Source organism: Nicotiana sylvestris, chromosome 5 (genome assembly GCF_000393655.2).
Source record: "Nicotiana sylvestris chromosome 5, ASM39365v2, whole genome shotgun sequence".
NCBI classification, from domain to species: Eukaryota; Viridiplantae; Streptophyta; class Magnoliopsida; order Solanales; family Solanaceae; genus Nicotiana; species Nicotiana sylvestris.
Genome location: NC_091061.1, coordinates 9,588,392 through 9,660,480, shown reverse-complemented (window position 1 = coordinate 9,660,480; position 72,089 = coordinate 9,588,392). Strand labels below are relative to the sequence as shown.

The 72,089-nt window shown below is 37.9% G+C and overlaps 4 protein-coding genes across 5 annotated transcripts in view; 3 read left to right on the top strand and 1 right to left on the bottom strand.

Moving 5' to 3' along the window:
• The first annotated feature begins 27,907 nt into the window (after window positions 1–27,907).
• On the top strand, window positions 27,908–34,143 carry LOC104223075 (phosphoinositide phospholipase C 2-like). 2 transcript variants are annotated; one of them, XM_009774423.2, is made up of 9 exons: window positions 27,908–28,387; window positions 29,434–29,630; window positions 30,562–30,697; window positions 30,771–31,001; window positions 31,102–31,334; window positions 31,821–31,938; window positions 33,061–33,213; window positions 33,311–33,397; window positions 33,617–34,143. In XM_009774423.2, the coding sequence occupies exons 1-9, from the start codon at window positions 28,070–28,072 to the stop codon at window positions 33,908–33,910; spliced, it is 1,767 nt and encodes a 588-aa protein (XP_009772725.1). In that variant the 5' UTR covers window positions 27,908–28,069; the 3' UTR covers window positions 33,911–34,143. The 2 variants fall into 2 exon arrangements, with proteins under 2 accessions (XP_009772725.1, XP_009772724.1); XM_009774422.2 differs by having other exon boundaries at window positions 31,099–31,334.
• A 2,544-nt stretch (window positions 34,144–36,687) lies between these two features.
• LOC104223077 (inositol diphosphatase DSP3-like) lies at window positions 36,688–37,182 on the top strand. Its single transcript, XM_009774426.1, has one exon. The coding sequence runs from the start codon at window positions 36,688–36,690 to the stop codon at window positions 37,180–37,182; it is 495 nt and encodes a 164-aa protein (XP_009772728.1).
• Window positions 37,183–54,220: 17,038 nt separating this feature from the next.
• On the top strand, window positions 54,221–70,620 carry LOC104223076 (LIM domain-containing protein WLIM2b-like). The gene is made up of 6 exons (XM_070147131.1): window positions 54,221–54,435; window positions 54,567–54,749; window positions 55,911–56,010; window positions 56,103–56,137; window positions 56,265–56,354; window positions 69,961–70,620. The coding sequence occupies exons 2-6, from the start codon at window positions 54,615–54,617 to the stop codon at window positions 70,168–70,170; spliced, it is 570 nt and encodes a 189-aa protein (XP_070003232.1). The 5' UTR covers window positions 54,221–54,435; window positions 54,567–54,614; the 3' UTR covers window positions 70,171–70,620.
• An 835-nt stretch (window positions 70,621–71,455) lies between these two features.
• The window catches only part of LOC104222831 (probable sugar phosphate/phosphate translocator At3g11320), a 4,085-nt gene continuing 3,451 nt past the window's right edge, over window positions 71,456–72,089 (bottom strand). The window contains exon 4 of the mRNA XM_009774149.2: window positions 71,456–71,995. Within this exon, the coding sequence (XP_009772451.1) occupies window positions 71,849–71,995 (147 nt within the window). The 3' untranslated portion in view covers window positions 71,456–71,848. The remainder of the gene's footprint in view (window positions 71,996–72,089) is intronic.

The window sequence follows — 72,089 nt, the reverse complement described above, 5'->3', positions numbered from 1 at the left end:
CATGTAAGTTGCCCCGGCATTCTTCAAACCAAATGGCATTACCCAGTAGTAATAAGTTCCCCATGGCGTGATGAATGTCGTCTTTTCTGCATCTTCTTCATCCATTAGAATCTGATGATACCCGACATAGCAATCCATAAAAGATCCAATGTCACGCTTGGCATAATTGTCGATCAAAATATGGATATTGGGTAGTGGGAAGTTATCCTTCGGACTTGCTTTGTTGAGATTGCGGTAATCAACGCATACTCTGATCTTGCTGTCCTTCTTCGGCACAGGCACGACATTAGCCAACCAAACAGGATATCGAGTGACCCGAATAACCTTTACATCCAACTGCTTGGTGATTTCTTCTTTAATCTTCACACTCATATCAATTTTGAATTTCCTCAACTTTTGCTTGACGGGAGGAAACGCTGGATCAGTGGGAAATTTGTGGACCACTAAATCAGTGCTCAAACCCGACATGTCATCATAAGACCATGCAAAAATATCTTTGTATTCGATGAGTGCTTTGATTAATTCTTCCCAGGTCTTTGGCTTGAGATGAACACTTATTTTAGTCTCTCTGATATTATCTGAGTCCCCTAAATTGACGGCTTCTGTTTCATTCAGGTTGGGTTTGGGTTTTTCTTCGAAGTGAATTAACTCCTTACTAATCTCTTCAAAGGCTTCATCCTCATCGTATTCTGATTCGTAGTCACAATCTACTTCTTGAACTATTATTTCGGAATCAGATTGATTTTTAAGACTAGACTGAGGATTCCTTATGCATGCCATGTCATTAGAGCCAGCATAAAAAGAACTGTACAGAAAAGAAAAGAAAAATAAAAAGGAAATTGTCAGGAATGATAAAGAAAGGGAAACTGCATTTCATTGAATGATGAAAGATAACAAGGTTTGCACACTTCAAACAGACTGAAAGATAAAAATCTGAATTACAACCCTGGAATAACCCATACAAACTGAAGGAAACTCAAAATAAATTACCAAGACTCCTTCTGAGTGGGGAGAGAAGTAGCCTTCCAATTGTTAAGCTCTTTTTTTTGGCCCGACAAATTGCACTTACACATTGCTAGAACCCTCTCCAATTTCCACCATGTTCACACTGTCGAAAAACTTCTCAAATCTTTCAACTAACTCCTTGTCAGGATCAATCACAGAACTGGGAATTGCTGTTACTGGGCGACTTCTGGTACCGGACTTGACAAATAATTTGGAAAGACGTGGGACTGGCTTTGGAAGGACCCATGCCTTCTCTTTTAGCTTTCTGGCCTTTCTTATGTCTGTGGCAGTGGGCTTGAATCCCAGACCAAATGTTCCCAAGTTTTCAGGAAGGGACTCCGGCTGTATGATGCCTTGCAATGATGAGCCCAAACCTTTACCGAGTATAAAACCATTCTTCAACATCTCATAGGCTACCACGACTGATGCGGCGGTTATCTTTGGATTTGGAATGTATTTCCCCTCCGGAATTTTCTCTACCAACATCGTGTTAGAAACTTGGTAAACCCATGGTCCCCGGTCATCTTCCACTTCAATGACTGGTACAATGGCATTGCTGCGAGCGCATAAACTGTCTTCCCCATGCACAACTATTTCTTGTCTATCCCATTCAAATTTGACTACCTGGTGTAGTGTTGATGAGACTGTTTTAGCGGCGTGGATCCATGGTCGACCCAATAGCAAATTATAGGAAACAACTATATCCATCACCCGAAACTCCATTGTAAACTCAACTGGCCCTATCGTCAGCTCCAACACTATATCCCCAACTGAATCTTTACCTCCACCGTCAAATTTCCGCACGCAAATACTATTCTTATTGATCCTCTCATCTTCTATTTTCAACTTGCTTAGAGTGGAGAGAGGATAGATGTTTGTGCTTGACCCGTTGTCAACCAATACCCGAGTCACCACAGAGTTCTCACATTTTACTGTGAGGTAAAGAGCTCTGTTGTGCTCAGTACCTTTTATAGGCAATTCATCATTGGAAAACGTGACTCTATTTGCTTCGAAGATTTTATTAGCTATTTTTTCCAAGTAATTCACGAAAATCTTATCAGGAACGTGCGCCTCATTCAAGATCTTCATTAAAGCGTGACGGTGTTCATCCGAATGGATCAATAATGACAATAGAGAAATTTGAGCATGAATCTTTCTTAATTGTTCCACGATAGAGTAGTCTTGTAGCTTCATCTTCCTCAAGAATTCTTCTACTTCTTCTTCAGTTACGATTTTCTTTACCAGCGCTGGATTATCTTTAGTTTTTCTTAACTCCTCGGGAGTAAAACACCTTCCCGAGTGAGTCAAACCCTGCATTTCACAGACTTCTTCTTTGACTTCCTTCCCCTTGTACATCACTGTTACCCGTTCGTAATTCCATGGAATAGCCTTGCTGTTGATTATTGGTAACTGGGTTACCGGCTTGATAATAACCCGATCTGAGCGGGTACCTTCCACGATTATGACGGGTTTGCTGGCCGCTCCGGGTACAACCACCTTCACCCCTTCCTGCTTCGTTGCAACCTGGCTTGAAGATCCCTTCTCAATTGCTACAGATGGCCCAACACTCTTTTTGCTCGACTTGAGCACCGACTCCTCACCTGCGGATTGTTCAACTATCTTGACTCCACTGGACCGAATCATCGTGACATTCTGTGATGGCTTCTTGGATTCCCCCTCCTCATGCACTATTTTAATCATATTTGCTTCCTGATGGGCTGGCATTGGATTACTGTTGATATTGGGTGCCTCGGGAGCTTGAACTTCAACTCTATTGGTATTAATGAGTTCCTGTATAGCACTTTTTAAGTGCCGGAACTTCTCTGTGTCATGACCTGGAGTACCAGAACAATATTCACATCTGATAGTATAGTCAAGGTTTTTTGGAGGTATTCACAGTTTGGACTGTATCGGCCTCAGCATGTCCAGCTGTTTTAGCCTGTGGAACAGACTAGTGTATGATTCTCCCAACGGAGTAAAGGTTTTCTTTTTCTGTAACCTTTCCCCCTTGAATGTTTGACTAGGATGGAAACTTGGTCCGGGAGTGTTTTGGTAGGCTCGTGGATGTGGGTAAGTATTTTGTGGAACGGGAGCACGCCATTACGTGTGGGCAAGAGGTTGGTTGTATGCTTGTGCATGATGGACGGAAAAATGAGGTTCTGGTGGGGGATAGTAGTGTTGGGGTGGATTGTGGTGATAAGTTTGTTGGTGGGGTCGAGGTTGATTGTAGTGGTAAGGTGAACCTCTAGATCAGGACCAAGTTCCTGAATCAACCATTGCTACTTCCTCTCTCTTCTTTTTCCCAATCCCTCCTATGCCACCCTGAATAGCCTGAGTAGTTGCTTTGATAGCCGAATAGCTCATGATTTTATTCGACTTGAGGTCCTCTTCTACCATGCCCCCATCTTTACCACTTCGTTGAATGACTTTCCCACAGCTGAGACCAAATGGCCATAGTAAGTAGGTTCCAAAGCCTGTAGGAAGTAATCTACCATCTCACTTTCCTTCATTGGGGGATCTACTCTTGCTGCTTGCTCCCTCCATCTGAAACCATATTCTCTGAAGCTTTCACTGTGCTAGGACATTCGATCTGGAATGATCTCAAGATAGTATTGGAAGTGACAAGCAAATGATTGCGCCAGATCATCCCAAGTGTACCATCTTCCATGGTCTTGGCGGGTATACCATTCCAATGTTGATCCACTCAAACTCTGACTGAAGTAAGCCATTAACAATTCATCTTTTCCTCTTGCTCCCCTCATCTTGCTGCAAAAACCCCTTAAGTGGGCTACTGGATCACCGTGCCCGTTGTATAGATCGAACTTGCGCATCTTGAAACCTTCCGGTAATTGCACATTCGGGAACAGACATAGGTCCTTGTAGGCCACGCTTACTTTCCCTCCCAACCCCCGCATGTCTCTGAATGATTGTTCTAAGATTTTACCTTTCCTGAACATCTCCTCATGTTTGGTATTTTTGACTGGTTTATCAGCTTCTATCGGGAGGTCAAAGCGAGGAGTATAGGAATGGGTTTCTGGAGCTTTGAAAGTAGGCTCCGAGGAGTAGTATTGGTTGTCCTGGGCCTGGAACATAGGCTCGCTGAGAGATTTGTGGAGTGTAGCTGGTGGAGGTGCTACGAAGACATGAGTTACTAGTGGAGGAGGGTATGGAATTGGTTTAGGTGGTAGAGATTGTGGTGTATGAGAAGTGGTGCCCCGGTAGTGTTGGTAAATGGGAAAGCTCGGGGATAGATCGGTGGCAGGATGATCCTGAGTTTGAGCCGGTGGTGGAGTGAAGGTAGGGTTAGCCAGGTAAGCGGATGGTGGTTGTCCTTTAGCCCAGGCCTGATACATTCGGCCATTTGTTGTTTCAATTTATACATCTCTTCTTTCATGGCGTTAACGTCCAACTCTTCTCCTTCGATGACACTGGTGTCTACATCTGGGATAGACATGATTATTTCTCCTTTGGATCTGGTTTGATAAGGGTGGGTTGCCAGTATGCTTAGGTGAACTAACTGCTTGAATTCTGGGACAACAACCAAACTTGTTAGTGATTAGAGTTTTAAAAAATAAGCAACCACAAATAGGAATGCAATGCACCTAGGCAATTAGTCATTTCTATCATGTATTTGCTTGGTTGCTTGTGTCATCCTGGATTTTCCTGACCTTTCCCTTTTATTGTTACTCACGCCTATCTTTTATTCCCCTCCCTTTTTTGTTTTATTCTTTTCTTTTGGTTGTGGTCGAATCCTATGAAGATTGCCTACGTATCATGACCCCGCATGAATCAGACCGAGTGTAGTTCTGGGATACAAGTAACAAAACTCTTTTTTTTTGGATGTTCGAATTTTCAAAAAGCAACTATTTTGATTATAACGACTCAAACTAACGGACTTTGATGAAAGGAAAAACAAGCCAACATATTACAACAGAAGAAAATACAGGTTTGAAAACAAACTGACAGACTCCAATAAAAAGAAAATACAGACTCAAGTGAAAATCACGAATACATCAGTGCCTCAACTGTTACTGGGGTCCGCGGGACATCATTTGGTCTCGCCTCGGGCCGACGTGCTAAATCTCCTTGGAGGTGGTAGAGACTTTCCATTATCCGGTGGACAAAGGTCATCACAGTGGCGAAAAACATAAATCTAGTCATATCCTCACAACAACTGCACTTCATTGTGATGTAGTCGGCGATCTTTCTACTCTCTCTCTTATGACACCCTTTTCTTGCAACAAACGCCCAATTTGCCGTGCCCTGGCTTCCAGAGTTTGTTTGGTTGGTTGATTTTGTTTTGAAGTTGTTGCAAATCTCTTTCCAAATGTTTTCTTTCAGCCTTGAATTCTTTGCCTGTTCGATCATTTTGTCCTCAATGGTGACGACCCTTTTCTTTAACCCCGCAACCTCATTGTCGTATATTTCTTTTAATTGTTTAACCGAGCATGCTCGTTCTTCCGCAATTTTAGCCAATTGTTTTCGAGCCTTGGCTAGTTCACATTCTGCTTTGTTCAGATCAAAACTATATTCACCCACTTTCTGCCTCAGGTTATATATGAGATTTTCATCTTTGGCACTTCTGACAGGATTTTCTGCCGCTATTTTCATTTTCTGAATTTGGGATCGAAGGGCCTTATTTTCTTTGGCTAGCCTTTTCTTTTCACCCCCATCCGCCGTTGCTTGTAAGCCATTCTCGAATTGAAGGTCTTTGACTTGCTTTTCTAGCTTTCCTATTGTGGCTCTGTACTCATTTTCTTTGGCCAACCAAGCCCACGGTTCTTGCGATGCCTCGACGAATTCCTAAATGTGCAGTTTTTTGGCCTGTCTTTCTGGTTCTTCCCTTATAGTGTTCTTCTTTCTATACCAGGCAAGATAGACGGGTGAGACCTCGCCTCTAGATAGGTCCTGCACTCGAGTGTTCGCCATCAAATACTAGCACTCGTTCCAAATAGAACGAACTGTTTCTTCGTGAAATTGGTCGTCGGAGCTAATCGCAACCGCGTAAATACTGAGATCTTCATCTGGATGCATCACCTAACACCTTCCCAATTGTCTCATCACTCGGTAGGGAGCGTAAGGCTGAATACCTTGAAGACCCATTAGGAGGAAGTAAGGACCAGTGGCAGGTATATACACAATTTCTTCAACAGGAAGCCAACCTAGTGTCCATTCTATTTGTCCCGTAGTGATGGCGCGAAGGCGAGCTATCCATTCTCCAAACCCCTCCGGTAACTTGAACCCTGAAATCCTTGTGTCGAATTCTTCAATTCAACTTTTCTCTGCAGACCCGTAACTCATATACTAAGGGTGGTGACACAGGTGTTCGATCATCCACATTTGTAGTAGCAAATTGCATCCCTCGAAGAAATTTGCCCCAGCTTTACAAGTTGTAAGAGCTCGGTATATCTCAGATATTATCATAGGGGCAAGGGTGCTCTTGGCATTGGTAATTAAGACTTTGACGACTCCAGCCACCCGCAGATCGATATTCCCATCTTTCCGGGGAAACACCACAAGGCCTAAGAAAGCTACCATGAAAGCGAAACGCCTATGTTCATCCCATTTTGCTTGGTTCCCTTTGCTACAAACCACTCTTTCCGGATCGTTGAACCCTCCTATATGCTCGTACCTCCGGTATATAAAATGTAGAGTGGAAAAACCACCCTCAAACTTGGAATATGGGACTTCCTTGCTTATTTTTAACAAATCCATGAAATTGTGAGAGTTAGCGACTCTTGGAGCGATCAGATACTTATGCCTCAGCCCTTCAGTACTTCCTATGTAACCTGTTATCTCTTCAAAGGTGGGTGTGAGTTCAAAATTAGAGAAATGCAAGACGGTGTGAGACGAGTCACAAAATGTGACCAACACCTTTATGATGTCTCCCCTAGGCCTTATCTTCATCAACCCGGTGAGACCTCCCAAATGCAGATTGACCTTATCTTGCTCTGACTTGCCCAGATCTTCCCACCACATACACAACTCCAAAGAGATTTTGTTCATAACTGTTGCAGGCAAATTCTGACTCGTGCTCATTCTGCATGTTTATTAGGGTGTTTAGGCAAAATTAAGACTTATTTGACTTAAAAATAAAATTAACACACATTTTTTTTCAAAATAAGATAAAAAACCGGTTTTGCAAATACAGCCTTTCAACATTTCGAGAACGAAGATTTTAAGGTTGTGTCGGTTAACCAGCCAAAACTTTGAAAAATGACCAAAGGTGGATGTTCTTGCAAAAGCAACCTTCTGGCGCCCTTTTGCGGACATTAGGCTATTTTTGACAAGAATGACATTACTTTAATTATTTTCAAATGAAAAATAAAATTTTTGTTCTTTTTGGGCTATTTTGCAAAAAGTCCAGTTGGACCCGATTAGGGTTGCCTATGTATCACACATCCGGTGAGAATCAAACTGGCATAGTTCGGGCAATTTTGACAAAACAAAAGACCAACTTGTTTTTTCTTGAAAACAATAAAAATTCTCTTTTTGTTTTTTTTTCTTTTCAAAATTTCGGCAGAGTTTCGGTATATTATGGGATATAGGTTTTCAAAACAGGTAGTTACCTCCCTTAGCCCTCACACTGCTATTTTCTTTTCCAAACCCTTTCCTTTTATTCAAGAGCTGGTCAGCATGCAAATCCGAAACAAATAAAGGCACAAATAGCAAGTAAGATGCATCAGGATAGTCTTTTTCATTTTTGGTACACCTGTCCTAGACAAACTCAACCCCTGTGTTGAGTCTCCAAAGTCAAAATGCACGTGATGCAGACAAACGTTCCTACTAGGAAGCCGATATGAGGTCTTATTATACTAGGTTTAAAACCTGGGTTTATTTGTTCTAGACCTGGCTTACCCGAGCGGACAACTCGAGCCGGGGGGGTTGCGTACCGGTAACCAAAAGATCATCCGGCTTTGCAACTTGTCCGAACCTCGTTCTATTTAGAATAGGACACTAACAGAAAGAAGTCACGACCAGCGTGCACTCCTCAAGAGAGAGAAGAGAGGGATTTCGTAGCAGTTTATATATACAGTTCAGATAATATCAAAGCAGTAAAAAGCAATATTAGCACATTAGGCCCAAACATGTAACAAAATCAGATAAAGCCAAATATAAAAATTTATCTAAGCTTAAATTCTGAACCCTGAACCAGAGATTCTAGGTTCGTAGTTCCCCAGCAGAGTCGCCAGAGCTGTCACACCTCTTTTTTTCTACACCCCCGGCAAGGGGATAAGGGAGTTTTTCCAATTAAAGTGACAATCGAAATGTGATTACTTATTTATTAAATTCAGAGTCGCCACTTGGGATAATTTTATGGTGTCCTAAGTCACCGGTTCAAATCCCGAATCGAGAAAAAGATTGACTCTGTATTATAGTCCGCAAACACAGAAATCCGGGTAAGGAATTCTGTTAACCCGGGAGAAGGTGTTAGGCATTCCCGAGTTTCGTGGTTTTAGCACGGTCTCTCAACTGTTATAATTGGCTTATTATCTGATTTTAGTAGACTTTTAAACCTATGCACATTTTTAACTTTAAACCACTTTTAATTAATTAATTTTTAGGAAGATTTCAACGTCACATAAAACGCGTTTTGAACCACGTCACATAAATGCACCCACAGTCCGCAACACATTTTATCTAACGCTGTTGAGATTTGGATTTGGGTCACATAAATGCGCACCCGAGTTTAGGAAGGTAAATTATTAAATAGCGCGCCTAAAGTAACTAAGCGTTTTTAATTTTTGCGAGGGCCATGGAAATTTGCTAAATGGCACGCCTTATATTCTAAGAATTAAAATATTAATAATATGAGGGCCATGCATTTTAGGATTTTATTTGGCACGACACGCCTCAAATTATTCCAAAAGGACTTTATTCAACTAAAACAAACTACGGATGTTCATAGACTATTTAACTAGATTTCAGATTATTAAAAGGCCAAGAGTGTTGGATATAAAATTATCTTTTGAACAAGTGTATGATTTTAGCTATATAGAATTGTCAAGTTATTAGCAATTAAAGAAATCGGATCCGTGAGCCTTGTTATGGATCGGCCTTCACAGAAAATCAACCACTCAGCCCAATATTACCTAACAATCAAGTCCAAATTCTCAAATCTCCTCTTTCCTTATTTATACAATTTTTTTACTCCATTTCGTTCTCTGCCTTCCTCCCGTCCCTTTCTAAATTTTTTTAAAAAAAGATTCCTCGCTTCTTCCGTAAATGTTGTCTCCTATATTAATCTAGTTTCCTCCCCTTTTCTCTAAAAAAAAAAAGAAGTAAGAAAAACAAATTCAACTAAAAGGAGGCAGAAGACAACATGTACTCTATTATCTCTTTTTCTTTAATGCTCACTTAGACTTTCTATATTAGAAGAATTCGGATTCACCCCGATCTTAAACCATTTAAAGGAAATATCACAACAACTAAACATGATAAACTAAGATACACAAGCAGGATAATCAACTACATGACCCCAAAAGGAAGGAAAGCAACCTAAAATCTTAAAACAAGTTACATGCCCTTTTAATATCAACTCATCTAAATTAAATTGGCTACTAAAACTCTCCATATTCATGAAAAATGAGACAACAACAACAGCTCAAACGTCTTCATAGTAAAGATCAATCTACAATATGACTATCAGTGGTTACAAAAGGGCAGAAATAACATTGAACACAGATTGTTTTTTTTTTCAAAGAGCTTGATCAAATCAAACCCAACGTTCATCCATTCTTTACACATTAAGAGATGTGATGATTAGTTGGGAATCAAGAAGGAAATAAAGGGATAAGAAATCAGTAGCAGCAGTAAGGTCAACACAGAACCAGTAAATTGAAACCACAGAATCAGTTACTAATCCAATAGAACAGTAATTTCAACACTAGACCCAAAAACTCTCCAGAAAACCAACATCAATCCGTTTTAAATTCTTGTTAATGAAGCAATATTGTTTTCAGAAGTTGCAAGAATCTGAAATTCTCTGAAAGGTCAATGGAACAGTAGCAAGTGCCTTTATTTTCTGATTTTTATCTTTTCAAACTCTCTTTCTATATCTATATTTTTCAGTCTAAAGATCTCTTAAGCTCTCTTTCTATCATAATTCTCTGTCACTCTCTATTTTTTAGCCCTCAAATCTCTCTTCTCTTAGGTCTCTCTGTATATCAGTGTGTGAATTTGTGTGTTTTCTCAGTGTTTTCTCTGTGAATGCTCTCTTATTTTTTCAGTATTTTCAGAATCTCAGACTGACTGTTTATATGAATTCAGTGCCTATCTCCTTGTCTCTCAGAATGTTCTGCCCCTTTTCTATCTGTTTTCTAACCTCTAAAATAAGTAGCAAGTTAGTGCATTTTTCATTACAAATCCCTTTTTCTTTTTTTAATCGTTTCCACTCAAACATCCTATTCTTTATATCATTCAAAGTGTAATTACAACCCCACAATTATAGAAACTTCTTAAAGTTAGGTAAAATTCTCTTTATTGAACAATTCTCCAAACCACCTCTTAAGTTCCTAATGTCATTTAACATCCCCTTAAAGTTTTAGGTGTTTACAAATTAAGGCAAACAATTTTCTAACAAAAACATAGACAAACAAAATCAAGAAGGTGTCAATTTCCAAAACCTAAATAGCCTTATCATGAACTGAAATCAGAAATCAATCAACGACTGAGCAACTGAAATTGATATTTACGAAGAAACAAACAATGAATGCCCTATTTCAAAATGTGAAGCAATTACACCAAGCCATCTAATCAGGGAGTCAAACAATACTAACATGTTGATTTCAATTAAACACAACAGACTTAAATTAAAGACTGGAACCCTACTAACCTAATGGCAATCCCGATCGTTTAACGATTGAACACAGAAGCTAATTAAACCTAAAACTAAGCAGAATGGATAAAAAAAATCATAGCACAACCCCTTTTTTAGAAATTGAAAAGAAAACTAGAAACGAATGGAAATAAAAACAAACTAACCTAAAGGGAAGAACTAGGTTTGAAACCTAATTACAATTTTAGTCGAAAGATAGACCAATCAAAGATACATAGAGAAGAAAAGAAGAAGGAGCGAAACAATCATTAAAAATGAACATAAAAATTAAAGGAACTCACCAGCTAAACTTGAATTTACCCTTGATACTCTGACTCACCCCAAACTGATGCTAATCATTTGTTCTTTGTCAAGAACAAATGAACAACATCAATTTTGTAGTGAATCGTTCTTCTAATCACGAAAAACTAGAGGCTTGGATCGATGCATGTCATCAGGTTCAACGGAAACTGATTTTGAACTTTTAAGGTTCGAACTTAGATTTAAAATTCGACGAGTTCCGGTCAGATTCGAAGGAAACCAATATTGGATTTGGTATGAGGGAGTTATGGGGGTCATGTGGTGTTGATTTGGGGTCGATTGGGTAAGCTAGGGTTCGGGGATTTTGGGACCGGACTGCTTCGATTGAAGATTCGAGAAGTACTAGGGTGATTTGAGGGAAACCAATCATAGATTAGGGAAGATGGAGACATGAGGATTCCCTGGTGTTAATTTGAGGCGGCGCTAGGGTTAGGGGGTGTCTCTGAAGGTGGGGGTAAAATGAAGAGATGGGATGGGGTAGGTGTGTTTGGATAATTAAACCTGTAAAAGGGCCCTTGATTCCGGACCGTTCGATCCAGTGAGATGAACGGTCCTAATTTAATATAATTAAAACGGAATCGTTTTGGTTAAGTTGGGGCGGACCGGGTTGGGACGGGTTTGGGTTGGACTAGGGCGGGTTTTAGGTGTATTTGATTTGGGCCTCTTGAATTAAATTGAATTTGGCCCAAATTTGATTTCCTTCTCTTTAATTCTTTTTCTTTTCTTTTCTTCCTTTTTTTTCGAAAAATTAAAACTAAAATCCTAAATTAAATTATAAAACCAAATCATCCTATCAAAAATACTAATTAATTCTAAATAATAATTATCCCAAATATTATTTACCAAATCACAAAAAGAAAATCACGAAATTTCGACATTAAACACTAAAAATGCAAAATACGTTATTTTTGAATTTTTTCATTTTTGTAAAACAACAATTCACTTAATTAATCTAAAAAATATAAAATTAAATCATAAATGCAGATAGTATATTTTTGTATTTTTAATGCATTAAACATGTACACAAACATATGCAAACAATCAGGACAATAGCATAATAATTCCTAAAAATAACACATAACTAAAGAAAAGACCTATTTTTGGGAATTTTTTTTGGAGTAATTCGTATGAGGCAAAAATCACGTGCTCACAAAGTCCTGAACTTAGACTAACAAGTTCAAAAGTTAAGGTAAATAGGTCCTGAACTTAAGCTAAGAAGCCCAAAAGTTAAGGACAATAGGTCCTGAAGTCCTAAACTTAGACTAACAAGCTCAAAACTAAGGTCAATAGGTCCTGAACTTAGGCTAAGAAGCCCAAAAGTTAAGGACAATAGGTCTTGGACTATAGTTACAAGTTCAAAAGTTAAGGACAATAGGTCCTGAAGTTCTGAACTTAGACTAATAAGCTCAAAAGTTAAGGACAATAGGTCCTGAACTTAGGCTAAGAAGCCCAAAAGTTAAAGACAATAGGTCCTGAACTTACACTAACAAGCTCAAAAGTTAAGGATATTTGGTCCTGAACTTACAGTTACAAGTTCAAAAGTTAAGGACATGTAGTCCTGAACTTAGAGTTACAAGTTCAAAAGTTAAGGATATGTAGTCCTGAAGTCCTAAAGTTAAGTTCAAAAGTTAAGGACATGAGCACAAGGGTATTTTCGTCTGAGCAGTTAAAGTTTATTAAAGCAGTGGCTAAAGACTAAAGATATTTTAAACAGTGGCTTAAAAGTAAATACATGTGTTATTAGTAGCTAACTGTGCACTTCCCTCATTCCATTATCTCTTCCAGGCTTGAGTTCTGCTTGGGCCTTCAACTTTTACCAGAAATTGTTGAGGAAATATGACACTGTATAGTCGTTAGTAAAAATAATAGGTGAATATATATGTATATTCTGTATGTTATATACAAAAGCGCTGGCTAAAAATAATAATACCCCAATTCTTGATGCAACGAAGTGGGCCGTTACTCGGTTGCTGTTTTAATGCATGGGTTGGCTGGAAAAGATCTTAACGTAATCCATGGTCTATGAGTGGAAGAAATTGGCAAATAGCCATTTTCTAGACTGCTATTTAAGTTTTAGCCAGATTTTCAAATTAATTCAATATTTAGCCATTTTAAATAAATTTGAATAAAAATCATGGAAAACTCGAAGAACATTTTATGGAGTTTGGACATTTATCTGTTCAATCTCTAGGAATTGTTCCTGGAATCAAAGGCGGATTCAAAATTTAAACCTTATGGGTTTAACCTTGAAGATTTTTAGCATTGAACCCATTATATTTTTACACTTATGATTTCAGACCTATCATTTGTAATAATTTTAATAAATTTTTACATATAAATAGCTCCACATCGGAAGTTATAGGTTTAGATGAACTCGATGTGATCATTACTCTACACCATCCCCTGGAATTCAAATGTGCTAGATAGACGGCACATGTATTGGCGTTGGGGTCAATTAGTTTTTTTGGCTCTTTACAAACTTATTTTTAGTTTTATGACCATTTTTTTACACATGAAAAATTTATTTTTACATGTAAGAGATCTGTTTTTTTACACATAATAGATTTAAAAAGGTTATTTTCTTAAAATCAAAATTGTTAAGGGGCATGATGTATAAATAGCACTTTGGGGAAAGGTGAAGACACATGCACAACATTTCCCCTCTTAATATATTAGTACTAGCATGGAAAAATGACACTGTATAGCCGCTGTAAAAATAATAGCTGAAAAAATGTATAAAATTTGTATATAATATGCATTCTGTATGTTATATACAAAAATTATACAAATTTTATATACTTTTTCAATTGCCAGATGTTAATAGTTTCTAGCGTGGGCGATAATACTCCTAGTATTATACACAACTACCTGGCCCAATCATAGTAAAATAGCTTGAGATAGGCTCCAACTAGGGGTGTACATAGGCCGGGTTGGTTCGGATTTTATAATTATCAAACCAAACAAATTGTCTTGAGTTATTAAATCTAAAGACCAAACCAATAAAACTCGAGTTTTTCAATCTCGATTTTTCTCGAATTTTCGGGTTTTTCGTATTTTTTCCCGATAAAATCTTCAAAGAACAAAACATATAACTTGTGCTCAAAATATTTCTTTAATCTTAGTAAGATACAACTATATAAAGTATTTTTCAATAAAATAATACAAAATATGAGATGTATCATGTCATTATCCTAAAATATTCAACAATAAAGATAATAAAATTATATAATATAAATATTGCTAGTTAAAAATCCATAATAAAAATAAACAAAATCTAAAAGTACTAAGTCATGTTAAAAAAGTAGACTAATAGGGGAGTATTAGTTACATGACTAAACGCTAAAGAAAAAATAAAAATAGGTTATGCATTTTTATTTGAATTATTGCAAAACAAAAAATAGATATTCAGTACATTCGAGTTCGTAGTATTGAATTGAATGTCTTTTGTTAGCATTAGTATTGATTTGATTTTGGTTTGAGCTTTTGTTGGCATTATTTAATTTACTAATATTAATGGCTATTAAACTTGTTTGAACATTCAAAAATTCTAAGTCCAACCTTGAAATAATACCTTAAAAGATAAAATTATGAAATTTTTTAAGAAATATTTATAAATTACATCACAATAAGTATATTTATATATTAAATATATCTAAAATTTCTATATATGTAATGTCATGTTGGTTTGGTTTCGGTTTGACTTTTTTTAGTTAAAACCAAACCAAACTAATTATGGTCGAGTTTTTTTTCTAACACCAAACCATAATTGAATTTTTTTTTCTCGATTTAACTTGGATTATCGGGTTGATGCAGTTTCTCGATTTCCTACCGGGCTCCAACTCCTTCCTGGAAATCAACGGAATAATCTACTAGTATTACTAAGCTGAAAAAAGGTTACAATTTCTTTTGAAGTGTAAACCAAACTAATCATTCCTTCCCTTATTCCTAAGCAAAATCGTTCTTTGCGTATTTCATTAATCCAATTTACCTGATTCTTTCCTCTTAATTCTCGGTTTTCCCATTACCACAAATTTCCAAGGAATGATTCTTTTATTAGCTCGGTGTGCAAAAGCTAATGATAAAAAGTGAAAGCAATGCACTTTTTACCATTTAGTAATGGGAAAATTAGGCCGACATTGTTATTAAAATATAGCGCTGGGCTCCTATTAAGGGGGAAGTACACAAATAGCCCTTAAAGTTGACGGTTTTGAATTTTGTCTCGGTTATTCCTGTTTTACTAAAAGATATTAAAATATTTTTGATTAAATTAATTATTGAAAATGAAGAGGTAAATCTTAGTCAATCATAATACGCTCCAGATCTATAAATACATCAGAAAATAATGCATAAGATAAAATGAGGGCGATCAATCGATATTTTTCATTTCTTCTCTCACCAATCGATGGAGATAATTGTTTTTTCTTCTTTTTTGCTAAGAAGATTATAAAGGAGAGGAAAAAGAGAAAAAAAAGCCCCCCTTTCTAGGAAAGTTCCCTCCCTATATATAATCATGGAGTCCTTACTACGTTCTTGGGTCAAGGCACCTTCATACCACGTCCGTTTTCGTGGTTCCCTAAGTATTGTTCTTCGACTTAGCGAGCACTGTGAGTACGTGATTTGAAACAAATCATGGCGTCTTTTACTATCCCGCCGCTTGGACGGGATCCCAGTTGGGTCGACCACAACAATCAGATTTTGACTAATACAGTTAGTCCCTCCGTCTGCCGGGACCGTCTCTTGTCGGGCCTGGCAGACGGATCATGATTTGTACACATTTAAGAGAAATCTGACTACCTACCCTTTAGGTATGATTTTTAGATTCAAGTAATGTAATGGCGCTCTTGTGATGCCCTTGAACCGTCATCGCCGTTTCGGAATCGAAACATCATTTAACTTGAAACGTCGTTCGTGGCTGCTGCCATTATGACACACGTTCCCAGGGGATTGAACCGTTTCATGACTTATCAACTTCGATTGGTGACTCTTGGGTTTCGCGCTTGAGGAATTTATGTCTCTTATAAATAGAAGGAACGCACCATTCGATTGACACACTTCCTTGCCTTTGCTTGAAAGAACTTTGCGAATCTTCTTTTCTCCTGATACTTCGGATTTTTATTTTCTCCGATTAGCCAAGAACTTTCATCTTTCTTTTTTTTTCTTCCATCCCTTTGGTTTATCAAATTGATACAAATGACTGGTAATTCTTCTCGTGCTGACCAACTTGCCACAACTCCGGCGCCAGAAAGCGATGTTCTTGCCACTGGAGGAGTAGAAGTGGCAGAAGATGAGGAGGTTCCGTCGAAGGTTGAGATCTTGCCTCACCCTTGGAAACCATGGAATGATTTCCATAGTCCCGCCGGGGAGGAGCCGGAACCTCCTTCCTCTGTCATAAATGAGGAGGGGATCACAGAATTGAAGGCTAGGTGGGGAATCCCGCACCACGTCGAAATGTTGCCGGCAGTGGGGAACGACATAGTTCATTTTGACCTCCTAGGGTATTGCGCGTTCTACGCCTATACTTTTATTGTTAGGTACACACTTACTCTCCCTCTCTTAGTGGTAGATTTTTGACGGCTTTACGAGGTATGCGCGGCTCAACTTTCGTCGTACCTGTATAAGTTGTTCCTCATGCTGCTCAAGTTTGCAGAGCTTGCTGGTCGGGAGATTACTTTGAGGCACATACTCAATATCTTCGCCCCTCAACTCATTCGTGGTACGATGATTCATATGCGCCACCGAGGGACGAAGAGTCTGGTGGTGAAAATGGACGATAGAGCCAACCGTCGCTTCTACGAGAATTACTTTTGTGTACGGACCGAGCACCTTGTGGCGGATCCTACGAGGTTCCCCGAGAAATGGAACTTTGCACATATGTTTCTATTCTCTTGGTCGGAATGATGCTCGACCACTTTCCTGTGGGCAGTACTAATAAACTGGTTTTGTTTTTACAGCCGCGAAACTACCCCTTGCACCTGTTGACGGTATTCGCGAGTGGGTGAACGCCATCCTTCCTCATACGGTGAGGGTCCGCACGTGGTCGTCCTTCTATGAGAAATATGGACACAAGACCCTCACTGGTAAGTAATATCATTTTTATTTTCCGCTATTCTCTGCCCCTTTTTTGACTTTGTTGCTTATGTGACATTCGTCGATGTCAGGGAATGTCAGGGAGAGTGCAGAGAGCGAGGGCTCCCCACTGGCATTTCGTCAGCCCACATCGTCTGCTCGCCATGTCTCAGGGTCTACTACTCGACCTTCATCGAGGACCGCTTCAGTTGAGTCTACGACTGTGGTTGTGCGCCCGGAGGCTGCTCCCCGAACTGAGATTCTGACCCCGGTCACTTACCCAACGGGGGAATCTTCCCTCACTGAAGATGGGGAGGGGCCATCAAAAAAGCGGCGAGCGGAGTCTGAAATGGCTCCTATGGCCGTGGTGCGTTCAGAGGGTGATCTATCCTTGATGGGGTACGAGGCGAGTTTGATGTTATTCTGCTTGTAGAGACTGAGCCAACCGCTATGCTTATCCCATCGATGGAGATCCCGACCGCTATGATTGACTAACAACCTGCCGTGACGGGTAGTCAGAATCTTGAGGCCGTTGTTACTACTTTAGACGGGCCTTTATCTTTGATGTCGGGTCGTGCTTCCTCATCGGCCGCAGAAAAGGGAAAGGGTATCATGGTCGACGACTATGAATCTGAGTCTGACCTCGACCCTGATGACATTAGGATGTTTGAAGAGGGTCTTACCCGTTCGGTGGTTCATGCGAGAGGCCCGTACCGTACTCTTGAGATCTCATCGGATATTAACCTTCTGGGGGACACGGAGGACCTGGTGCTGCAGTTTGACCTCCTGTGTTCTGCCGCCAAGAGCGAGGCTCTTCGGGACGTTCCTGATATTGATTTGATGCATTAAGTGGCCGTTATGGGCTTGAGGGTACGTTTCACTTTTCTTTCATGTTTCTTTCGTTTTTCTTGGCGATCTGGTCTTAACCCATCTTTTCATTTTTCAGAGTTACATGGTGGAAATTGAGAGCGCTCGTAGGGCTGACACTCGGGCCAGAATTTTCTGAAGATGTTGGAGAAATATTGGCGCTATCGCAATAAGTGCCGTGAGATGCATGGGCGACTGAAGGAGAGCCCCGGTGATCGATCCCTTGGGGAGGAATTGGAGAAGATGGATTAGGAATTGATATAGGATATTCGCAGAAATGGCATACTCGAGGAGCAACTTCGTGCAAAGGACGAAGAGGTTGAGTTGGGCAAATGGGTTGCTGTAGAGTGCGACTATCTTCATGGAAAGCTGAGGTCGATGCAATCTGAGATGGATCAGAATGTTATCAGGGTCGAGGCAATAAGCTCGGAGTGGATGGGAAAGTTGGCCGAGTTGGAGAGAAAGGTTGCTGGATTGGAAAACATCGAGAGTGTCTGGGGCGGCTCTAGAGAACACCATCCACATCCTCCAATCCGAATAGGAATCGGAGAGGGCAACGGTCGCACTAAGGGAAGCAAGGCACGAGGAGCGTATTGGTGAGATCGATCGGGAGGCATCGATCTTAGGGGACCGGGTCGCTGCACTTGAGACCAAAAAGGAGCAACTGTTGGCTCAAATCGAATCTTCATTCGCTGCTGTTCCCCGTGATTTGCGTGATCTTTGGGTTCATCCTGAAGCCCAGCGGGACATATATAAGAGTTTGTGGAAGGCGAGCAATGTTTCCAAGGCCGCATATGAAAGAGCATGGGTGAAGGCACGAGAGGCTCGTGTTAACTGTGGATATGACCCTACGACGCCGGAGGCCGATGAGGGTGTTGATGATGAAGGAGGACTTCCTGGAGATGGTGGTGAAGAGGGTGGCAGTGATGGCGCCAAGTGAAAGAATTGTTGTCTTTGTTGTTTTTTTTTATTGGTTGTTTATTGTTTCTTCTTGGATTTTGTTGGTTTTAGCTGTATGTAATTTGCGGCTGTTTCTGCAGTAGCCTTTTATAAAGAGGAAATTTTCATTGTTATATGCTTCTTGTACTTCTTTCCCTGCTTTGCTTTTCATAACTTTGGTGCATAGAAGTGGGTTTCCGTGTGGTGAGTTTCCGTCTTTTAGGGAATTTGATATCACACAGATTGAGTAGGATCCTGATGACGGATGGTATCGAATTCTTTTTCTAATAGCGACCTTAGCCGTAGGGATGTTATTTTCGAGCTTATATAGAAGTATTATCCCGTCGTAAGTCCCAGTTATCTTTCCCTTCTCTTTTGTTTTTTGGCCCTTGGCCTCCAGGATATTTCGAGCTCTCGTCGAAATGCTAACCCGCGATTGTTCAATCGAGTTCGAACTCCTTTATTTAGCGGTGGCCCTTTGATTTAAGGGTATTATTTCAAACTTGCATCAAAATATTAACCCGTTGTTGTTCAATCGAGGTTGAACTTGTATCGTTGGCAAAGCTCCTTGGCCTTAAGGGTGTTATTTTGAACTTTTGTCAAAACATTAACCCGTTGTTGTTCGATCGAAGTTGAAATTTTCTCTTAAGGCGAAGGCCCTTGGCCTTTAAGAGTGTTATATCGAGCTTTCGTCAAAATATTAACCCGTCGTTCTTCGAACGAGGTCGAACTCTTCTCTTTGTCTAAGGCCCTTGGCCTTAAGGGTGTTATTTCGAACTTTTCGTCGAAATATTCACCTATTGTTCTTCGATCGAGGTCGAACTCTTCTCTTTGGCAAAGGCCCTTGGCCTTATGTGTTATTTCGAACTTTCGTCGAAATATTCACCCGTCGTTGTTCGATCGAGGTCGAACTTTTCTCTTTGTTGAAGGCCCTTGGACTTAAGAGTGTTATTTCAAACTTTCGTTGAAATATTAACCCATCATTGTTCGATCGAAATCGAACTTTCCTCTTTGGCGAAGGCCCTTGGCCTTAAGGGTGTTATTTCAAACTTTCGTCGAAATATTAACCCGTCGTTGTTCGATCGAAATCGAACTTTTCTCTTTGGCGAAGGCCTTGGCCTTAAGGGTATTATTTCAAACTTTCATCGAAATATTAACTCGTCGTTGTTCAATCGAAATCGAACTTTTCTCTTTGGCGAAGGCCCTTGGCCTTAAGGGTGTTATTTCAAACTTTCGTTGAAATATTCACCCGTCGTTGTTCGATCGAGGTCGAAATCTTCTCTTTGGCGAAGACCCTTGTCCTTAAGGGTGTTATTTTGAACATTCGTCGAAATATTCACCCATCGTTGTTCGATCGAGGTCGAACTCTTCTCTTTGGCGAAGGCCTTTGGCCTTAAGGGTGTTATTTTGAACTTTCATTGAAATATTCACCCGTCGTTGTTCGATCGAGGTCGAACTCTTTTCTTTGGCGAAAGCCATTGGCCTTAAGGCTGTTATTTCGAACTTTCATCGAAATATTCACCCGTCGTTGTTCAATCGAGGTTGAACTCTTCTCTTTGGCGAAGGCCTTGGCCTTAAGGGTGTTAGTTCGAACATTCATCGAAATATTCACTCGTCGTTGTTCGATCGAGGTCGAAATCTTCTCTTTGGCAAAGGCCCTTGGCCTTAAGGGTGTAATTTCGAACTTTCGTTGAAATATTAACCCGTCGCTGTTCGATCAAAATCGAACTTTCCTCTTTGGCGAAGGCCCTTGGCCTTAAGGGTGTTATTTTGAACTTTCATCGAAATATTAACCCGTCGCTATTCGATCGAATCGAACTATTCTCTTTGGCGAAGGCCCTTGACCTTAAGGTTGTTATTTCGAACTTTCGTTGAAATATTAACCCGTCGTGGTTTGATCGAAATCGAACTTTTCTCTTTGGTGAAGGCCCTTGGCCTTAAAGGCGTTATTTCGAACTTTCGTCGAAATATTCACCCATCGTTGTTCGATCGAGGTCGAACTCTTCTCTTTGGCGAAGGCCCTTGGCCTTAAGGGTAAGGGCGTTATTTCGAACTTTCGTTGAAATATTCACCCGTCGTTGTTCGATCGAGTTCGAACTCTTCTCTTTGGTGAAGGCTCTTGGCCTTAAGGGTAAAGGCGTTATTTCGAACTTTCGTCGAAATATTCACCTGTCGTTGTTCGATCGAGGTTGAACTCTTATCTTTGGTGAAGGCCCTTGGTCTTAAGGGTGTTATTTCGAACTTTCGTCGAAATATTCACCCGTCATTGTTCGATCGAGGTCGAACTCTTCTCTTTGGCGAAGACCCTTGGCCTTAAGGATGCTATTTCGAACTTTCGTCGAAATATTCACCTGTCGTTGTTCGATCGAGGTCGAACTCTTCTCTTTGGCAAAGGCCCTTGGGCTTAAGGGTGTTATTTCAAACTTTCGTTGAAATATTCACCCGTCGTTGTTCGATCAAAATCAAACTTTTCTCTTTGGCGAAGGCCCTTAGCCTTAAGGGTGTTATTTCAAACTTTCATCGAAATATTCACCCGTCGTTGTTTGATGGAGGTCGAACTCTTCTCTATGGCGAAGGCCCTTGGCCTTAAAGGTGTTATTTTGAATATTTCGTCGAAATATTAACCCGTCGTTGTTCGATCGAAATCAAACTTTTCTCTATGGCGAAGGCCCTTGGCCTTAAGGGTGTAATTTCGTACCATCGTCGAAATATTAACCTGTCGTTGTTCGATCGACATCGAACTTTTCTCTTTGGCAAAGGCCCTTGGCCTTAAGGGCGTTATTTCGAACTTTCGTCGAAATATTCACCCGTCGTTGGTCGAATTCTTCTTTTTAGCGAAGGCCCTTGGCCTTAAGGGTGTTATTTTGAGCTTTCGCCGAAACATTAATCCGTCGTTGTTTCCATTTGTTGGAGGGTCAGGGATCGTCTGGGGGAGTCCTAGTTCTACTCGACCTTTGTGCTTCCTCGGTGAGTCCCAGTTCGCTTGACTTTGTTTGTATCGGAGAGTATAATGTCGGAGAGTACGAAACATTGTTGTTTTGCTAGTGTTCGTTTCGTGCGCACATTAGGGTTTCCTTATCTAATCTCTCCGCCTTCCGGTCTGAGGGTGTCATTGGAAGGCAGGATGATGAATTATACTTTGAACTTGGGGATATCTCCCTCGTCGACTCGGTTCCTAAGTCCTCGGGAAAACCCTGTTGGGGCAACTCCTGGGTGGGGGATAGAGAGTGCAGCTTAAGGGGCATCGTTTTCTAGAAGTTGGATTGTGAGGTGGGCGATATTTCGTAGTAATTTTGTAGTAGTTTCCCACTCTCTAGTTGAGATATTTCTTTGCTCGCTCGCCTACGCGGTGCTTGTGTTCCTATTTGAGCAAACAATCGAAGATGCCCCAAGATGATGTCTTCCTTACCTCTATCCGACGAGCCGGTGAATGAGGGTGGATTTGTGCGTAGCTCGTTTTGCCTGGCGTTTCAATGGTTGATGGGGCGGTGTTTTCTAAATTCGGTGGCTGTATTCAGCCTTGCCTTTTTCGTGTCTTGGTCCTGCACGATTTTGGGCTTGCTTTGGCTGGTTCATGGGTTGCCTGGCGTGCGGGGGAGGATGTTGGTTGCAATTTCTGCTTGCATATAACATCATGATCTAGGTTGGCGTGTGAGGTTTACTTGCTGCTCTTTTAGTGGGTGATCATATTTATGGTTGTTTGAGCTGGAGGAGACTAGGAAATTTTCACTAAGAAATCACCACAGACGGCGCCAAATTATTTGACCAAAAGATATTGAAACCTTTTTTTATTAAATCAATCAGTGAAGATGAAGAGGTAAATCTTAGTCAATCATAATACGCTCCAGATCTATAAACAAATTAGAAAATGATGCACAAGATAAAATGGGGGCGATCAGTCTTATTGATATTTTCATTTCTTCTCTCACCAATCGATGGAGATAATTGTTTTTTCTTCTTTTTTGCTAAGAAGATTATAGAGGAGAGGAAAAAGAGAAAAAAGGCCCCCCTTTCTAGGAAGGTTCCCTCCCTATATATAGTCATGGAGTCCTTGCTTGTTTTCTTGGGTCAAGACACCTTCATACCACGTCCATTTTTGTCGTTCCCTGAGTATTGTTCTTCAACTTAGCGGGTACTGTGAGTACGTGATTTAGAACAAATCATGACATCTTTTACTATCTCGCCGCTTGGACGGGATCCTAGTTGGGTCGACCACATCGATCAAATTTTGACCAATACAATTTCATGAGCAGAACTTTTAATTTAACAAGTATTGTCCCTTGTTTTCTCCCTAAACAAACTTTTAACTTTTGAGAGGCGGTCAAAAATTAAAAATCACCTAAAAAAAGTGTAATATTTCTTACGGCAGGAGATCATAATCACTCCTAATTAAAAAGAGAGTCATTTTCAAAAGTCAATTACTATATGATCTGGTCATAAAAATCTATGGAACTCATTGACTTTCTCACCTCGTCAAGTGGCTATAGGTGTGGTTAATGTGTACCAATCCTCTTTAATCTAAATGACTCGTAGATCGTCTGAGTAAATCGCTTATTAATTTGAGTCGGTGCGGAAAGGAGCGCTGAGTGGCCCAATGCACAAGATATTCCGCGTTCACACAGAGTCGGGAGAAAGGGCTACATCCCAAAGGATGTGATATAGACAACCCATCATAATGTGCAAGCATTAGTGACTGCTTCCAATGCTCGAACACGTAACATTAGGTTACATGGAGACAACTTTATTGTCGCTCCAAAACTCCATTCAAAAAGAAAAATTATTTTGAGTTAGTATGATTGTGTGTGTGTGTATATATATATATATATATGTGTATGTATATATATATATATATATATATATATATATATATATATATATATATAGAGGTGGCAAAATGGTTAGAAGAAAACAATTATCCATTAAAAAATAGGTTGGATAATGATTTTTTTAAAAAAATGGGTCGAATATGGAGTAAACATTGCTCGGGGCGCCCTATTTGGTCGCCCCATTTAACCTATACCCATTTTTTTAATTTTTTTTTAACTTGTACTTACTTTTTAAATAACTTCAGCCCCATTTCTCCTCCTCCTCCTCCTCCTCCTCCTCCTCCTCCTCCTCCTTCTTCTTCTTCTTCTTCTTGTGCTGCTATGAATATACAGTAATACAGATATATGTTGAATCCTGATGACTCGTATATCAAGTTCATGAGGGTTTTATGAAGCTTCTCGCTCTCTCTTTCTTCTTCTTTTTGCTTTCTGTATTGTATCTTTCCCTTTCTCAGTTGCTCATCCTTTATTTGTTTTTACAATATTGCTTCTGCACCAGCAGGGTACATACACTATAATAATTCTGTGTTAAGAAAATTGAACCATGAGTTACTAGTGTTTCAATCTGGCTAGTATGTTAGAAAGCTTTTTCAAAAACTTCAGCTTATATAGTGCTGAAGTTTTTACAAATGAACTAAATAACTTCAGTATTTCTGCTGAAATTTTTGAAAAAGCTTATCCAGGACAAAAAAACTTCAACTTATTTTGGTGCTGAAGTTTTTATAAATGAACTAAATAACTTTAGCATCTTCTGATGAAGTTTTTGAAAAAGCTTAATGACAAAATTAATGAATCCAGGACAAAAAACTTCAGCTTATTTAGTGCAATTACAAACAAAAACTTCAGCAAATAGAGAATTAAACTTCACCTACTATGCTTAAGTTTAGCAATTACAAATAAAAACTTCAGCAAATAGAGAACAAAACTTCAGCAATTACAAACAAAAACTTCAGCACACTTGCTACTTCAGACCCGTCTACTAGAATGCTGAAGTTTTGCGTGATTGCCTTTGGTACTTCAGCCCCGTATGCTGAAGTTATACAAAAAAGCGGGTACGTTTGCAATTTTTTTTCCAAAGCGGGCACAAGTTAAAACGTGACCCAAAAAGCGGGTATAGATGCAAATCTCCCGAATATGAATAAGAATAATATTATCCACTTAGAAAATTGATAACTAATGGATAATTAATGGGTTTAACTTTTACATTTGTGAAGCCTCAAATTGGGGGTTCCTCAAGTTTGGGAGACTAGAAATTCTCCTAAAAGTGATCATATTCAAGTAGGCATGGATAATATGAATATCCATATTATCCACCGGGTAATCTATTTTTTATCCATATTAAATATGAGTCGGGTCGAATTATTTATCCGTTTTTTTAATTACCATTTTCGACACACTCATATCGATCCGATCCGCCCGTTTGCTACCCCTACCTAATGCACATATAGTGGTTGAGTCATGACTAGTCACCTAATAGGATGTAGATCCACAAGCTTGCAAGACAGTGTGTCAAACATTATTAAATTTACATTTAAAATATGGAGGACTTTTGGTGTAAGCAAATAAAATAAAACAACTCAAACATGTTACATCCTAGATATATATGTGCTGCCTTTTTTTTTTAATTTTTTTTACATACTATATACTTATTTGGCACGTTGTAATTTGTAAGTAATATAAAAGGAAAATAACGATTCAAATCCATGTAATGTAAGTTATTTGAAACTAATTAGGAAAGTTAAATACTACTACCGTTTTAAAATAAACAGATGGCTCTACTTCTTCTTCTTCTTCCGGTTGTGGAAGTGGCAGATGAACACGCTCATACTTATTCGTAACCAACATTTCTACATTAATCATCATTTAATCATGGTAAACTAAATGATCAGATACATGCATTTAATCCAAATAATTAAGAAGCCCTCATCCAATAATTTATTGAAAAAATAATACTATATACCCGCTCTCAAAATAATTATCGAAAAATATATATTTTTGGTATATATATATATATACACACACATTATGTATATTATACACAAAAATTATATAAATTTTATACACTTTTTCGATTAGAGAATATAAATAGTTTCTGGTACGAATTAAAAGTAAAAAAACCCTAATTTATTTTGTATGAAATCCTCATCCAATGGGAGGTTCCAAATGCGGTAAAAACTTATTCTCTTTGGATGTTTTTACTAAATCATACTTCCTCCATTTCAAAAAGATTGTCTTACTTTTTTAATTTGGCACAAACTTTAATAACGAGGGGAAGACTTTTAAGGTATGTCATCTTAAATAAGATATAACATTTGTATGATTGTAAAACTTTTGAAACCTGTCATAATATTTGTGTGACTAAAACTTTTGAAACTTGTGGTGTGAACTTTGTCATTTCATTTGTGTGGCAGTAAATGCTTCATATTTAAGAAATATTGAAAGGTGTCAATCATTTTGGACGAGGGTATTAAGGAAATATTGTCAATCTTTTTGAAATAGATGGAGTACTAATTTATCATAGTTAAATAATAAAGTAATGAGTATTAATTACGTATGATTTAGTGATACCTATGTATGTGAAGACATATGTCATACAATTATTGGATTGATATAACGAAAAAGGACCAAATATACTCATGTACTATTAGAAAAAGGTTTAAATGTACCTCTCGTTATAGGTCAGTCCAAACATATCCATGTCATTATACTATTGGTTCAAATATACTCTTTTTTCGTTAAAATTTATCCAAAATGGGCATCCAATCCTACGTGATACTGACATTTGACCTCAGCGTTCCTAACTCATTTTACCCCTACCATCTACTTTTTTTTTTCTACCACTAAAACTTTCTTCTCCTCCACCACTATTACCACCATTACCACTACCATAAAAAATAATGTATTTCGAATTTAGTCTTTTACATATGAATTAGGTACACTAAGGTGGCATTTCGTGTGACATCCACCTCTTCAAATATCAGTGTCACGTAGAATTAGATGTCCACCTTGGATAACTTTAATAAAAGAAAGGTATATTTGAACTAATAATGTTACGATAATAATTTATTTGGAACCAAAGTATAACGAAGAAAATATTTAAATATTTTCTTAGGGGTGTGCATTCGAATCGGTTTATTGATAAATCGAATCGATTATTTGTTATCGGTTTATCGATTTATCGATTTCGATTTCGAAATTTTCCTTATCGAGTTATCGATTTCGATTTTGTCCTCTTCGGTTATCGGTTTATCGATAAATCGATAAGATATACTAAAAAGATAAATTTTTTTACCCTTATTCTATAATACCCTTTCCTTTACCCTAAGTCTCCAACCCTATTATTTCATCTACCACATTTAAGGAATGATCATATTTAAAGCTCAAGAAAATGAAGTTCAAATTAATGAAAAATAGAATTAGCCGTGATGATGTATTTTTTTATACCGTTGGAGTGTTGGTGGCATACATTTGATCCTTTACTTTAGTTTTGTTGCATGTGCTTGTTGACACAATTTTTATGTTATAAACGGTGTTCGTCTTATTTTAGTTTCTTTTTGTCCATATTAGTTAGGCGTGTTTATAGTGATATATTTTTCGTGAAATCCCACAAATTTTCTTATTGGTGTAATCGATAACCGAATCGATAAGTCCCAAAAATCGATAAATCGAAAAAATCGAAACCTTATTGAAACGATAACGATAAGCATATGTACAAATCGACAATCGATAAGTAATTATCGATAAGGGTCAAAATCGAATTGATAAATCGAATTCACACTCGCTTATATGGGGTATATTTGGCTCTTTGCCGTTGATATAAATATACTGGTGGAGTAAATTTTTAACTCCCAAGGGAGGATGCACATTTGCACCTGGAGACACATGTATCATGTTTCCCCTCTTAAAAATTATATTATCCCTAGCAAAATCTAGTTCTAAGGATTTATCAACGTGGCCCAATCAAATAATACCAACGAGGCTAGTGGGTCCCAACATACCTGGAAATCAACGAAATATATTAAAACAAATTATTTTTTCCAACAAAATATCATAAACAAATCCACAATTCTTTTATACGCGTAATAACCACCAAAACTTTTATACCTTCCCATCTTCCTAAGCAAAAAAACCGTTACTTGTAACAATCACATAAATCATTTCTCCTCGCCTCAAAAAATCATCCCTCTCCGTTTTCCGTTTTCCGTTTTCCGTTTTCCTCTTTCAAACAATGTCGAGACAGACGTACAGAGTCTGTTTCTGTTTCCGGCGGCGGTTCCGGGTAGTCGCCGCCGAGGCTCCGGCGGATGTAAAGAATTTATTCAATAGATATTCCGATAACGGAGTAATGAATGCAGAGAACCTACAACGATTCTTAATTGAGGTTCAGAAGGAGGAAAATGCGAGTTTAGAGGATGCTCAGGGTATTATGAATAATCTTCATGACCTTAAGATCCTTAATATTTTTCATCGGAGAGGTCTTCATCTTGACGCATTTTTTAAGTATCTTTTTGCTGATATTAATCCTCCTATTAATCCTAAACGCGGGGTAAGATTCTGCTACAGAATTTTAATATTTCCTTCAATTTTTGTTTTGTTTTTGTCTGCTGATTATACTCTTGTATATGGATTTTTCAGTTATGTGATTGAGATTTTGTCCGTCATAATGTGTTCAGATATGGCCGAAAATGCCTTTCTGGATAATGTTTTACTGTGACTTATTTTACATTTTTGTCAACATTTAATATTTAGAAGTTCTAACACAATAAACGCCTGATGATTTCTTCCTATTTGCTTAAGTGGGAGGTAATAGGTATAGATGAAATAGTCGAGGTGCGCACAAGCTGGACTGGAACCATGGTCATCAAAACTATATTGTTCTTTTACCCAATCCTTCCCCCTTATGCATTAGTTTATATGACCAACACTGGAAATTGTTCTAAAAACTATTTTTCAAGGTAAAATATTTTTCACAGAAAATATTTTCCGAAAGAAAACATTTTGCTCATACCGAGTGCGCCTAATGTCAAATGTTCTGTGTTTTTTACTTTTTCTTTTAATTTGCCTTTATCAACACATACTTAGATGATGCAAGTCATAAGGTCCTAAAGAGGATTATAGCATAAAGAATTAACTAAAGCACTCTAATTCTGGATGAGCTTAGTGTCGAGGGATCGAGTTTGGTATCCGCCTGTGTGAGTCTGCTCACATTGCCGGTCCTAAGCCCAGATATAGGAGGAGAGTTTCCATAGATTGGCAGCCAATGTAAAACTAGCCAATTTCATAATAAATCCTCACATTACTGTAATTCTAGATGGGAAGTATTTAAATTAGATTTGATTATCAGGTGCTTCTCCTGTTGATTGATCTATATGAAAAGTTTTTAAATTTACTTGTGGAGGTTGTTACTGGAAGTGAGCCTCCCTTGTATTATTTTTAGGTTACTAGGGAAAGGAATCTACTTGTATGGACATGTTCTTAGTAACAGAATGTAAAAGATAGCTAATCCAGCTGGAGTATCTTTTCGTTACATTTCATAAATCAGCATATTTGATGTATTCTTTTCAGTAATAAATTCTCCTTTTCTTTTTCCAGATTCACCATGATATGAATGAGCCTTTGTCTCATTACTTCATATACACAGGACATAATTCTTATCTAACTGGGAATCAACTAAGTAGTGATTGCAGTGATGTCCCCATAATACAAGCCCTGGGCCGAGGTGTACGAGTAATTGAATTGGATATATGGCCAAATTCCGCCAAAGATGATGTGGAAGTTCTGCATGGAGGGTATGTCCCCCGATGCTGGAATATCCTAATTTCTTGGTTGATTCAGAATTTGCATACTTCCAGATGAATAAAAAGTTGCCAAATGTTCTTTCAAATTATGATGTTTCCATGAAAATGGCTTAATGAAAAATTAAGTTACTTTTTCTCTTGAACTGCTAATTGTTATATATAACTGAAGCCCAAAAAACAAGCTTTACCCATTCGCTCATTAGCATACATGTCTATGTGTGCCAACCAAGACTGCTGCTACTGCCACACCATGATCTATACCAAGTACTTGACTCTAGTGGGCATGGATATGCTAATAATGAAGTCCATGTCTTGAGTAGGCTAAAGCTTTTGGATGACCAGTGATAACAATCTTGTGCTTTAGGAATCCTGTTTCTGTTATTACTGAATTCTTTTTCTATCCTTGAAATAAACTTGCAATTTGGGTTAAAAAAATATACCATTATTATTCCAGGTTATGGTATTACCAGGGTGCTACACTTTCCCATAAACTTACTACATCTTGAAGTGTGGTATGCTTTTTCTTCAGAACTCCATGTTTATTAGAAAATTATTACATTCATTGTCTTTTGTGCTAGTAATCAAATTACAACAGTTTTGTCCTTTGGAATTCATTGGAAGTTGTCAATGATTACTAACTTATTTTTAACAAACCAGATCAGTCCCCTGTATAAACAACCGATCTTTTACGATTTAAAGGACAAAAGGAAAAGGAGAAAGCTCTTAAGCTTTGCTATGTGTATGTTTTTGTTGGACTAGCATTGGAATTTGAATTGCATGTCATACTTCTTGGACAATACCTCTCATGAATTCTTGAGTCACCAAAACATATGATCTTTCATTTTTGAGAACTCTCTATTGTGCTTGTACTTTCCATTCTTCTTGTAGTTTGTAAGTGTACCTTTTTTTTTTTTTCATACAGAACATTGACCACTCCGGTTGCGCTCATCAAATGTCTGAGGTCTATAAAGGAACATGCTTTTACTGTATCTGAGTATCCTGTTGTGATAACACTTGAAGATCATTTAACCCCAGATCTTCAGGCAAAAGTTGCGGAGGTGTGTATGTTCCTATTCTGGATATGATACCTCCTTTATTGATCCTAATGATGCTTTTGTGGAAAAATCCTAGATGATCACTCAAACATTTGGAGACATGCTGTTTTCTCCCGATTCATGTTTGAAAGACTTTCCCTCCCCAGAATCTCTGAAAAAACGTGTTCTGATATCAACTAAGCCACCCAAAGAATACCTTCAGGCGAAGGAAGTTAAGGAAAAAGACTCGAAGAAAGGAACAGAGTCGCCTGATACAGAAGCTTGGGGAAGGGAAGTTTCAGACCTTAAAGCCAGATACAATGATAAGGTGTAATAAAATGCATTACCAATTATTTTGACCTATTTGAGTATGTCAGCTTCTTAAATCGAACTTTGTTTTCGCCACATTCTGACGCTCTTTAAAGCAGGATGATTCTGATGAAGGAGCAGGTGAGGAAGATGATGAAAGTGACGAAGGAGATCCCAACTCGCAGCAAAATGTCGCACCAGAATACAAGCGTTTGATTGCCATTCATGCTGGAAAGGGAAAAGGTGGATTGTCAGATTGGCTGAGGGTTGATCCTGATAAAGTAAGACGACTTAGCTTGAGCGAGCAAGAACTTGGAAAGGCTGTAATTACTCATGGAAAAGAAATTATCAGGTATTATTTTGCTCCATCCATCAAATTAACTACAATGTAAGTTATGTAACCCTGTTCTTTGTCAATGTCCTAGACTGGTGGATGTATGCATCAATTTTCTGTCGTTTCCTTTGTGGCTTTTTTGGTGGATGTTGGGGTGGGATTCTCATAATCAGGGGTACATCATTTTAGTGATGTATTCTTTGTTGTGATATGCGGAATAAAAAAATTAATACTTTTCGTATGTGATCAAACGAGAGAAGATTTCTTGAAACGATTTGATCATCGTGATATGTAGTCCTAAAATGCACCTGTGTGTAGGTTCAATGATACTTAATATTCTGGAATCTTATAGCAGAATTACCTGCCATAACATGTCATGTAGTTGATCTACAATAGACAGTGTGTATGCTTTTCTACCAATTTATTCATGCCATGCACATGTAGTATACCATATATGCATGACTTTTCAATAAAATTGTCTTATTTTATGTCGATGTGTTACAGGTTCACTCAGCGGAACTTGCTCAGAATATACCCAAAGGGCATACGTTTCGACTCATCCAATTATAATCCTTTTGTTGCATGGACGCATGGAGCTCAAATGGTGGCATTCAATATGCAGGTTATTCTTCCTTCTTCATACCCTCCAAAAAAACTAAAATTAAAAGATAAAAGCAAAAGTGGTAGCTCTTCGTAATGCAAGTTAATGTGCCTTAACTGAATTTGAGAAAAGTCCGTAGGAAAGTCTAAATTTTGGTAAACCACAGCGTCAGATAAAAAGAATATAATTTGATCTCAATGACCCTTATCTTGGTTAGACTACTGCTGATAAGAGGTCACCAGATTCACATGTGGCTTTCCTTTCATGATGTAACAATTGATTTGGAGGAAATGAGTGAACTGTTGAATCTTTGTTCTTTTTCCTCAAGGTGAAGGACATAGCAATTATAAATTCCTTTCAGAGAACCCAGTTACTTATCGCCAAGCATGCATATAAATTCTCGAACTTGTATAGATTTGTGATCGATTTGATGTCTGACACATTACATTAGAATTTATTGAAGCTGTCACTTGCATATGTGCCATGATTCCAATATCCGAAACCTGATAATTTAGCGGCTTGAATTGAAGCCTCTGATCTATTATATTTTAAATGATTTGTCTGAAGGACTTGGAGGAGGAGTAACTATGCAGTAATTAAGGGAGCGTTGGAAGGTTGGTGTAACTATGCAGTAGCTAAAAAGTCACCTCCTTGAGTGGTGGGTTTTGTTATCTAAGTTCCACTCTGCCACACTTGATTTTCGCTATAAAACTTTATTTGCTTCCAATATCTTTTTATATCAACATATTGTTGTACTTTTTATCTCAACATGTAATGAACTTAAGTTTATAGACATGCAAAAGTATGTGTTCAGTAACTTCAGCTTACTAGTAAATTAGCCTTTCTATTGAATTTTTTCTGCAAATATAGTTTAACTCATTTATAGCGACAAGTTAAATAGTGGAACTTTTCAATGTAAAACTTTGATATTGCGGGATCCTTCTTTCCGCTATTGTTTTCTGTGCATCCGCTTCATATTCTCCTGCAACCATCGGGTTGTTAGCTTCTGGAATATAGATGGATTCAATTAGCTGTACCTAACATATGAATAGTGACTTGTTTGGGCTTATCATTTACCATATGTTCCAATTTGCTTAATCATAGTGTTCCCATGAGAATGCATAAATAAAAGTTTTGTGGCAGGGCTATGGAAGATCACTTTGGTTAATGCATGGTATGTTCAGATCCAATGGTGGTTGTGGATATGTTAAGAAACCAGATATACTATTGAAAGCAGGTCCTAACAATCAGATCTTCGATCCTGAAGCAAATTTGCCAGTCAAAACTACATTGAAGGTAATTGAGGGGATGTATTTTTATACTTGACTTTGTTGGATCACATATGATTTGATCACGTTGACGCAAATAATCCAAGACTTCCTGAATTAAGCAGGTGACCGTATTTATGGGGGAAGGATGGTATTATGATTTCAAACACACACACTTTGATGCATACTCGCCTCCAGATTTCTATGCAAAGGTAGACGAATATACTTCACCACTATTTTTTCATTACTTGGTTCAAATTCTGTCATCTTTTGGTATTTAGCATTAATTTTCTTAAAACAACATTTCGAGTTGGAAGTTAAGGTATAGAAGATTGAAGAAAACCGTTTCCTTTCACGTTTTCTGATGAATTGAACGTTGAGTTATGTTGAAAAGGAGAATCTGAATGGTATAAGTGTATAACTCTATGCAGATAGGAATTGCCGGAGTTCCGGCTGATAATGTAATGAAGAAAACAAAGACACTGGAGGATAATTGGATACCAACTTGGGATGAAAAGTTTGAGTTCCCATTAACAGTTCCTGAATTGGCTCTACTTCGCGTCGAAGTTCATGAGTATGATATGTCTGAAAAAGATGATTTTGCTGGCCAAACTTGTTTACCTGTTTCAGAACTAAGACAAGGTATCCGAGCAGTTTCACTCCACGACCGAAAGGGAGAGAAATACAACTCTGTGAAGCTTCTTATGCGTTTCGAATTTGTCTAACTGTGAGTCGTTTGTTTTCTCTTATGTGTCTGTGTATGTTGTGGTAAATTCTGTGTCAATATGTGTGCGCTGAGATGTAAATAACTTATATGTCGTAAAATGTGTGCAAATATTTTTTGGAAAGTCGTCTGTCTCTTTGTAACTTCTGTAATTGACAACATATGCTCTGAGATGTAAATAGATGTATGGTAATACGTGTGAAATTAATTTTTGAAAAATCTTTCTCATTTTCATGGTCGTTTGTAATGCTGCAATCATGTAAAACATATCTGGGCGATAACCATGGGATGATTTTCGTTTGTGTAAGCCTTCAAGTGGACAAAGTTATCTAGTACCTATTGTTGAATAATTTAGGCGTGTGCAAATGAATTTGAACACATTAAATATGTACAAATATGTACGTATGTACATATTAAAACTCAGTCATTAGTAGTTGAAGTTGTCGTTATAAAATACAGAACTCATAAAGTTGAAATCTATAGGCAGAATGTGATTCAGAAACAGAGAAATATAATGTACGATTTTTAGGGTAGTTTATAGTTGTTCACCGATAGTCTTAGTAGCATGCATGTCTCTTCATATTCTTAGATTTTTATTAAGTTATGTGGCTTTGTTCGCCTCAGGTATTGTATTCCCTGTTGCTATTATTTGGTACCACTTATCCTTTATCTCTCTCTTTCTTTTCTCTTCCATCTTTTTTCCTTCCTTGCTTTCCTCTTCTTCTTCTTGTCCTTCCTGAGCCGAGGGTGTATTGGAAATAGCCTCTCTACCTGCATTAGGTAGAGGTAAGGTCTGCGTACGGACTACCCTCCATAGATCCACCTGTTAGGATCAAAATGGGTTTGTTGTTGTCATTGTTGTTGTTTTTCCTTCTTTTTGGCGCGTATATACAATTTGGTTACCACTAGTGCATAGAATAGGTATTAGACTGCCTATGCACGAGTATGTATTAGACTAGTGATAAATTGGTAATCACAAAATATTTTTAATAATTTCAGTTATTTTTTTTATCTCTCTTTCACTACTTTTAGTCTGATTAATAATTTCAGACGCCCTTATAGATAGTGTCGCAAACTCATTCTCTAGAAGTTTTATTGGGACACAATATTTTAGGATTTAAACCAAGATTAGTAATCCTAATTCGTTTAAGATTTGATGAGTTTTTGGTCAATATTGTCCCTTATCTTTGAGAGTAGGTCTATTTTGGTCCCTCAAATATAATCATGAGCATCTTTAGTCCCTTAAGTATGCTAAAGTGGAACATCTTTAGTCTCACTGACACAATGTGTTCAAAAACTAACGGTGTTACCTAACTCTGATTCATGAAGCAAATCTTCTACTCTGAAACAAGAAGTTTCCTCTCCTTTTATTGGATAACGCAAATTATCACTTTAATTCTTCATTTTTAGATAATGTTTTCTACAATTTTGACCCTGAAAATATCCCTCTCTGTGCCCGTTTTCAATGAGAAAATGACACTGTATAACCATTGTAAAAATAATAGCCGAAAAATGTATAAAATTTATATATTTTTTTGTATATATATACCTTTTGTATGTTAATATACAAAAATTATACAAATTTTATATACTTTTTCGGCTTCCATATGTAAATAGTTTCTGGCACAGGTTAAAAGTGATAATATAACCTGGTTATTCGTTTGCTTCAATAATATGCCTAGAAGTGATCCAGGTAGCTCTATTTTTTTTCAAATTTTAACTTTTCTTTTTGTAAAAATCAACCGAAATTTTTAAACATATATATACAAATTTTACATATTTTTCGGCTATTATTTTTATAGCGCTATACAATGTCATTTTTTCATTGAAAACTGACACAGAAGAGGATATTTTCAAGGTCAAAATTTTAGAAGACATTACCTAAAAATGAAGAATTAAAGTGATAATTTGTGTTATCCAACAAAAGAAGAGGAAACTTCTTGCTTCAGAGCAGAAGATTTGCTTCATGAATCAGAGTTAGGTAACACCGTTAGTTTTTGAACATATTATGTCAGTGAGACTAAAGATGCTCCACTTTAGCATACTTAAGGGACTAAATATGCTCAGGATTATATTTGAAGGACCAAAATAGACCTACCCTAAAAGATAAGGGACAATATTGGTTAAAACTCAAGATTTGATAATTGTCAGTTTTTCTATTTCATCTCTAAATAGGTTTTATAGTCCAAATCATACGAAAATAAATTTTTCTTAGTTTCTAATCAAACTGATTTTGTACTAATATAAATATGAAGGTTAATACTTAGTTTCTTGGTTACCACAATCATAAACCTAATTGAATTCAATTTTCCACAATCAAACTATATATATTGCTTTCTCAATTTCTCAAAGTAATCTACCCTATATCCCTCCTTGCAAATTCCACGCCTTCTTGATTGAAAGAAGTTAAAAGAAACTCCCACTAATCATACCTTTTTTTTTGCCCTAACCCCCCTACCCCCACCCCCTACATCCCTCATTGCAACTTCCACGGCTCCCTAATTAGAACGAAGTTAAAGAAACTCTTAACACTTCATTACTCCCTTTGAAACTGGTGACGATAAATACAACAATAATAATCCAGTGAAATTTCACAAGTTGGATATGGGAGGATAGTGTGTACACACATCTTACTCCTACTTATAGGAAGGCAGAGAAAACACTATTTCGGGTAGACCCTCGGTTCAAGAAAGAAACTGGTGACGATAGATGATAGTGGTAATGGCTTTTTAGCATAGTTGTATTCTTAATTGAGATTGACAAAGAAACAAAAGAAAGATGAGTTTAGTTTTGGATTTGGAAGAAGATTGTGATGATCATATATTGTTGCCACCAACAAACTTTTATGCAGTGGAACATAACTGCATTTACAGGTCTGGTTTTCCTCAGCCAACCAATTTCTCTTTTCTCAATTCACTCAATCTACGCTCTATCATATACTTATGTCCAGAACCATATCCAGAAGCAAACGTTGAATTCCTTAGAATAAACAATATAAACCTTTTCCAGTTCAGAATAGACGGCACTAAGGAGGTGATTAGCAGTGATATTATAACTGAGGCTTTGAGAGTAATCATTGATGTTAGAAATCATCCAGTTTTAATTCACTGCAAACGTGGAAAACATCGAACTGGTTGTCTTGTTGGTTGTTTAAGGAAATTGCAGAAGTGGTGTTTGAGTGATGTGGTGGAGGAATACAAGCATTTTGCTGGCATTAAGTGGAGGGAAACTGACGTTAAATTTTTGGAGAGCTTTGATGTTTCTTGCACATAAGGCTTTGCCTCAGAGCATTATTATTATTATTATAAGGCTTATTATTATTATTATTATTATTATTATTATTATTATTATTATTATTATTATTATTATTATTATTATTATTATTATTATTATTATTATTATTATTATTATTATTATTATTATTATTATTATTATTATTATTATTATTATTATTATTATTATTATTATTATTATTATTATTATTATTATTAGTTGTTGTTGCTGCTAAGTTGCTTCGATATGGCAATTTAGGTGCCGCACCCGTGTCGACACTGTTGCGGAAGCCAAATGTATATAGTGTGAATGAGTCACAACTACTATACCAAAAATTATGACAGACACCAAATAATAAATAAGACAATAAAGCAACAATAAAAGGAACACCAGAATTTACGAGGTTCAGCCAATTTTGCCTACTTCCTCGGACACAATCAATATTTTATTCCACTCCAAAAATACAAGTGAAATAATACTAAAGAGAGAAGATACAAATGTCTTAAGAAGATAAGAAAGCAAATGAGGGGTGTATCTAAATCCTAAACATTAGGCCTCCTTTTATAGGGAAAAATTCCCTACCAAATGGCCAAACCACCGATGTGGGATTTGCCAAATTCAACAAATCTCCACCTTGGCGAAATTTCACATCTTCAATTTTCTCTCAATAACAAATTTTGGTTGTGTCTTCATCTTCAATCTTCAGTGTTCAACAATGTTGAAATTTGACCGCAGTCACCACTTTTGTCAGCATATCAGCAGGATTCTCCGTAGTATGAATTTTCTTCACCGTGACTCCACCTTCTTCTATGATTTCTCGTACGAAATGATACCGAACATCAATGTGCTTCGTCCTTGCATGATAAACTTGGTTCTTCGCTAATTGAATAACACTTTGACTATCACAAAAAATTGTGATACTTTTTTGTCCAATACCAAGCTCCTTTAGCAACCCCTAAAGCCAAATTGCCTCTTTCGCAGCCTCTGTAATAGCCATGTACTCTGCCTCTGTTGTAGACAAAGCAACTGTTGATTGCAAAGTAGACCTCCAACTAACTGGTGCATTTGCAAAAGTAAACACATAACCAGTAGTTGATCTTCGTTTGTCCAGATCACCCGCAAAATCTGAGTCACAATATCCAACTACAGATTGATTACCTTCCTACTCAAAAACTAACCCAACATCTACAATATTATGAATATACCGTAGAATCCACTTCACAGCTTGTCAATGCTCCTTTCCTGGATTATGCATATATCTGCTAATAACTCCAATAGCTTGTGAAATGTCAGGTCTCGTACAGACCGTTGCATACATCAAGCTACCAATAGCATTTGCGTATGGTACCCTTGACATATATTCCTGTTCAGCTTCATCTTTTGGCGACATAGTAGTACTTAGCTGGGGAGCAAGTGGAGTACTAACTGGCTTAGTCTTCTCATCTATGCCAAAACGTTGTAGTACTCTCTTCAAATATTCTTTTTGAGATAAACAGAGTTTATTTGAACGTCTATCTCTTATTATCTCTTGCCTCACCCAGATCCTTCATCTCGAACTCCTTATTCAGTTGAATCTTCAACTTATCAATTTTTTCCGAATTCTTGGAAGCTATCAACATATCATCAACGTATATGAGAAGATATACAAAGGAACCATCTTCAAGCTTGCGCAAATACATACAATGATCGTATTTGCTTCTCTTGTACCCTTGCCGCAACATAAACTTGTCAAATCGCTTGTACCATTGTCTAGAAGATTATTTCAATCAGTACAATGATTTTTCAAGTTTGCATACCATATTTTCTTTTCCAGCAACTTTGAATCCTTCTGGCTGAGTCATGTAGATTTCCTCCTCCAAGTTTTCATGTAAAAACGCAGTTTTTATATCCATCTGAACTAGTTCCAAATCCAACTGTGCTACCAAAGCCAACATAATTCTAATGGAGGAATGTTTTACAACTAGAGAAAATACTTCATTGTAATCAATTTCCTCCTTTTGAGCATATCCTTTGGCCACCAATCTTGCCTTGTAGCGAACATCTTTTTGGTTAGGAAATCCTTCTTTCTTTGCAAATACCCATTTGCACCCAATTGCTTTCTTTCCCTTTGGGAGATTGGCCAATCTCCATGTATGATTCTGATGAAGGGACTATATTTCATCATTCATGGCAATCCTCCACTTATCTTGTTCTGAACTTTAGACTGCGTCTTTATAAGTGGTAGGAACATCATCAACTACAATTGAGGTTGCACAAGCAACCATCTCTATAAGACGAACAGGTTTTGTTATTGTCCTTTTTGGCCTGCTGGTTGCTATTGATTCAAGTTGTTGTTGAGGTTCCTGAGTTGGAATCTCCCTCTCTATTGACTCTTCTTCCAGAGGATAATCTTCATTTGTTTCTTCCTCTACTTCTTGTGTAGGAAAAATAAATTTTCCCTCAAACTTCACCTGCTTAGAAGCACCCTTATTTTGTTTGGTATCTTCTATTACCTTATTTACCATAGAAGATTCATCAAAGGTAACATCCCTGCTGAATATTACTTTCTTTATCATAGGGCACCATAAGCGGTATCCTTTGACTCCAGAAGTAATCCCCATAAAAATAGCCTTTTTTGCCCTTGGATTCAATTTTGACTCTGTCACATGATAATATGCAGTTAAGCCAAATACGTGCAAAGAGTCATAATCTACAGCAGGCTTTCCATACCATTTTTCAAATGGTGTATTGTCGTCAATAGCAGCAGATGGTAGACGATTAATGAGGTGGCATGCATATGTAATTGCCTCAGCCCAAAATTCTTTGCCCAAGCCAGCATTGGACAACAAACACCGTACCTTCTCCAGCAAGGTCTGATTCATACGTTCTGCCATTCCATTTTGTTGTGATGTATGTCTGACAGTGAAGTGTTGGACAATGCCATCATTTTCACAGACCTTATTGAAATGATCATTTTTGTATTCACCTCCATTGTCTGTGCGAATACACTTGATCCTCCTACCTGTTTGATCTCCACCATTGTCTTCCATTTGAGAAAAATTCTCAACACTTCATCTTTGCTCTTCATTGTATACACCCACACTCTTCGGGAAAAATCGTCTACAAAGGTTATAAAATAGTGTTTCTCACCCAATGAAAGTGTTTTGGAAGGACCCCAAACATCAGAGTGTACATAATCCAATATGCCTTTAGTATTATGGATCGTTGTACCAAATTTAACCCTTGTCTGTTTTCCTTTGACACAAAGCTCGCAAAACTCCAAGTTGCAAGCCTTTACTCCTTTTAACAATCCTTGATCTGATAGAGTTTTCAAGGATTTTCCTCCAGCATGTCCCAAGCGCATGTGCCATAGCCTGGTTGCTTCTGCCTCTTTGTCGTCACTGGATGTCACTGTCGCTGTCCCAATAACTATACTGCCATGATAGCAGTATATATTATTGTTCTTCCGATTAGCCTTCATTACCACTAGTGCACCAGAGCATACTCTCATCACTCTATTTTTTGCAATGATTTTGAACCCTTTTGATTCTAGAGCTCCCACAGAGATGAGATTCTTCTTTAAATCCGATATATATCGAACATCTGTTAATGTTCTGATCATTCCATCATGGTTCCTTAATCGTATTGAACCAATACCATATGAGGTAAGAGGGCTGTTATCCGCTGTGTGGATGACTCCATATTCTCCTTCTTGAAAATCCATGAACCAGTCCCTGTTGGGACACATATGATAGCTACAAGCCGAGTCCATCAACCATATGTCTGATGATATTGATGACTCTGTTGTAACTAATGAGAAGTCTGAGTCATCACAATCAGCTACATTTGAATCCATAATGGCCTTTCCATTGTTATGTTTGGCCTTATTCTTCAACTTCGGACAATCTTTCTTCCAGTGTCCCTTTTCTCGACAAAAGGCACATTCATCTTTGCTGGGTCTAGATCTTGACTTGGATCTTCCCTTCTTTGTCCTCATTTGATTTTGAGGACGACCTCTCACAACCAGTGTTTCTCCTTCTCCGCCCTTTTGTTTTTCTCCCCTTCTTTGTTCATAGCTGTACAAAGCCGAACAAACTTCTCTGAGAGAAATTTCGTCATTCCCATGGAGTAGAGTAGTTTCAAGGTGCTCGTACTCATCAGGAAGTGACCCCAACAACATCAAGGCCAAGTCACCATCATCAAAAGTTGCATCCATATTTTGCAAATCTGTGACCAACTTATTGAAACTGGTGATATGTTTATTCATCGTGGTACCAAGAACATAGGTGAAGCGAAACAGTCTCTTCTTCATGTACAATTTATTTTGACTATTTTTCTTCAAAAATTTATCCTCCAGTGCTTCCATAATTTACTTGCAGAAGTTTCCTTTGTGTATGGATATTGCTGCTCTCTAGCAAGGTAGGATCGAATGGTACCGCAAGCAACACGGTTGATAATTTTCCAATCTTCTTCTCCAATAACATCTGGTTTCTTTTCTTCAATGGCAAGATCCAGCCCTTGTTGAAAAAGGACATCTAGAACCTCGCCTTGCCACATCCCAAAATGTCCTGATCCGTCAAAAATTTTTACCGCAAATTTCACATTTGACACAATTCTTGTCATAAGTGAAGATGCCAACGATAACGTATTATTGACACTTGATGTAGATTCTTCTTGTTTATTGTCTCCCATTTTGACATGAATATTATTTAATAGTTGACGACACAAATCAAGATTATTTCCTTTCTGGTGTGGAAGATCAGACTAAGCTGCAACCACAGAGCATACTAAGACAGAACCTTGACTCAGTTACCAAGATAAATCTTTTCTGATGTGGAAGATCAGACTATGTTGCAACCACAGAGCATACTTAGACAGTACCTTGGCTCTGATACCAATTATTGCGGAAGCTAAATGTATATAGTGTGAATGAGTCACGACTACTATACCAAAAGTTATGACAGCCACCAAATAATAAATAAGACAATAAAGCAACAATAAAAGGAACACCAGAATTTACGAGGTTCGTCCAATTTTGCCTACTTCCTCGGACACAACCAATATTTTATTCCGCTCCAAAAATACAAGTGAAATAATACTAAAGAGAAAAGATACAAATATCTTAAGAAGATAAGAAGGCAAATAAGAGGTGTATCTAAATCCTAAACATTAGGCCTCCTTTTATAGGGAAAAATTCCCTACCTGTCACGCCCCAATATCGAGGGGCGCGACCGGCGCTCGACTGGGCAGCCCCAGCCAAGCGGACCTGGGTGCCTTTCCTATTCTACGTGTTACCCCGCGTTTCCATTTCCCATTAACCAAGTGAAATAGCCATTTATAAGTTTAAACACATTCTTACGAGATTTACATAGCATACATAGTTACTTAGTGTGGTTTACAAGTTATACTGCCCAAAATACATAAGTACATAACCCACATTTCCTGTCTATGGAGCCTCTAGGGATACAAAAGAGTGATACTATACTTGCTGGTAACAAGGCTTCGGCTATACCTTACACCAAAAACCAAAACAAGACTCCGAAATAAAAAGCGACATGAGCCACGCAAGGCCCCGGGAGGAAAATGGCTCACCAATGCTTCTAGCGGAAAGTGAAGGGGAGCTATGGTCGGTGGACTGGAGTACCTGCTATGGATCAACCTACAATCATAACACGAATGTAGCGCCCCCGACAAAAGGGACGTCAACACATTTTAATTGTACTGGTATGTATGAACAAACTTGCCCTAAGTAAACTCAAATCATACACAAGTAACAAGTAGTAATGGGACCAACAATCAAATACACATGAAAGAAAACCATCAATCCAAACAAGTTACAATCTCTTCATTTTCCATTCAACATTTTCACATCAATGATTTCACAACTTTCTCATATTTTCATTTCAATAGTGATTTCGATCACTTTTCCACCCTTATTACCTCGGTCACCCTTATCACCACAACCCACACCTTATTACTTCGTGTTGCGGCGCGCAACCCGATCCCACCGAACAATCACAATTCACAAACAACACAACAACAACAACAACAACAACAACAACAACAACAACAACAACAACAACAACAACAACAACAACAACAACAACAACAACAATTCACAAAGAACAACAACAACAATTCTCAAAGAATTTCTATAGCCATCAATACTATTTCCATCATATTCAACAACTCATATGCATTTTATGTCACCGCGATAATTGCCAATACAAGCCATATATGTTATTACCACAGTTGTTCCAACTGCATCATTTACGATTTCCTTCCATCATTTGTTTCTCAACTCTTACCACATAACACATTCACAATCACACATTTGGTTTATTGCCAATTACGTACACCATTATATCGGGAGACTTAACCACGAACAATCAAATCATACCAATCACAAGAATTCCACAAATAATCCACGTAGATATCACATACCAAATATTCGTACACCAAACAAAGTGACTTTACAAAGGTCAAAGTTAGCCATACATACCTCGTTTGAGCTTTCCTTAAGTTACTACGACGTTTCGAAAATTCTAGCAATCCCAATCTACTTGAGACATAACAAAATTAACACAAATTAGGAAGGTATTCATGGTTTCAGCTCATTTGAGCATTTTATCAAACACTAGTTGAGCATCTTGATTTTAAATTCCTTTTACAAGATTTTCTTCTTTCCCCAACCCAATCTTTACTTATTTATATTCATCAATCTTCCCACAAACCTAATTTGTACATGCATGTATACATAATACTATTACCCCAAGAATCATACCCCAATAACCCACCTCACAATCTCTACAATACCAACACAACCTAGGTTAGGCACCTATGACTTCCAATCCCCATCCCATGAGTTACAATACTTAATTCATACTCATATTTCCATAATAACTCCATATATGTAAGTCTAAGGTGTAGGATTACCTCTTGTAGACCAAATCTTGAAAGACAAATTTGGGGTGTTCTTGAGATTTTGAAGAAACCCTATGAAACTCAATCAAAATCATGTTGTAACTAGTGATTGAGGAGTGAAATCACCATGAAAACACACTTAAAACTCACGTTAGGTGTGCAATTGGATGCCTTGGTCGAGTTGGGGGTGTAGAGGAAGCCCTAAGCTTGAGAAATGACTCAAATTCTCTTATTTCCGATCTTTAGGATATTTAAAAACCTTCCAGGTGCGCGAGCTCGCGCTATGTTTGCACGCGGGAGGCAGAATACTCAGCATAATGCGCGACTTCGCGCTAATGTTCGTGCTAGTGATACCTGCCAAGTAAAATAGCCATAACTTTCTGTATACACCTCCAAATGACGAACGGTTTATTGCGTTGGAAACTAGACTCAAAGGGCTTTAATTTGATAGGTTATTCATCACACAACCCCTTATATTACTGGAGATATGATCGTTCAAAGTGAGAACTTGTGCGCACTCATTCACAGATTTCGTCTAATATAAAACTTTTCTAACTTGGCTTAGACTTAGGCCTCTCCTTAGACCCCAATTCACCTCTAATATGAATTATATTCTTATTAATATATCCAATTGATACCCATTATATCATGAATCCTCATTTGCATACAAAATGAAATAATTAGCCTACCTTGGCACGACGAAATCTCAAATTACTTGGAATTTTTTTTCGGGGCCTTACATTCTCCCCCCTTAGGATCATTCGTCTTCGGATGAGGATCAAGGTTCACTCATTAGTTATCCTTATGTAACTTCTACTTTTTCACATTATGAAATATATCAACAGCCCCGAATTTGGCCAACTCCTTAAATTTTCTAAAATTTCGGCAGAGTTCCCTTTGTAACTAGGCCTATCCACCTGTCAGAGAATCACCCAAAACCATCCTAAAAACTCATCCATAGCTCGACAAATCACCATAATGTATATATCAATGACAAGAACCTCAGCATTATAAACACTACTTTATCACGATGATACATTGGCATGGACTGCACATTTTAAAATCATATCACCTAAAAGGTACCTTTCAAATCAAAACCAACTGCTATGCAATCAAGAGAAAATATTTTATTCTCACAACACTCTCGGCCCTTAATGGCCTCTCATATCTACAGACTTCGCCAGAACACATTCACGGGAGTAATTTTGACCCCTAAACTTACTTAACAAGGATAACAAGTAGATATTTCGCATAAGCTAACCATCCACTAACTTCACCTTCAATAATTTCCACCGGAATAATACACAATGATCTCCACCTACCTTCTTAGACATAGACATATGAATCCACAAGATATATGGCGGACAACTATGGGAACACTTCATACTCCTAGTGCGGCCTAATGTGGAATACACTTATGCAATCTTTATTATCAACTCACATAACATCTTCAGGGAAATTATTGAGAATAGCCTGCTCACCCTCCAAACTCTAAATCTCTAGGCGAACACTCACACTAAACCCATGATGACCTTCAACAATTACTTTAAGATGTGCTATTATAACTGACCATAAAAATACCTATCAAATATATATGTGATCATACTGCGAAGCTTCCTATTTGACTTGTCTGATCTTACAATACCCAATGGACCTAATAAAATGAGGAACAACAGAGTTCAAGATTAGGCTGGAGCTATTCAGGAATCCATTAATGCGCTGAGTAGAGTATTTTTTTTTTTTGAGGTTATATGCTAAGGGACACGAAAGTTACAACCAATAATGCTGACATGGTTAATTACTGTGACGACGTTAATTATTACACAAATGAGGCATAGGGGTAAGTAATACATTGGCAATAGGAATAATTAAGGAGGAATATTCAAGTACATGACCCAGTCGTTTCTAGGGTGAAGGGAAAATCAAGTCATGCTCTGGTACCTTGAATGCGATATGGGATTCAAAATACATGAAGTGGAATTACACTCCTGACGTTAGCTGACACAAAGAATTTATGCCGTAAGCCCATGAGGATGAAAATGAAGTTGAACACTTATGAGATTATCATATTTCAAACAACTTACCCCATCCTGATAGTTGATCCTATATGATAGAACTAAAGATACGACAACTTGTCTTCCAAATCAATATGCTCATGATATGTGCAAAAATCTGAGGGCATCTAATCTCACCCCCCTTTCACGAGTAAAATAGCTCGAACATCTAAACATTGGGATGAAATCATGTACTGGTTAGAGACATTCTAATTGTAAACATGATGCCCCGGGGAGAAAGACAAATGACACTCTTATTCACCCAAGGAGGTGTAATACCAAGGGTAGCAAAACTCCCCTCTCATGACAATGATATAGTCAATTATTCTAGAGGCCGAGTGAGAAGAAAGCCACGTAACCCATCCAATCCGACCCATTTAAGACTTTGGAAAAAGGTATACACTTTGGTTTGAAATTATGGCAATTAAATCTCGAACTTTAAGGAAAATCATTACTTACTTTTTTTTGAAATCCAAGAGACAAGCCCTCGTAGTCCTAGAAAATCATCAACAATGGCAATAAAGTACTTAAAACCATTACGAGTTGGTATGAAACAAGGCCTCAAAGTGCCCACATGGATAAGTTCGAATGAATGAGACGTCTTAATGCATTTATCGAGGAGAAGTAACCTGGGTTATCTAGTCACATGGATAAGCAGAGCAGGTAAATGGTTATTAGAAGAACACCTACAAAGAATACCAACAATAATTACTTATTCCAACTAAAGGAATATGTCCCCTTCCTTAATACTACCAGACTTCCTCTTTGATGCCATGAAACATGAATGAATTTTACAATGAGAGTTATCAGATGAAATAGATATTAGTGTAGCAAAACTAATGAGCACCATTTGGAACCAACAAGCTTAAACTAAGTCAAAGATATTAGAAGTCCATAATAAAGGGGGATTTACCTACTTTCAGTGTCCTTTTAGAAACGGGTACTTGTAGAGTGTAAAAAAATGAGGTGAATTTAATCGAATCATATAGTTGGATGACTAGTCAAGACATTGAGATAATATCGCATTGAAGATTATGGGTAAACAACACATGATGCAAGAAAAATGAAAAGAAAGTGAAAGGGACTTATGGAAGTCCTTTTACATTGTAACCACTAGGAATGGTGGTAATATAAAGCGATTACGAGAAGCTACATTTTTGAAAGAAGATCTCTGTATGAAGTCACGTGATGTATAGCTTTGGAATTCTAAAATCCAATTATGTTTAGCAAATCTACTTCATAATGAAGCACTACACCACACTTCCACACAACCAGCTATTGCAAACCACTTTGGGAGATGCTATAAGACTTAACGGAGAGAAAGGCTTTGACATATGAATGTGTTACTAGGTGTATTTCTCCTTTGTCAACCCAAAACCTAAAGGCGGGAGTTAGACTGATGAGCAGATCGTTGGATTAGCACAAATGTAGATAGTCCATTATCGGAAAGAGATCATTCAATTTCATTAATTGCGGCATGCTATCAACCCTTGATGAACTTGAAGTGATATGAGATCCCAATGAGATAGTATAGAATAATCATGGAGGGTTTGAAGATGTTCATAATGAGTTCTTCATGGATTTTAACTTGAGAACTACCCAGATGCTAATGAAATACAGAAGAATATGAGAAATAGGCGTTGTGCTATAATAACCCCCAAAGGTGTGCTTGGTCTTGACGGAGAGCCTAGTAAGGGTCCTTACGAGACAGAAAGTGTTACAATGACTCATAGAAGGATATGTTCTCTCATGGTTATCAAACAAGTGTGGGGAAACTGGCACAATGAATTCACTAACTAAAGAACACAATGATCACATGTTATGGAAGTGTAAGGAGAAGGTAAACATTTGTTATGAGATGGACATGATTCTGTTATATTAACTCCCAACTGCAATATACGACCATGCCATGAGCAACCACAATACTAGGACAAAGTGAGCTACTTACTGTGGCACGTCCCAAGTGGACACGAAAGTTATGGCGACACATGATCTTCCTATGACGTGGATACGAGGATCTCAAATTTCAGAGAGACTTTATGCACACAGTGACCATTTCGATTGACATGCACTCACGTGAGGTGTTAAGGTATGATCTTATGTTACTAGGCAGTGAGAAGCTTTCATGATGATATTCGCAAGAGAGTAGATTGACTGTTCAAACCATATAAGCCATATACACAACTGAGTAAAAGAGTGACTCGAGCAGGATCGCAACGCTAGGACGCTTTGCATGGAACTTGACACCACATAGGTAAACTTTACGACGGTGCAAGTATAGGCACAAACGAGTAGATTTTGTCCATTTAAATAAAAGATTCTGTAAGAAATTCATCGGATATAGTCCCTTGGTGAGAATTTAGGAAAAGCAAGTGGGAAGTATCAATCTTAGAGTTATAACTCAATTCAAGGGCATAATTATAGAACTTAATTCCACAAGAATGTAAATAAGAGAATTCATAATAGAGTGGATTCACGAATAGTGCATCTCGTTCAAAGAGTCGATACATGCAATGTTTTGTTATTCAACACCTTGTTAAGACCATATTTATGAGAACTCTTCAATATGGATGTACATATACAATGAGTAGAAATTTTCATTTGACTCCCTTAATGACGTTAGGTTGATAGGGCAATAGCTTAATCGATACCCATCGACTCCACATCCCTAACGTATGTAGGTAACATACTGATATACTATATGATCTGATGGTGAAGAGACATCAATAGAGACAAGGACACTCTCCTCTTAGCGATATGTTTTACCAATCCATCCACAGCTCAATACATTCTCCTACAAGTCCTTGGGCAATCTACTCGAACTCAATGGTGGGATCAATCCCTCCTTTCATGCTTCTAATTCGCGGATTATGGTATCAAGGTTACCAATCTTGAGAATAAGACTTAGAGAGGAATTCAGCTCCCTAACTTGAGCTATATCGCACGATTGGAGTATCAAAGAAGGGTGAAATTCCTAAATGTCCGAATAGCCTCCAACTTATAGATGTGGTCGACAACACACCGATAATAAGGACTTTACTAGACACGGCTCCAAGACATCCTAGGACACTTTAAAACCTTAGGCTCTGATACCAAGTTTGTCACGCCCCAAAATTGAGGGGCGCGACCGGCGCTCGACCGGGCAGCCCCAGCCAAGCAGACCTGGGTGCCTTTCCTATTCCACGTGTTACCCCGCGTTTCTATTTCCCATTAACCAAGTGAAATAGCCATTTATAAGTTTAAACACATTCTTACGAGATTTACATAGCATACATAGTTACTTAGTGTGGTTTACAAGTTATACTGCCCAAAATACATAAGTACATAACCCACATTTCCTGTCTACGGAGCCTCTAGGGATACAAAAGAGTGATACAATACTTGTCGGTAACAAGGCTCCGGCTATACCTTACACCAAAAACCAAAACAAGACTCCGAAAAAAAAAAGCGACATGAGCCACGCAAGGCCCCGGGAGGAAAAGGGCTCACCAATGCTTCTGGCGGAAAGTGAAGGGGAGCTACGGTCGGTGGACTGGAGTACCTGCTATGGATCCACCTACAATCATAACACGAATGTAGCGCCCCCGGAAAAAGGGACGTCAGCACATTTAAATTGTACTGGTATGTATGAACAAACTTGCCCTAAGTAAACTCAAACCATACACAAGTAACAAGTAGTAATGGAACCAACAATCAAATACACATGAAAGAAAACCATCAAGCCAAACAAGTTACAATCTCTCCATTTCCCCTTCAACATTTTCACATCAATGATTTCACAACTTTCTCATATTTTCATTTCAATAGTGATTTCGATCACTTTTCCACCCTTATTACCTCGGCCACCCTTATTACCTCGGCCACCCTTATCACCACAACCCACACCTTATTACTTCGTGTTGCGGCGCGCAACCCGATCCCACCGAACAGTCACAATTCACAAACAACACAACAACAACAACAATAACAACAACAATTCACAAAGAACAACAACAACAATTCTCAAAGAATTTCTATAGCCATCAATACTATTTCCATCATATTCAACAACTCATATGCATTTTATGTCACCGCGATAATTGCCAATACAAGCCATATATGTTCTTACCACAGTTGTTCCAACTGCATCATTTACGATTTCCTTCCATCATTTGTTTCTCAACTCTTACCACATAACACATTCACAATCACACATTTGGTTTATTGCCAATTACGTACACCATTATATCGGGAGACTTAACCACGAACAATCAAATCATACCAATCACAAGAATTCCACAAATAATCCACGTAGATATCACATACCAAATATTCGTACACCAAACAAAGTGACTTTACAAAGGTCAAAGTTAGCCATACATACCTCGTTTGAGCTTTCTTTAAGTTACTACGACGTTTCGAAAATTCTAGCAATCCCAATCTACTTGAGACATAACAAAATTAACACAAATTAGGAAGGTATTCATGGTTTCAGCTCATTTGAGCATTTTATCAAACACTAGTTGAGCATCTTGATTTTAAATTCCTTTTACAAGATTTTCTTCTTTCCCCAACCCAATCTTTACTTATTTATATTCATCAATCTTCCCACAAACCTAATTTGTACATGCATGTATACATAATACTATTACCCCAAGAATCATACCCCAATAACCCACCTCACAATCTCTACAATACCAACACAACCTAGGTTAGGCACCTATGACTTCCAATCCCCATCCCATGAGTTACAATACTTAATCCATACTCATATTTCCATAATAACTCCATATATGTAAGTCTAAGGTGTAGGATTACCTCTTGTAGACCAAATCTTGAAAGACAAATTTGGGGTGTTCTTGAGATTTTGAAGAAACCCTATCAAACCCAATCAAAATCATGTTGTAACTAGTGATTGAGGAGTGAAATCACAATGAAAACACACTTAAAACTCACCTTAGGTGTGCAATTGGATGCCTTGGTCGAGTTGGGGGTGTATAGGAAGCCCTAAGCTTGAGAAATGACTCAAGTTCTCTTATTTCCGGTCTTTAGGATATTTAAAAACCTTCCAGGCGCGCGAGCTCGCGCTATGTTCGCGCGCGGGAGGCAGAATACTCAGCATAATGCGCGACTTCGCGCTAGTGACACCTGCCCAGTAAAATGGTTATAACTTTCTGTATACACCTCCAAATGACGAACAGTTTGTTGCGTTGGAAACTAGACTCAAAGGAATTTAACTTTATAGGTTATGAATCACACAACTACTTATAGAACTGGAGATATGATCGTTCAAAATGAGAACTTGTGCGCACTCATTTACAGATTTCGTCTAATATGAAACTTTTCTAACTTGGCTTAGACTTAGGCCTCTCCTTAGACCCTAATTCACCTCTAATATGAATTATATGCTTATTAACATATCTAATTGATACCCATTATATCATGAATCCTCATTTGCACACAAAATAAAATAATTAGCCTACCTTGGCACGACAAAATCTCAAATTACTTGGAAAAATTTTCCGGGGCCTTACACTACCAAATGGATAAACCACCGATGTGGGATTTGCCAAATTCAACAGACACTACACTAGTATGTGTGTGGGTATGTGACATGTACCGGATCTGGTCAAACAATTTTGGGTATTTTGACAACGATGAACGAAAAAATTCAGATTCAATTTGATTCCCGAAATCAGAATCAAAACTAGGGTAAATTTGAAGAAAGTAACATACCTTATCTAGGAAATCAATCTTTTAGTACAACTTGAGAATTTAAAAAAAAAAAGAAAAAAGAAATCCACACTTTACAAGCTATACGTAAGTATTCTACAAAATTTCTCATAATTTAGGCATATTTTTATATTTTTAAATTATTTTTAGCCGGATCCCTGTACCCGTATCCGTACTAGGATCCATATCCCGAATCTTAAAATTTACATCTTGAAGGATCCGACCTCTAGATCCGCATTTGTGTCCGAAGTTGTTGTACTATGACTTGATGAAGTAAGAATCCATATAGCCGACCCCAACATGTTTGAAACTGAGGTTGTACTATATGACTCGATGAAGATTAAAGAAAGTATGTGGAAGCCCCGGATGATCTTATGTTATATTGGGAAATTATATATATATATATATATATATATATATATATATATATATGTATCCATCTTAAGTTTTAGCCTGGATTGGGTATTCCCATTGCTGTTTATTCCTTTAAGCGTCTTTTTCTTTAGTCACCTTGTCATTAGTTATACAACGATTTTCAAAGGAATGCATAATGGTCATTGGCTACTTTTTGATTGCTTAAGATTTTGGGTTCTATATATTAATTCTATTGACCAAAATCTCATGTTAGAATAGCTTAAGAGGAGAGGAAGGAGATCATTCTTCTTCCTAAATTTAGAGAGGGTAGAGAACGTTTTTTGATTATCTTATTAGAAAGATTTGTAACAGACCAGTCTAATAGTGATATTGTCTAATTTAGGCCTAGGCTGCACGACTTTATCACTAGTGAGTTGGACTGTTACATACGGTATATTAGAGTCACTCCGCATGCAATCTTAAACGGTGATGTGACAAACCTCAGCGAGCTAGGACGCTGAGTCCCTAAGAGAGGCGAGAGAGGGGGGTGTATGTGACACCCTAGGCGAATCCCACATCAAAAAAATACGGGAGGGATAATGAGTATATAAGTAGACAGGCCTTAAACTCTAATGACACATTTTAAAATTTTGTGGACCTAGACCCAAAGCGGACAATATCACAACTGGGCTAGATTGTTACAAGGATTTTAATGAAAAAGTGAGATGAAATAAGTATAAAGAGTCAACTAGTACCGAACCGAACCGACTTTTAGGTTTCTTTTAATAAAACCGTATGTTTTATATATAAATCTATAACTGTAACGATAATTAAGGAAGGTCTTTTATTTTGTGAAAATAAATCGAAAAAAATACCGAACCGTATCGAATAAATTTTCATGTAGAAAATATATTTATATATTAATTTTAAAAATAATAAAACATTTTTTTTGGGCATTAGAATTATAAAAATGGTTAAAAACCAACGAGTAATTAAACTCAAAATCCTAATTCCCAAAACTATTATGCTACTCTTATTGAAACTAAATTATTTTCAGCATATTCACTAGCAAGACACAACGTATTTTATAATGTATTGAATATGTTTCCTTTCGTATGATTTAAATTTATCTTTTTGAATATTTAATCTTTCATATACTTTATTCTTGAATCTCAGCTTGGTTAATATCTTTTCATTCGCGTGATTTATATTTTTTTTTGTCTTTGCTTAGTTTCTTTTATGCTGTTGTAGAATAGTTGATGTATTTAATACTCTCGCCATCTTTCATGTTTTCTTAATTCATCACCTTTTAAACAATAAAAATGTCTATAGAGTTTTGCGAAGTCCTATAAAAGTACGTATGTTATTGCATTGTATTTCTGCTAGTTAATTTTACATGACATTTAAAAAAATATATCGAAAATTAATTGAACCGTACCGATATCAAAGAGAACCTGACATGATTGGGACGGTTTCGAAAAGTCTAATTTTGATTATACATAATAAAATAACTAAAAAATTAGTATGGTATAAATTTTATAAAATAATCGGCCTAACCGAACCATGAACACCCCTGGCCGAAGGGTATGTGCCCTTTTTTAGTGAAAGCCTTTCCGATCCAAAGGAGAACAATATGCAAATTTTAAGAGTAAACATTTATATGTTTACACAAAATTAATAAATATAAGATATATGTCTTTCAAGCAAATTTAATAGTTTACGTGATTGGCTATTTGAACTTTTATCTTATTGGTGAGAGTTTGATTCTCCGCCTTTGATTTCCTTTCCCTCTCCCTCTTCTCTTATGTATAAAAAGAATCTTAAAAAAGACATATATATGTTTATATACATATATATTTATTACTTAACCATGATTAGATAATTAAATTTGTACTTTTAAGTTTTATCACAATGAAAACAAGTATTGATAAAAAGTGACAAGTTAGGAGGTGTAGTAATTATGTGGAGGAAATACAGGAAATACGAGTCTACATTATGTCCTACAAGTGAAAACAAGGAGCCAATTACTTTTTCCGTGGAAGATATTTCTGTCCTCTTCTCTCTTCTCTTTCCCACATCATCATTCTCTAAAAAACATTCTTCTTTCCCCATTAAAGTCTTCATCTGCCATTACCTCGCCGCGTCACAAAACTTGAACTTTAATCCACACATAATCTTGCTTCAGTTCTAGTAGATCAATAGCTGCAACATTTTTGGTTCTTCTTCCAATGTACGCACCCTTTGACCTAAGACAATTTTCTCTACATTACTTAAGACCCGTTACTTGTAACTGAGATGTTTAATTTTATGTTTTTTGTATAGTTTAATATTAAAGACTGATTCTTTTTTTGGTTTCTGTAGAATCAAATATCAGATCTAGAATAAATTGTTGTGTTGAAGTCATCAGTGATGTCGTTTACGGGGACACAACAGAAATGCAAGGCATGTGAAAAGACAGTTTATCCAGTTGAGCTTTTGTCAGCAGATGGGATTAGTTATCACAAATCTTGCTTTAAATGCACCCATTGTAAAGGAACTCTCAAGGTAAAACCTATAATCTTCTTTCTAAGCTTTTATTAAGTATATTTAGTATTGAGTAAGTAGAACGGATGTAAAGGATTGATACAGTGGATGTCAATTTAACATTGAGTTGTAGTTGATTGATTAATACTCCCTCCATTTTATTTTATGTGAATCTGTTTGACTGGTTACAAAATTTAAAAAGAAAAACTTTTGAAACTTGGATCTTAAACAAGTTGTATACATTTATGTGACTAAAAATTATTAAGGTAAATGAGAAATTTAAAGTTAAATTATTTTAAATATATAAAAGTGTCATTATTTTTTTGGACAAACTAAAAAAGAAAGTGTGTCACATAAAACAAAATTGCGGAGTTAAATGATTTTTTCGAGAGCAACATAGATTTCTGGGATTTTCTTAAAATCTATTGAGGCAAAAGCAGCAGGGGTGAAGCCAATAAAGAACTTACGGGTTCATCTGAACCTAGTAAAGGCCTTATATATGTGTTAAAATTTTAGCTAAATAAGTGCAAAAATAGATTTTCAACCTAGTAAATTAGATGCGATGTAAATTAGATGCGATGTGCTAGAATTCTGAATCTTGGATCCCCCTCTGAGAAGCAGAGAATGTGGAGCAAACCCCTAAAGCGAGATTACAATTCTTCATCCTATTTCTCCTGTTGATTTGAGTTGGAAAATTGGCAAAGTGTAAACTTTCAATATCTTGATGTTGGAGCATGCTGCAATAGGAGTTGTAATTTGAGCGTCAACGTTGCTACTAGCTCAATCAACAACAACAATAACAACCCAGTGTAATCCCACGTGTGGGGCCTGAGGAGAGTAGTGTGTACGCAGGCCTTACCCCTAACCCGGGGTAGAGAGGTTGTTTCCAAAAGACTCTCGGTACAAGGAGATGAAAAAAAGGCAATGGAATAACAACAATATGCGTCAGGAAGACAATGCCAGCAACCTAAGAATCATGGAAAAGGCAGTATCGATAATCAAACTAAAGCAAGACACTAACAACTAGCCTAACACCCTCAACGGGGAAAAAAAGCGCTCAACTAGCTACTAGCTCAATCATTTAGAATAATTGCCTTAGTATATGTGGAGTTCCAATGTTATAAGATTATGGTGTTTTGATGCATACTAACTGATGTAATATGTTTATGTGATATTTCTTAGCTGAGCAGTTACTCCTCAATGGAAGGTGTTCTGTATTGCAAGCCCCATTTTGAGCAGCTCTACAAGGAGTCTGGCAACTTCAACAAGAACTTCCAATCGCGTATGTGTTACTTATTTCTTGCTTAATTCTATTATTCAACATTAATGTCCATTTACTTTATCTAATACAAAAATGCGTTTTACTCGTGACAGCTGCGAAGTCAGCTGAGAAGTTAACTCCAGAGCTGGTAAACTTTCTTTACAGCTATTTTTACCTAAGATTAACAAACTGAAAACACAAGAAAATAGTGTATCTTTTAGATCTGTCGCAATGGTATGCGTCTTATTCTCTCTTCTCTTGCTTGCGGTACACAGACAAGATCTCCTAGCAAAGCTTCCAGAATGTTTTCTGGAACACAGGAAAAATGTGCTACCTGCGGTAAAACGGCCTATCCACTTGAGAAGGTACATATATTGAAGTCTCAAATTTCATTCTATTATGATGTCTATGTTGAGGAATGAATTGTACTTATTGTTTGAAATTTGATTGGCTTCGGTCAGCATTACAGACCTTATTAGGGAAAGAGGGGGAAGGAGGGTGGAGAAGTGCTCATAATAATAATAATACTCCCTCCGTTTCAAAAAGATTTGTCATGGTTTGACTTGGAACAAACTTTAATAAAGAAGGAAGACTTTGGGGATATGTGGTCTTAAATAAGTCATAGCATTTGTGTGGCCGTAAAACTGTTGAAACTTGTGGTCTGAAACCTGCCATAGCATTTGTCTGCCTATAAATGCTTCCTATTAAGGAGATATTGAAAGGTGTCGATCTTTTTGAAATGGACTAATAAGGAAATAGTGCTAATGTTTTTGAAACAGAGGAAGTAACTTTTTTGTTTCTGGAGTTAGTCTTGTGCGTCAAAAGGTTTCATCTGTGTCCTCTACAAGCAATGGCCTCAAAATTGATTTCTGCTGTGATATTGTATACCACGGAATACTCTTATAACTTCACTCGTTTTCTAGCTGCACATGAAAGCAGGTTTAGCTGTTAAGTGACTTTGCAGTGTGGAAATATACAAGCCAGGTTTCTATGTTGGGAATATCTTCTCTTTCTGCACAACAATAACAATAAAGTGAAACTAAAGGAGTGGATAATAGCTAAAAGATATTTAGGATAGTTGAACTTGCTCGTGCCTTGAGACATTTTGCATGGTTGAGAATTGTTGTAATGTCTATGTATCCTTTGTTTAAATTAAAGATAGAATATAACAACATAAGCAGTTCAAGTATCATCAGTTTGATATGCGTATTATATCCTTTTAAAAGGGTTTAGAGAAAGTTAACTTAAGCATAGATGAACTGAATTCCCGAAAAGTTCTAGCTTATTTGCTCACAAAATAATCATTAGTAGTTCTTTGAAGATAGTGCCAGAAACTGATGCTATGTCTTTGCACGAAAACTCTTCGTGTTTTCGGACAAAGAGGGGCGGGCGAGATTTTAACAACTTCGAAAAATAAATCGTCATTCTGTTCTTCAGGGGAGGCTCCTGACCTCAACAACAACTTCGAAAAATAAATCGTCATTTTGTTCTTCAGGGATTTTCCCGGGGTGTTTTTGTAGGATTTGTTTTCCTCACATTAAGGTTTGTTGAAATAATTTTGCCTGACCCGTCGTCGGTTCCGGAAGAACCTCGATTTCAAGTCGTTATCGGCGATGTTTGAGCACCTCGGAAGGTTCAAAGCTCGTACGCAGAGTAGATCGAAGCCTTGTGATTGGAGCTGATATGGTCGAAGCTCGTTTTTGCCTATTAAGAGAAGCCTGTTTTAACGGGTTATTTCTGAAGTATATTCAAAGTAGTGGCCTACGATATTGTTTAGCGACTGTCGGGCGTCCCCGAGTCTCGTTAATTTGGCTGTATCAGCTGTTCTAACCGTAGTCATATGTGTTTGGCCGGAGCCATTTTTTGATCCCGAGTAGTTTAGGCGTCACCGATGGTATGCCCTTTCTAGATTCTTACAAATGCGATGTATAGCCTAAACTTCGGGATTTTCATGCATGTTGAGGTTTTACAGTTTTATCATGCATGTTGAGGTCTTAACAACAACTTCGAAAAATAAATCGTCATTCTGTTCTTCAGGGGGGCTCCTGACCTCAACAACAACTTCGAAAAATAAATCGTCATTCTGTTCTTCAGGGGGAGCTCCTGACCTCAACAACAACTTCGAAAAATAAATCGTCATTCTGTTCTTCAGGGGGCTCCTGACCTCAACAACAACTTCGAAAAATAAATCGCCATTTTGTTCTTCAGGGGGGGCTCCTGACCTCAACAACAACTTCGAAAAATAAATCGCCATTCTGTTCTTCAGGGGGGGGGGGTCCTGACCTCAACAACTTCGAAAAATAAATCGACATTCCTTTCTTCAGGTTGAAAAAATATATCGTCATTCTGTTCTTCAGGGGGGCCTCCTGACCTCAACAACAACTTCGAAAAATAAATCGCCATTTCGTTCTTCGGGGGCTCCTGACCTCAACAACAACTTCGAAAAATAAATCGCCATTCCTTTCTTCAGGCGGGCGAGATTTCAACAACAACTTGGAAAAATAAATCGTCATTCTGTTCTTCGGGGGGGGGCTCCTGACCTCAACAACTTCGAAAAATAAATCGCCATTCTGTTCTTCAGGGGGGGCTCCTGACCTCAACAACAACTTCGAAAAATAAATCGTCATTCTGTTCTTCAGGGGGGGCTCCTGACCTCAACAACAACTTCGAAAAATAAATCGTCATTCTGTTCTTCAGGGGGGCTCCTGACCTCAACAACAACTTCGAAAAATAAATCGCCATTCTGTTCTTTAGGGGGGCTCCTGACCTCAACAACAACTTTGAAAAATAAATCGTCATTCCGTTCTTCAGGGGGCTCCTGACCTCAACAACAACTTCGAAAAATAAATCGTCATTCCTTTCTTCAGGCGGGCAAGACTTCAACAACATCTTTGAAAAATAAAGCGTCATTCCGTTCTTCAGGCGGGGCTCCTGACCTCAACAACAACTTCGAAAATAAAGCACCATTCCGTTCTTCAGGGGGGACTCCTGACCTCAACAACAACTTCGAAAAATATATCGTCATTTCGTTCTTCAGGGGGGCTCCTGACCTCAACAACCATTTTCCTTCTAACTTGAATTATCTTTCTTCAAAACTATTTTCCTCAAAACTTGTACTGTCTTCTCTGCGGACTGCTGGGGATAACATTTTTTCAAAAATATGTTATCTTACTCCTTCAAAGACTACTTCCCTTAAGACTAATGTTTCATTCTTCTGCAAACCGTTTCCTTTTGCAAAACTGGTCTTCCTCTTTTTTCTCTCTTTTTTTTTTCCTGTTATCATCTTCCTTTGAAGACTACCTCCTTTAAAACTTGTGTTATCTTCCTCCTGCATTGTTTTTTTTTTTTAAACTTGTTTTGCTTTCTCCCGAAGAACTGCTGGGGATACCGCTTTTCACCAAACTTGTGTTAGACTTCCCGAAAATTTTCGAAATGAACGAAAATTTTCTGTCCCAGTTTGACAATCTTTCTTGTGGCGCATCTTCCCGTCGTCAGTAACATTCCTTGTCCCTGCTTCAAATCAAAGAAAATTTGGTCAGTTTAAAATGTGGTGGTTGGTTGCGATACTCCTGCTGGGGATGCTATCAACCATTTTCCCATCTATGCGTTGTCTGACCATCTTGAACTGGGCTGATACCTTCCGACCTTCTTGACGATTTCTTATTCACAAACCTCTTAACCATTTTCCCAGTCTCCTTATTTGACCTCATGTATTTTCATGCCAGCTGATTTCACTTGAAGATCTTGCATGTTCGTTCATTGATTAACCACTCCTTCAATCGTCTGTGTTACCGAAATACCCTTTCCCGGTGCAGACCCAATATCTTCTTTTGCGGTACTGTCTGAACTTGGCATTTCCCCAACCTTTGAGTCTCCTGTGAATTTCCCAATTATGTCAATTGTTTTCCGCGTTGTTCTTTCTTGATTTTCCGCTGGCCTTGGCCTTATAACCCTCGATTTCTGCTGGGGATATCCTTCTTGACACTGATCCATCCTTTTGTCAACCTCATCATAGAATATACCCTCGGTTCAATCCCCCTGGCCCTCTTTTTGTTGTACTGTCCCTGAATTGATATGGACCAATCTTGGGTATTTTGCGCGAACCTCAAAGCACGTTGACTATTACCAGCTCATTGCGCTTGTTCTTTCCTGACTTATACCCCTTTGATGTACTAGTCAGATCTCGTCTTGCATAATTGTTAAGCTGATGGCAAATTTTGAAATCATTTCTCGCTTGTTCTGACCAAGAGACTCAAGAAGAGGAAATGACAAAGGTAAAAGGAACAGAGTAAAAGACAAATGAAAAAATGACTCCTAACGAGAAAAATTAAAAAGTAAAACCTATCAGATGTGGATGCCAACTCCATTGGTCATGACATGCACATGTGGCCTATCCTTCGTTGTTAATCGCCTTTCACAATCTTCGTCTGGTGCTTTCCTGTATGATTCTCAATCTTTATTCGACTTGTAGTGCCCGAAGGGTTTTCACTATCAAGCCTCTCTCATTTTGGTTTTTCTCTCAATTTATAGCCGCCTCAAGGTGTCCGTGAAGGTTTTCACCGATAAGACTCTCATTTTATTACTTTTCTGTCGGGGATCAGAGTGTTATTCTCGACTTCCATTTGCATGACTTGGCATCTTTCGAAGACTGGTCAAAAGGTCTTTCTTTGGACCGTAACGTGGGGTTTTGGATAGGGCTAGAAAGAAAGGGTACTGGCGGCTCAAAACGAATCAATTTGGGTTCAAAATTTACAACCTTCGGAACCAGATTTCTTTACATCAAACACAACTTCTGCCCCAGTTTCTTGCTTGAGGATTTTTTTGATTTTTATTTTTTGTTACACTATAACCAAGCCGTGAAGCGCCTACGTATCCTCTTTGAGGAATCAGGTCAAACGTAGTTCCCAATTTCCTTTTTGTTTTTCTTTCCACTTATTTATTATTCTCTTTTCTTTTCTTTTTCTTTCTCTTTTTTTTTTCTTTTTTTTTTTCTTTTTTCTTTTTTGTTGTTTTGTTGTTTCTGTTGTTTCTGTTGTTTTCTTTTCCTTTTTCTTTTTCTTTTTCTTTATCTTCCATGCTTGTGTTTTCTAGTCTTTGCTACTGATTCCGAATGAGGGGTGTGAAAGAAAACCAATAAGGCTCAAAAGGTTAACGAAGGATAAAGTGTTTAGATAGAAGAATAAAATGTCTTCCTCATTCCAATCTTCAAAACATGCCAAGCACAAACAACAGAATTAAACATTCGCCACATCTTCTGATTGTGCCGGACTTGATAACCATATCCATACATTTGCCTTTTCATTTGTCATTTTTAAAGCACCGTTGGGCAATACTCTTACTTTCGTTATCATGAACGGCCCTCTTGGCAATATGGCTAATTTGCTTTTATGGTTTTCTTTATGTTTTACTTGCCCCAGTTTCACGTGGCTCGGGCTTCAAATGATCTGAAGCTGTTCCTATTTCCCTTAAGTGTCCGGATCATCTCCCAATGGCTTTATAATTAACTCTTAAGATTAGGCCCAAACTGTGCGCGCATGTCATGTCACTAGAATCGGTATTGAACAAAGACAAAACAAAAGGATAAAAAGAACTAAACAAAGAAGATGACTGGAGGTAACAAAATACCGGAATTTGCATTAGACAAGCGGTGAAACAGTTCGTATAACGAAACAAGCAAAACAATTGGGGTATAACCTTGGAACCAACTTAAAACAATCCTAGACAACACTAAACAAACCACTATGACAAAATGGAAGGATAAGAGGGTTTGACACAAAACAATGTCCGGATTACAACCCTGCAAATAACCCGGTCAACAGAAATGATAACAAAATGAACCATCAAAACTCCTCCCTGGCCAACCAAGAAAGGAGCGTCTTTCCAATTGCCAAGCTCGGCGTCTTAGCCGCTGAATTCGGCATCAACATTACTGGGACCTCCACCAATTTCCATCTCATTGTTCTTAACAAATTGCTTTTGGATTCCCTTTGCGAGCTCGTTCTTAAGAGCAACCTCTAATAGCACTGAAAACTCTACAACGCGCGGACCTTCGAGGATCACAGAAGACTTCTCATATTCCTTTTCAAAACAAGTCATATTCAACATATGCATCTCATTACCAATAGGCGACGGACTTTGGCTAATGTCTGTTGCATCTGGATTTTGCATGACAATGTCACCTGCATCAATAAGCTTCTGAATTGCTTTCTTCAGCTTCCAACACTTCTCTGTGTCATGCCCCGGGGCATCTGAGCAATATGCGCACCTTCGAGAAAAATCAAACTTCTTTGACAGAGGGTTTGGCATTTTTATATGAATCGGCTTCAGCATGTCCAATTGCTTCAACTTTTGGAACAAACTGGCATATGATCCTCCAACAGGGGTGAAAGCCTTTTTTTTCTTCAACAACCTCTCATTCTTAAATGCTTGATTGGGCCGGAAACCTGATCCAGAGGGCTTTCGGTAGGCTTGTGAGGGTGGATACGCATTTTGTGGAGCTGGGTACTTGGAAAGTGAAGCATGTTTTTGGGAGTCCCGTGGAGAGAAGTAGCGTTGGGGAGGGGAGTAATGTTGGGGAGGGGAGTAGCGTTGGGAAAATATAGTTGGACGACGAGTGATGGAGCTACTCGGGTGGCTGGGAAAGCTATCATAAGTGGGTAGATATGGAGAGTATGGAAGATCATCCGTTATTGTGTTAGGTGCTTGGGTAAGGACAGAGTTCGGGAAGCTAGGCGGTGGCGGGGGTGGTGCTTTCCCAGTCATCCATGCCCGATACATGTCTGCCACATGCTGTCTCAACATTCTTACCTCTTCTACCAACCCGTAGTCCTGTTCAACCAACTGCTTTCGGGCATCGGTACCAACCTGCTTAGTTCTGTTGCTCTCTGCCATTGTCTTTTGCCTTTGTGTTGCAGGGCAGCGTTGATATTGAAAGAGGACAAAATGGAAGCAACCTGTTAGGGTTTCCAATAGATAAGAAAACACATATTGAGGATGCAATGCAACTAGGCAATTAACCCTTTCTATCATGCATTTGCTTCGGTTATGTGCGTCATTCCGGCTTCTTCTAATTGTGCTCCCTTTTTTCTTTTCTTTTTTTTCTTTTTTTTTTATTTCTCTTTTTAATGGTGGTCGAATCTTATGTGGATTGCCTACGTATCATGTCCCCGCATAAATCAGACCGGGCGTAGTTCCGCCACATAAAAGGTAAACAACAATAAAACATTTTTGGAATCACTTAAAAACGAACAACAGACTCGAAATTAAAACGGCCCACACACTTTAATCAAAAGAAATACAAACTCAAGAAAAATAAAATGGCAGATTCCTTCCTCTATATGCCGATTTTAACCAAACGGCTGTTTTTGCAAACGTGGCCCCTTCCCAATTTCACATGAATTTTGAGGCCGGGAATATTATTTTATGACACTTCACAAACTTGTTCGTTCTTTTACGAAAATAGCCTTTTGACAACTGAAAGCTACTCTAAGGCTATCTCGGCAAGAACGGTTTAAGACACCGCCGAAGCTGGCTCGGCTTGAAAAATCTAAACGGTATTCTTGACCACTGACACTTTTTCTTATTATTTTTCAAATTAAAATAAAAGACCGGGTTTTGCCAACGCGGCCTTTCAGCACCTCGGGGACGAAGATTTTAAAGCTGCTTTAGCTAACCGACCAAAATCCTAAAAACATGACCAAAGGTGGCCGTTTATGCAAAGTCAGCCTCCCGGCGTCCTTTTTGGGAATATTCGGCTATTTCTGACAAAAACAGCATCACCCAACTCTATGACGAAATTTTTTTGATATTTTTTGGCTATTTTTGCAAAAGGGGAGATTGGACCCGATGAGGGCTGCCTACGTATCTCACATCCTGTGAGAATCAAACCGGCGTAGTTCGGGCCGATCAGGAATAAAGGACATAAACTAACTTTTTTTTTTCCGAATAAAATACTTACAAAGAAGAAAGAAAATATTTTTGGAATTTTGAAAGAAAAACTTTTAAAGAAGAAAGAAAATATTTTTTGGAATTTTATTTTAAATTTATGAAAGAAATGCTTCTAAAAAATATTTTCGAATTTTGAATTTTCTTTTCAATTTTCGAAAGAAGAATGAAAATATTTTTTGTCTTTTTTCTTGATTGTGAGAAGCAACTAAAAGAAAATATTTTTTTGTATTTTAAAAAGTTGGGGTCGCAAAGAAAAACTTTTCTAAAGAAGGAAGTAAAAGAATTTTTTTTTTTATTTTCTGAAAATTGGGGGCCGGAACTGATGAGGTTTGCCTACGTATCTCACATCCGGTGAGAATCAGACCCGCGTAGTTCGCTAACATAAACTAAACTTGTAAAAAAGACTCATTTCTTTTGTTTTTCAATAAATCAAACTAAAAAAGACAAAAAAAATTTTCATTTTTTCAAAGTTTTGGCAGAGTTTTGACACTACTTGGACATTGGTTGTATTTTTTTAAAAATAAGTAGTTATCTCCCTACACTGCTATTTTTTTTTCTTTTTTTTTTTCACAATTTTTCAAAAATTCCTGATTTCAAAAGCCGGTCGGCATGCAGATCTGAAGCAAATAAATATGCAAAACAAACAGGATGCAGCAGGATGGTCTTTTTTCATTTTAGGTTGCTTATCCTAGACGGACCCAACCCCTGTGTTGAGTCCCCTAAGTCAAATGCAACATGATGCAAATAAACGTTCCTACTAGGGATCCGGCATGAAGTCAAGTTATTCTAGGTTCAACCTGGGTATATGTTCTAGACAGTGTACCCGAGCGGACAACTCGAGTTGAGGAAGGAGCTCCTTTCCGGGAACCAAAAGGCCAGCCGGCTTAGAAACTTTCCGAGCCTCTTTTATTTCAGGGTATGACACTAACAGAATAGGGAGTCTCAACCAATAAGCACATCCCCAGAGGTGAGAAGAGAAGGTTTCGGCACAGTTTATATGTACAGTTCAAATAATATCAAAGCGGTAAAAAAGCATCATTTTGCACATTTAGGCCAAAACATGTAATAAGATCAAATAATAAATAAAGCCAAATATAACAATTCATCTAAGCTCGAATTCTGAACCCTGAACCAGAGATTCTGGGTTATTTCCCCAGCAGAGTCGCCAGAGCTGTCACACCTCCTTTTTTACCTACACCCCGCAAAGGGACGTTAAGGGAGTTTTTCCAATTAAAGGACAATCGAAACGGGATTTATTATTTAAGGATCAGAGTCGCCACTTGGGAGATTTATAGTGTCCCAAGTCATCGATTTTAATCTCGAATCGAGAAAAAGAATGACTCTGTATTACAGTCCGCAAACCAGAAATCCGGATAAAGAATTCTGTTAACCCGGGAGAAGGTGTTAGGCATTCCCGAGTTCCGTGGTTCTAGCACGGTCGCTCAACTGTCGTATTTAGCTTAATTATCTGATTTTATACAATTATGAACTTATGTGCAAACTTTAAACTCTTTACCGCTTTTATTATTATTATTATTGTTTTAACAGAGAATTATAACATTGTGAAAAACGTATCTCGAACCACGTCACATCAAGGTACCCGTGGTTATCGACACATTTCGACTCTGTTGAGATTTACATCAAGGTACCCGAAGTCTATACAATTATTAACCAATTATTGAGGGCCCCGCAACTTGTGCGTTTTATTGGGCGAGGCTCATCTCGTTTATTTTTAAAGGATAATCCTAAAGTGCCTATATTTTTTCTATTAAATTTGTCTCTAAAAATGAAAGAGGAAAGGTCCTAATTTATTTGCATGCTTATGAGTTGTTATAGTCGGGTTCCGAACGTAATTTGTTAAATCAGAATGTAAACACAATATGGACAGCCCGTTGGCCAACGTGGGCCCAGGTTCACCGCATGTAGTATTAAACGTGACTTGGGCCGTCTTATTCCAATATTGGGCCTAGTTAATTATTTCTACACATGTTCACAATTTTTGCACTTACAGAGATATAAGATGATAGTATCTAACTAAGCAAGTTACATGCAAGTTTTAGAAAGAGCAATTAATTGGAATGAAATAACTTAAGGGTCTAGTTTTAATCCTAAATTCAAACAATTGATTGTTGGAGCTAGATTGCCATGATATTAAAACAGTCTACTGGCCTGGTTTTATTTAACATGCATTTGAACCTATACTACCTAATAACCAACTAAAACAACTGGACATTATTGATTACATTATTATAACACTGTCCAGTTATACAGAAATGGCAGAATTTTTTTTACAAAACAGTAGTGTATAGAATGTCCTAAGTACAATCAGTAACAAAACTAAATCAAATTAAAACCTCAACTCTTTATTTGTATTCATGCTTCATGTTTTAGCTTACAGTAACCAGCGTATCAGTTGTGTACCTGATATTGGAAGCAAAAGAAGAGGAAGATCAGCAGAAATGCAGTAGCATACAACAACAGCAACACCCAGCAACGAGAAACCAGTGACAGATTTTAAAATCAAGCAAAAAATCCAGCAATAACCAGTGAAGTAGTAGCAAATACCCAAGTAGTAACCTAGGAAAAAAAAAACCACTTGAGACCTCATCAATACCAAATGCAATCACATGCAGCAACAGAAACGACCAGATATAGGTGGTAGTTTTCTGGTTTTCAAACACTCAAAGAAAAGAAGCTTGAAGCTTCAACGATACAGTAGCAAACTGGTACTGATTTTTAACAGTGGAAGAAAGACTTCACTTTTCAGTTTTTTATCTCAACCCTTTCTTTTTACTTTCTTCAGTTACTGAACTTTTAGGTGTTAAAAATTCAGCCTATTCAACTCTCCAAAAAATCTGCTAAACTCTCTTCAAAATCCGTCCTCCAATCCTCTAACTTGTGTCAACCTCTTCTTATTTATAGCCAAACTTGAAGCACTTAAATTAATCCCACCATCTTCTCCCCATCCCCCTTTTGAATCCCACTACTTAATGTTTTGTCCCCCACTATATTAAACAAATATATTAGTTCACACCACCATATGTCTTGTCCCCCACTATATTAAACAATGCATTATTGCCCACTACCATATGTCTTGTCCCCCATTATGCACTAAATAATATATTAATTCTCACCATTATGTCTTGTCCCCCACTACGTATTATTTTAATATTATTAGTGCCCAGTGGACGGAGCACTCAAATTAATCATTTTTTAAGACTCAAAATCCCGAAAATGCTCCCTGAAAATACTGCAATTTACCATTCTACCCCATCAGCTATATCCAATCCTCCTAAGTCAATTAACCAAACTTTAGCAGCCATAACCAATTCATCTAATCAATTTTCAATTAATAATCAAACTCTGCATAACAAACTCGCCAAACAAACTCCTAATCGACAACGTTCATGAATTAACAACAGAGTCAGATTCATATCCGAACAAACTTAACGGAACAAACGAGTAGATTCAAATCACTAAATTCAATCATCAGCTGACCTCAAACTAAATCAAACAACATCATAACAAAGATGAATGATTCAAACTAAATTAAAAACTAAGGACCAACACATAAACACTCGACATTATATCACTTGATGAAAAACCAACGAACTTCAAACAAAAAATGAACACGAATTATCTCTAATACAAACAAAGACCTGGGTTCGAATTCAAACCAACCTATCGGAACACGAACATAATCATAAAAAGAAGAAAAGGAGCGGAAGATGAATTCACTGAACGAAAAATAAAATAAAAGAGAACGGAAACCTACTAGTTTGAAGTCCGGGTTCGAACGGAAACCTCGACACGCCTGAACAAACATCACTGTTTTCGACCCATTTTCGTTTTTGATGCAGTGACGATCGAGTTCACTGGTTTGGGGTCGTTCGCGGATGAAGCTGGACGTTGGGTGGTCGAAGAACTGATGGAGTCGACGGTGGTTGTTCATGGCTGGACGTAGTAGAAGCGATGGTGGTCGCTCATGTGGAGTGGTCGTTGCTGGTTTTTCCGGCGACCGGAGGAAATGACGAAGGAGATGAAGTTGGTTGTTTGGACGAGCTGCTGGTCGACGACGAGCTGCTGGTAGTGAGGGGGAAGGCAGTTGAAGACGAAGCAGCAGCCATGGTGGTCGTGGGGCTGCTCCAGGTTGTCGTGACGATGTTGAAGACGAAGAAGAAGGAACAACAACCATGGTTGCTGGAGAGCTCGTTTTGGACTGGAGGTCGACGTGGTCGTTCATGGTGGTTCGTCCATGGCTGGAGTTGAAGACGAAGAAGGTGAAGCAGAAAGGGTGCTCGACGGAGCAGCCGGTGAAGCTGCACGAAGCAGCAGCTCACGTCGAGGAATGGGGAGGAGCAGGGACGACGGGGAGGGCAGCCATGGATGGCGAGGTCGTTTGGAGCTGGAGTTGGAGAGGTAGGCAGCCATGGAGGTGAGGGGGCAAGGGAGGGTGCTGCGAAGAAGACGATGCAGTAGGGGGGCGGGGGGCTTTTTTAGGGTTTTGGGGTTGGAAAAAATGAAAAAAATGAAAATGGGGGGTTATTTCGTTTGGGTTATGGGGCGGACTGGGTCGGGTCGACCCGGTAGGGGTTATTTGGTTTGGGCCTGGTTGATTTAAATTAAAAGGTGGCCCAATCCGATTTTCTTCTTATTTCCATTGCTTCTTTTTTTCTTTTATTTTTTCTTAAAATTAACTAAATTCTAAAAATCCTAAATTATCCTATAGAACTAAATTCATTTATAAAAGTGCTAATTAACTCTTAATAACAATTTACACACAATTAAATAGCAATTACGATAAAATCACACAATTTGGACATTAAATGCTAAAAATACAACGTACATTATTTTTATGATTTTTTGTTCTTGTAAAACAAACTTAATTGCTCCTAATTGTAGAATTAAATCCTAAATGCAAATGCGACATATTTTTGTATTTTTTATTAATTTAACAAATAAACATGCACGGACAAATACAAATAATTATCCAAAAATGCCACGAAAATTCTCAAAATTGCACACAAAGGAAAATTGTTTTATTTTGAATTTTTTGGAATAATTCTCACATAGGGCAAAAATCATGTGCTTACACTATGCAATTGCTGAGTTTGAGCAAATTGTATCCTCCCTCACTCACCCCCGGCTTAAAAATAGAAAAGAGAAGTATCAACTAGTGCTGAACAATATGTTCTACTTTCTCATTAGACATCCCACTGAATACTAACTCGGAAGTTACTAGTAAGCAGGGGCGGATTTAGGGGGGCGGAACCCGAACCCCTTTCGCCGAAAAATTACACTGTACATTTAAGGTAAAATTCAGTTTTGTGCCTCTATATATTATATTTTGAATACCCTTGACACAACCCAAAAGCATAGCTCAGTGTCAAAGGGGTTCAAAACCTGGTTCAACTCCCACTGTCCACAGTCTCTTTTGATTTTTTAACTTTTTCTTTTTTGAACCCCTTAGCGGAAATTCTGACTCTGCCACTGCTAGTAAGTTGTTTATGCTACCCCATCTTCTCAGTTGCCCCACATATGTAAACTTCCACTTTTGAGTTGTAAGGTAGTAAAGAACTTGATATTTATTAAGGTAAAGTCTGTGTAGTATATAATAATTCCCAAAAAAAAGCCCGAGTCGACTGAACCTTCCATATGCTTCTTTTATCCAGCAGCAGGAAGCTAGTTTGATCTGATTGTGGTTAACTTATGTGTTTGTCTTGATGTCTATATGCGTAACCATCTGTGGACCAGTTATCAAAGTGAAGAGCTTATTTTTTGACTTGTTTAAATCCCCTTTCTCAAGGTAGGGATAAGGTCAGCCTAGACATTATCCTCCCCAGACCCCACTTGTGGTTACATTGGGTTCGTTGTTTTTGTTGTTTAAATCCCAGAGCTTTTAGGCTTAGAGTTCCTTTCATCATTTTAAATTGTTGACAATATTCGCCCTTTCAACCATAGACTGCACTGCTCAACATTTCAGCTTTGGGATTTATATCTAAGTTGATTGAACATTTTTTTTAGGTGACAGTGGAGAACCAGAGTTATCACAAGTCATGTTTCAAGTGTTCTCATGGCGGATGCTCTTTAAATCCTTCGAATTATGCTGCACTAGACGGTATTTTATACTGCAAACCTCACTTTTCACAGCTTTTCAAGGAGAAAGGCAGCTACAATCATTTAATCAAGTGTGCTTCAGTGAAGCGTCCAGCAGCAACTGTTCCAGATTCTTAAACTAATATCTCTGTCAACTATATTTCCACGCGGGCTTGGTCTTATTAACTTTAAAGTTTTCTTCCTCTTTATTTATATCTCCGGGTGGTGCCCCATCTTGGTTTACTGTGTGATCTGATTTCCACGATTGTGACAACTATTATCCTGTCGTTGTTCCTTTAACCTTTGGATGTTAAACGATCCTGCTGTTTTCTCATGGCCTTTGGCAGGAGTAAGTTGTGCAGTTCAGACGAGTGTTGGTACATTGTAGTCCTGTCGTGCTGTTCTTTATCTTTGTTTCGGTTGAGTTGTTGATATGCAATTTCCAGTTATTGACAGTAACATTATACTGGTTAAGCTAGGTAATTAGAGCATATCAATGTGGTTTATGTACCTACATAGACATGTCAAAGGAAAACAATGATGGGTTGAACTTCAAGTTAATTCAATTAGTCACTGCTTTTACTAAAAGATGCTTGTGCGTGAAGTTTTCTGCTTGTATGTGGCTGTGATTTTACTCTAATAGGTTAACTCTAGCAATAAATTATGTCACATTACTATACTAGAGTTCAATCGCAGTGTTTTCACCTCATCTGTGTAATTTTACCCCCAAAAAACGACCCTTGTAAAAGATTGTTAACGTCGATAGGTAATCGATTACACATTCTTCAAGCAGGACTGCCATGCTTCGAGACTGACAGGATTCGGAAGAAGCAGTACACATGTCACCTTACGCGAATCCTACATAAGAATAGAAGAGGAAAGTGAAGAACTTTATAAAGTACAACACAAGTTCACATGATACGCTTGCTTTTGAGGCTCGATGTGGTGTAGTCCGAAAGACAATCCGCGCAGGCGTGACAGCAGATTCCAATTACCATAACCATTGCTCTTTGGAACATGAAGCTAGTCCATTGGAAAATCAAGTGATAATCAGCAGTTTATAGTCCTTCACATAGCAGAAATCAGCAATTTATAGGCAGAAATCAGCAATTTATAGTCCTTTTCGAAACATTCGCCATGAACCTAAAACGTAACGCGTGAGAACCACTTCTTTTTAATAGTGGTGTTCGAGATACCACCAAATACCTGCTATCTCCCACTAAACACTTCTTTTTTAAGTCCACTCTCCCTTAGAAAACAGAGTTCCTCGAAAGTGGATTTCGAAATTACATAGGTGAATGTAGAGATCACTGGTGACCTACCCAAAAACAAAGTACTTGTCGTCCCCAAACCAAAAGGGATGAGGGAAAAAGGCTCGAGAAAGCAACCAAGACTTAGGTAGATAGAACGAAATCACATAGTATAAAAGAAGCCATTTGCAGATCTCTAATTTTGAGATCCTCTCATTAATAAATCAATTTGACAACTATAGGTAACATATTGTGTAGTCCCAATTTTACAATCTTCCTGAAAGAATAAAAACAAAACATATCTATACTATCCATGCCAGGAGAGAATGGATAGACAAATCAAGTACTAATTTCTTAAAGACTTCCTATTCAACCTACTTTTGTCTCTTGGCTGATACAGATGGAAGTCTGATTTCCCAGGTTTCCGGGGAAAAAGATACAAATTCGAGGAAAAAAATCCGTGACACCAATTGCAAGAGCATGATCCGACTTGCCTCGTGAAAGTTGAACTATTTCTTCAACAGACAATTAATGCCAGAAGTTGCAAGTTGATGATTTTTCAATGTTCATTTACTACGTTTCTTTGCTTCGCTATAGAGTATGACCCCAAAAACTGTCAGTGCATAGCCGAGCATCCCAGTAACTGACACCGGGTTTCTGAATATTAAGATTGAGATGACAACGGCTACTGCTCCTTTTGCATTTCCCAGGACCTATGAAAACAAGCAATTTTGTCATAAGGACAAAGAATCTATAGAAGAGATCAATACAAGGCACATTCCTCCTTAACCAACAAGACAAAGGTAA

Excerpts from the sequence above, each read along its gene's own strand:
- LOC104223075 (XM_009774422.2), top strand. The coding sequence starts at position 28,070 with ATGTCGAGACAGACGTACAGAGTCTGTTTCTGTTTCCGGCGGCGGTTC. Across the intron at positions 28,388-29,433 it reads CTATTAATCCTAAACGCGGG|ATTCACCATGATATGAATGA; the intron begins GTAAGATTCTGC and ends TTCTTTTTCCAG. Across the intron at positions 31,335-31,820 it reads CATGGAAAAGAAATTATCAG|GTTCACTCAGCGGAACTTGC; the intron begins GTATTATTTTGC and ends GATGTGTTACAG.
- LOC104223077 (XM_009774426.1), top strand. The coding sequence starts at position 36,688 with ATGAGTTTAGTTTTGGATTTGGAAGAAGATTGTGATGATCATATATTG.
- LOC104223076 (XM_070147131.1), top strand. The coding sequence starts at position 54,615 with ATGTCGTTTACGGGGACACAACAGAAATGCAAGGCATGTGAAAAGACA. Across the intron at positions 54,750-55,910 it reads ATTGTAAAGGAACTCTCAAG|CTGAGCAGTTACTCCTCAAT; the intron begins GTAAAACCTATA and ends GATATTTCTTAG. Across the intron at positions 56,138-56,264 it reads AGAAGTTAACTCCAGAGCTG|ACAAGATCTCCTAGCAAAGC; the intron begins GTAAACTTTCTT and ends TGCGGTACACAG.